Consider the following 67380-nt stretch of genomic DNA (forward strand, 5'->3'; position numbering starts at 1 on the left):
TCAGTACAGCACACGAGGGTGGAATCGCAAGTGAGAGAGGTCATGGAAGTGGGAGCGCGTGCGGTTTGACCTCTCGGAGTGAGGGCAAGGCGCTGACTGAGAGAGAGAGAGAGAGAGAGAGAGAGAGAGAGAGAGAGAGAGAGAGAGAGAGAGAGAGAGAGAAAGTCTTGGGAGTATATGTTACCAGGCTACCAGTGAAGGCGACATCTGTGCCAATCTCAGTGGACGGCTTACATTTGTGGGTGTTTGTTAAGGCAAAATCCATGCCAATCTCAGCGGACGGGCTACATTTGTGGGTGTTTGTTAAGGCAAAATCCATGCCAATCTCAGCGGACGGGCTACATTTGTGGGTGTTTGTTAAGGCAAAATCCGTGCCAATCTCAGTGGATGGGCTACATTTGTGGGTGTTTGTTAAGGCAAAATCCATGCCAATCTCAGTGGATGGGCTACATTTGTGGGTGTTTGTTAAGGCAAAATCCGTGCCAATCTCAGTGGATGGGCTACATTTGTGGGTGTTTGTTAAGGCAAAATCCGTGCCAATCTCAGCGGACGGGCTACATTTGTGGGTGTTTGTTAAGGCAAAATCCATGCCAATCTCAGCGGATGAGTTACATTTGTGGGTGTTTGTTAAGTCTTGTGTTTCTGCAAGCACCACTGCCACTTCAGTTATAAAAAAATCTGTAATCCTTCAACAGAACACATCACTGTTTGTAGGTTTGACCACTCATGAGAGCAAATGTAACTGAAAAAAAGTAGTGTGTCTCACCAATAGCATTTAACTGGTGTCTGAAAAATAACATTATTTAAGTGATCTTGAAATACATACCCATATAAGGGGCTGATTGCTGCCTCCATCCCAGAAACTTCACCCAGTTTTCCCATTTACAACTTTCCTAGCACCAGATTTGTCTTGCTGAAATAAAAGACTTCTGACTGACTTGTCATGAGTAATATAAAACACCTTAACCCCTTGACTGCAGATTTCCTACCAGAAGACATCACCAAGCTACAGGAATGGGACAAAAAGTGGCTGCTACAATTCAATATGAAGAAAATGTAAAGTCCTGCACCTTGGGAGGGGATATCCAGCACACCAATACCGCATGAGAAACACTCCACTATCCACCACAGAGGCAGAGAAAGACCTGGGAGTGTATGTTACCAGGCTACCAGTGAAGGGATATCCAGCACACCAATACCATGGGAAACACTCCACTATCCACCACAGAGGCAGAGAAAGACCTGGGAGTGTATGTTACCAGGCTACCAGTGAAGGGATATCCAGCACACCAATACCACATGGCAAACACTCCACTATCCACCACAGAGGCAGAGAAAGACCTGGGAGTGTATGTTACCAGGCTACCAGTGAAGGGATATCCAGCACACCAATACCACATGGCAAACACTCCACTATCCACCACAGAGGCAGAGAAAGACCTGGGAGTGTATGTTACCAGGCTACCAGTGAAGGGATATCCAGCACACCAATACCACATGGGAAACACTCCACTATCCACCACAGAGGCAGAGAAAGACCTGGGAGTGTATGTTACCAGGCTACCAGTGAAGGGATATCCAGCACACCAATACCACATGAGAAACACTCCACTATCCACCACAGAGGCAGAGAAAGACCTGGGAGTGTATGTTACCAGGCTACCAGTGAAGGGATATCCAGCACACCAATACCACATGGGAAACACTCCACTATCCACCACAGAGGCAGAGAAAGACCTGGGAGTGTATGTTACCAGGCTACCAGTGAAGGGATATCCAGCACACCAATACCACATGAGAAACACTCCACTATCCACCACAGAGGCAGAGAAAGACCTGGGACTATATGTTACCAGGCTACCAGTGAAGGCCAAATCCGTGACCATCACAGCGGACGGGTTAAGTTAAACTTGATAAACTGAGATTTGGAGACAGGACCCCATGTGTATCATGTATATCACAACTAAGTAAATACAACTAGGTATGTACACCATTTAAAACCACAGAGCAGAGAACACCTGAGCCCGGCGACATCATTCTTTTCTTTTGTGAGTGTTTCTCGCGGCAGAATGAGTGAGCATTCACACCTTTAACTTTATGGTAATCATTGATGAGTCACTGTTGAGGAAAAAGTTAATGGATAAGCATAAGCCAGTGGAGAGGGAGAGAGGGAAGTGGAGAGGGAGAGTGGTGAGGGAGAGAAAAGAAAATGGGGAGAGAGAGGGGGGGGAGAAAGAAGAAAGTGGGGAGGAGAGAGGAGATGGGGAAGGAGAGAAAGAAGTGGGGAGATAAAATGGAAAGTAGGGAGGGAGGGAGAGAAGTGGGGAGGGAGAGAGAGGGAACTGAGCAGGGAGAGAGGGAAGAGGGGAGGGAGAGAGAGGGAACTGGGCAGGGAGTGTGAGAGAGAGAGCTTGGGCAGTGGTAGTAGTAGTAGTAGTAGTAGTAGAAAGTAGTATCGAAGAATGGAGGTTGGGTAGGGAGTGTGGGGGCAGCAGGAGCAGGAAAGGGGATGACAGAGGAAGGGGTTGGGTTTTAAATAACAACTCTACAGCATGTCACAATCCACTGCCTCCAGAACAACAAGCCAAGCCACCAAAACTCTGTGCACTTCACCACTAAAGTTATGATTTCGTTGTGGTCTAGGAAGTCCTCAGAAGTTAGCATGCCTCTACTACACACACACACACACACATACACACAGCCTTAGTAATGGAACACGGGCGGCTTGTGCTGGACTGAACTCTAGTGGTGAAGTACAGAGGGTTGTATTGAAGGTAAGGCATCATGACATATTCTAAATCTTATTGTAGAGCGACATCACTCCAGCAATGTTATCACTTCCATCCCATAGCTTGTCCAAATCTACTTCCCTTCCTCTCCCTCTCTCTCAGCCATCCCATCTACTACTACTACTTTTTTTTACAATAAAGGAAACAGCTCAGGGGCAAAAGAAAGAAAACAATAATGAAAAAAAAGCCTACCAATCACTGCTCCTATAAAAAAGTTGAGGAGTGGCCAAAAGAAATCAATTTACTATTACTACTACTACTACTACTACTACTACTACTACTACTACTACTACTACTTCCACTACACAGCACTCACCCGTCCAGTCTTAAGGTGAGCTGCTTGGCCAGGAAGGGAGAGTGTGGCCATGGCCACCCTCGCTGTGCTGGCCTCTGCCCTGCCTGACGATGGCCTGCCCTGTATGCCAGGGCCATGGCCATCCTTGCGCCTCAGCCCCACACACCCTGAGGAGAGGAGGGCAGTGTGTGAGGGGGAGTTGCTCACTACGAGACTGCTGGGGAGTGGACCGGGCCTGACTGTTGGCTGTGTGAAGGGTACAGGCAGGAGGAGAGGGAGGGAGGGAGGGAGAGAGAGAAGTAAGGAGAGAGGGAGGGAAAAGATGGGAGGGAGAGAAGGAAGTAAGGAGAGAGAGAGAAAAATAGAAGGGAAAGAAAGTGGGGAAGAGAGAGAGAGAGAGAGAGAGAGAGAGAGAGAGAGAGAGAGAGAGAGAGAGAGAGAGAGAGTTGACAACGTAATTTTTTTGTTTGTTTTTACAATAAAGGAAGGAGATCAAGGGCAACAAAAAGAAAGTGTATAAAAAGCCCACTAATCGCTGTTCCTACAAAAGAGAGAAGTACAGACTAAAGTCCAAGCAAATTGTGGAGTCCATTTGGGCGCAGGCTCCCGCGGGTCCTTTCCTCCCTCTGCTCTGCCACACAGTGCCAACACCTGTCTCTTCCTCTCACATGTAAGGCAAAGGTAACATAGGAGAGGAAAAAATAGGTGTTGGGACTGTGTGGCAGAGCGGAGGGGAGAAATGGACCCGCGGGAGCCTCCGCCCAAACGGACCCGACAATTTGGTTGGACTATAGGGATGTACCGACACCAAAATTTTGACCGATACTGATACCCCAATATTTGACCAATACCGATACCTGTGCACTGATTAAATTTTTATACAACAACTCCAGCCGCTAAAGGGCAACATCAAATGTTAAGAAAAAAAGACCCACTACTCGTTGCTCCACCACAGAAGGGAAGTGTTAACACACACCCCCATGAGTTTCAACAAGGGGCGAGAGAAAAGGCGCCTCATGAGGTCTACTTGACTCAACTAGGTTAGCTTTATTAATTGCCACACATTTAGGCAGAAGACTGTGAAGAGATCCCCAGACCCTGGCAGCGACCGTCTGAGGCAGCCAATTGAGGAAAGTGAGGCGAGTAGAGGGGCTCCGTCAATCCCGCGCCGAAGCTACTAAACCTGTATTGTACGCGTCCGCGGTGCCAAAGGCTACATTGTATACTAAGTATTGTACACAGTACCCTCTTGAGTTTCGCGCTTGCTTCATTCCGAAGGTATGGCGCTAAACTCGAGGATCGTGAAACTCGAGGTATTGAAATCCATGTAAGAGCGCTCATTGGTTCCGACCTGTGGAAACTAATGCCTTTTTTTTTTTTTTTTTTTTTTTTTTTTTACTCCCTTGTTATCACAATTTTTTCGACTTTACTCCCTTGTTATCTCAAAATACGTACCTTGGTAATAGGCAGAAAATTGGAAGTGAGAACAGGTTGTTTTAAGCCGCAGTTGAAGGCGGCTGTCTCACAATTGGCTGGCAGTTCTGAATACACGCTTGTGATCCACGTGGTGTCGTCTGCTAAAGTAAGGGCGGTCGCTCGCGGTCACCCGTGGGGCAGATGGACAAACCTAGATTTTTCTGGTAGTTTTCTGTTATGAAATAATCTGGTAACTCTTTATGTTAAAAATCATTAAATCACACATATCATGACTGACTTTTCAATGCCTATTGAATGTAAACTGCTGCCGCTGCCGCAAAATAGCTCGCAGAGGTTCAACTTGTTTACTGCTTCCATATTTCCCTCACCGCTCACAAAGGTCACAAGCAGACAGACTAGAACAAAACCAGGCAAATTAATACTTTTAATGCTGTGTATTCCCACATGTGTGGTGGACACAGAATGACTAATTTCATTGGGGAGATATTTCTCGCAACACCGGCCAGTGTAGTGGACCTTCTTCTTCTTTTGACTTGTAATGCTTTGTATCGCTTCCTAGGTCCTCCTTCTCCACACTTTTATACTTCACAACATGCACTTGGGGCCGCTTTCACAGTCATTTTGTTTGCTTTGGTCGTTACCAATGGCGGCGATCGCCGCTATAGTATTTCCGCGTGAAACTGGTCAATGGGTAGTGGTGGCTGCGGGGTTAGCCCAGCACCGCACTAACCAAACACTTTCAGCATCTCTCGCCTTGTGTGCAGCCCACCACCCCGTCGGCCAGTTTCACGTGAAATACTAAGCGACGTCACAACATTACCAGATTGTCGTACTCAGCCGATTATATTTCCCGACATCTTACCTTTTGCTACTTTTCACTATTACTTTTCACTGTCGCTGCCATGCATTACAGGTCAAAAGAAGAAGAAGAAGAAGAGGAAACAACACCGGGAGATCTACAATTTTCACTGACTAGAGAAAAAGTTTTCTGGACTGTGGTTCCCCAGCACGGGGTGTTCTCTCATCTTGTTAATCAAGTAGTAGGCAAAGCAGCTCTGCCAGTCCAATTTACGAGCCTCTTGGTGGGCCATCTTCCACTGCTCCTCAGCCACTGCCGTCGTCTGTTTGTTTACATGCAGCCGTGAGGTACCCACGTACCCACGCTCGTACTCACAACCGTTTTCCATTCATAAGGACAACCAACAACTCGCTCCCGGTTGGGCATACAGGCAACCGCGGTTGCCCATAGCCCCAATGGTTGGACACCGCCTTTTAAGGCAGCACGCATGACGCCGACGGTAGGTAGATGTGACCCGTACATTTCAGAGCAACGCGAAACTCGTGGCGGTAATGCGCGAATCTCGTGATGGTAAGAATTTAGGACTAAGCGCTAAACTAGAGGATCGCGAAACTCGGATAGCGCGAAACTCGAGAGGGTACTGTACCTGTATTCAAAGTAATATGAATCATATCGTTTAGTGATGAAAATTAAATCGCGGAAAATTCCAAACTGTGTAGTATCATGATCCTAGATAATTACATTTTTCTAATATTTTTTCAGTAATTTAGAAAATCCAATTTCTATTGAACAAAATTATATTTGCAATGAGTGACATGCGACGTACAAAACTACTTCAGGTATCGGTATCAGCAGAAAATCAGCCGATACCAATACTCATATAATGTGCCGATACCAATACTCATAAAATGTGCCGATACCACCGATACCAATACATCGGCACATCAATAGTAAAAAGTGTCCAAAGGAGAGGTCAGAGTGCTTAAGAATACTGCTTGCTTACCTGCCTTGCCCTGCGCCCCGGCAAGGGTTGTGCGCATCTTCTCCAGCAGCATGAAGGTCTGCCTCTGGTCGCCTTGGCTGGGGCTTCTCATCAGATGCCTCCGCTCTGCAGATTTCATTCTTGGCGGCTCCCTGCGCGACCGTCCTCCACAGGGTGGGGTCACACGCCCCCCTGAACCGTGACGCCTCCTCATCTGAGCTGCTGGAGCCAGACGTGGTCCTCGGCAACACAGCTTCTTAGTCTACTTGAGGGCTCTATCACTGTGAGCGGCCTGGCAGGTGCTCACGCTCCCCTACACTGCACACCTGGGGACAAGCATTGCACTGAATGACACACCCAGAGTAATACCCCATCCCTCTCTCCTTGGCCCCACCGTGATACCTTACTAGATTTACATACTTGGCTTCTCTTATTTCAACGACACATCAGAGCTTGACACTTTTTGCTCCGACAAAGCGTACTCTTCAACTTCTTTTCCTACTATTGTCCATGGAAATTGTTGAACGGGAGTAAAGTGGAGGAATGCTCCTGTTATGTGGCGTTAGGTCTGATTATTATTATTATTGTTATTATTATTATTATTATTATTATTATTATTATTATTATTATTATTATTATTATTATCATCATTATTATCATCATTATTACTGAGATTCATGAAAGGGCTCCGATTACCTAGCCTAATCAAAACAAACACCAACCTAATATAACCTAACTTGACTCAACCTAACTAAAGCATATCTAACATAACTATAACCTAATATAACCTAGCCCCCCAAGCTGCCATGTGCTAGGCCGCACTCTTATACTTTATACTGTTTTACGTCAATATTTTGCAGTTTCTTTAGTTTTCTGTAAGGTATTAACCCTTTCACGCACCAAAAATTTAATAAGTTTCTCTTTCCACTGCGACATCCGTCTGGGGCTCCCCAGGGGGCTTTGCGGAATGGCCTGACTGTGCGGCGAAAAAAAAATTCATGTTATCAATTTCAGCCACGGGTATTCTTTTTTCCTGGCATTATTATACATCGTTCATTTTGGAAGAGATTATTCTGCCTTATGAAGGAAAAAATATCAAGAAATGCAAATAAATAGCAAAGTTTACCAACTTGGAAAAAAAAAATTGATTAAAGAAAAATAATAAATGCTTACATTCATCACCTCGTAGCTCAAAACTTCCGGAGGCAACTTTTTATGATTTATGTGCCAATAAAAGAGGATTTTTATGAGGATTCCAATGCTATTATTGGAATTTTCATACGACCAGTAATTCTTGAGAAAATGGAGGAAAACTTTATTTTTCTATCTCTTCTGTTCTCTCCAGTAGAAGAAACAGCTCAAGGGCAGCAAACACAACACAACGGGCAGGTCAAGGCGATCAAAATAGAAGTCAATTTTGTCTGGAATAGTTTTGATAATAAAAACAGACATAACTATTAGCGCACCGCACTTATTTGCTGTCTGGAACAGCTTCGCCAGACACAATAATAATCATAATAAATAACACTAAGTCTCTCCCTGACACTCTGCTGGAGTTTTTTTTCACTTTTTCCACCATCACCATCATAATCATCATCATGCTCTGTACAAGTGTGTCTCAAGTTCTCTTTACTTGATAGTTTCTTAGCCAGATTTTCTACTAGTAAGAGTTACTTGTCCCTAGGAAAATAAAAAATATCGCATCACGGCACGACCACTTTACATCGGAAGTAAGAATAAATTTCACCAAACTGTAATCCACGCTTACCAGGCTCCAGAGACAATTTAAAGGGGCAACAGTCCGCGCTCACAGGCTGCCTGCTGAGAGGCAACTCAGCCACGGGCAATTATCACATCAAATCCAACGGCACAAGAGAGTTGACCATTAGTTTATTTTATAGGCCTAGCTTGGATCTTTGATTCAAAAAATTTTGACGCAATTTTGAACGATACTTTACTTTTGGCGATTTTTTAAAAAGTTTTTTGACGCGTTTCGAGTCAAAAGCTCAGATGTAGACGATTCCATTTTGACGGGAATGGCATCATGGTGCGTGAAAGGATTAATTACTGCACTGCACTAGAGTAATATAATACCGTACAACACATAATATAATGTAAGAATTAGCCTCATGCGAGATGGCTGCCCTTATTTCCATACCAGCCTCCATCCCACATGAGGTTAACTCTGACATTATGTGTTGTATCATTACTCTCAATGCAGTGCAGTAACTACTAACTAATGACTTTTGGAAAATTGAATACCAAAATAATGATGTATAAAGTTAATGACCGCAGCCTAGCTCATCGTATTTTGGCAGCGGAAGGTCAGGTTAGATTATATTAGATTCTGATTTATCAAATTTGTTAAGTTCAATTGTTTACAATAAATATGTGATACACCATTGCTGACCATGGCAGAAGAGGAAGCGACGGTCATCATCATATTTTACGAGAGGGCTGCCTTTAGTGCCATATTAGCAGAAAAATTACACTAACACTAAGGAGCAGCAATAAAGGAAATATTGGCTGTTGTTGAAAAAGGGTCAGCCACCTCTTGCTGTGTTAAAATACATTATGGATGCTTTTTTTGTCCCTGAATGCAATGCAGTAAAGAATGACTTTCAGTTATTAGAAGAAATTTTGATATAACAATGCAAAACACGAAAACACGGGGGGTTAGGTAGGTTGTTAAATTAGATTAGTTTAACACGTTTAGTGCAGCGCGGCTGACTACCCTTCACCCTTCACATATTCCAGAGTATAAAACATGGATAGACGGATGTTCTACGGCCACTCAGCGTCATCTGCAGAGAATGTCAATGACCCCGATGATGATGCAAGTTTGGATGATTCATCTGATTCAACCTCCAGGACAGAAATGATATCAGTAATGAAGGCAGCAAGGTGGCTTCAAAGATAGCATAAAAGGTGTCCACTTTCTGTCAGGTGTGTGAGGGAAACCCATACATGTGTGTCTCATGTTTTGCCACCAAGCATGCTTGAAATGGAACTGGCATTGTATAGCTTATAAATTATTTACCCCAAACACACAACACATACCCTGCGAAACAACCTGTACTGCTGGCCGGGCTTTATATAACCAGCCACCTAAAACATTAAAGAAACAACTCCCTAGTAGAACACACGCCCCACCTTGACTCTCACCACACACCTGTACACCCAACACCTGCCCCAACACTCACACAGCCCCCAACACCTGCCCCAACACTCACACAGCCCCCAACACCTGCCCCAACACTCACACAGCCCCCAACACCTGCCCCAACACTCACACAGCCCCCAACACCTGCCCCAACACTCACACAGCCCCCAACACCTGCCCCAACACTCACTCTGCCCCCAACACCTGCCCCAGCACTCACACAGCCCCCAACACCTGCCCCAACACTCACACAGCCCCCAACACCTGCCCCAACACTCACACAGCCCCCAACACCTGCCCCAACACTCACACAGCCCCCAACACCTGCCCCAACACTCACACAGCCCCCAACACCTGCCCCAACACTCTCACAGCCCCCAACACCTGCCCCAACACTCACACAGCCCCCAACACCTGCCCCAACACTCACACAGCCCCCAACACCTGCCCCAACACTCACACAGCCCCCAACACTTGCCCGGATAATATTCAGGAGGTATGGGCTCTCTCTACCGCCGTTAATACTCACGTTTTCTGCATTATTTCTGTATCAGTATATAGTGTAGACCCTGTTCACTTCCGGAAACCATAAAAAATAAAAAAAATAAATACATAAAAAAAAAATTATTCCTGGACCCCGAGAGACATACACCCTCCCTTTATCACATACCGCGCATGACTGATTGTCGCATAAGTGCACGGGGCTAGGGCTAGGAAGCTAGGTTAGGATAGGTTAGGTTAGGTTAGGATAGGTTAGGTTAGGTTAGGTTAGGTTAGGATAGGTTAGGTTAGGTTAGGTTAGGTTAGGTTAGGTTAGGATAGGTTAGGTTAGGATAGGTTAGGTTAGGTTAGGTTAGGTTAGGATAGGTTAGGTTAGGATAGGTTAGGTTAGGTTAGGTTAGGATAGGTTAGGTTAGAATAGGTTAGGTTAGGTTAGGTTAGGATAGGTTAGGTTAGGTTAGGCACAAACTATTTTTTTCTGGGTAATTTGTGGTGTTTTTTTCATGTGGAGATGGGTTTTTTTCCGGAAATATTAGGATTGTGACTTGATCAAGAAAATTGAAATAGCCCCTTTCCTAATAGTTTCCGGAAAGAAAGACTATCTCCACTTGAAAAAGCACCACATTTTACCTAGAAAAAAATAGTTTGTGCCTGGAAATTCGAGAGCCCACATCTCCTGAATTATTACCACTTGCCCCAACACTCACACAGCCCCCAACACCTGCCCCAACACTCACACAGCCCCCAACACCTGCCCCAACACTCACACAGCCCCCAACACCTGCCCCAACACTCACACAGCCCCCAACACCTGCCCCAACACTCACACAGCCCCCAACACCGGCCCCAACCCTCCCCCAGCCCCCAACACCTGCCCCAACACTCACACAACCCCCAACACCACCCCCAACACTCACAGCCCCCAACACCTGCCCCAACATTCACACAGCCCCCAACACCTGCCCCAACACTCACAGCCCCCAACACCTGCCCCAACACTCACACAGCCCCCAACACCTGCCCCAACACTCACACAGCCCCCAACACCTGCCCCAACACTCACACAGCCCCCAACACCTGCCCCAACACTCACACAGCCCCCAACACCTGCCCCAACACTCACACAGCCCCCAACACCTGCCCCCACACTCACTGCCCCCAACACCTGCCCAACCACTCACACAGCCCCCAACACCTGCCCCAACACTCACACAGCCCCCAACACCTGCCCCAACACTCACACAGCCCCCAACACCTGCCCCAACACTCACACAGCCCCCAACACCTGCCCCAACACTCACACAGCCCCCAACACCTGCCCCAACACCTGCCCCAACACTCACACAGCCCCTAACACCTGCCCCAACACCTGCCCCAACACTCACACAGCCCCCAACACCTGCCCCAACACTCACACAGCCCCCAACACCTGCCCCAACACTCACACAGCCCCCAACACCTGCCCCAACACTCACACAGCCCCCAACACCTGCCCCAACACTCACACAGCCCCCAACACCTGCCCCAACACTCACACTGCCCCCAACACCTGCCCCAACACTCACACAGCCCCCAACACCTGCCCCAACACACACACAGACCCCAACACCTGCCCCAACACTCTCTCATCCCCTAACACCTGCCCCAACACCTGCCCCAACACTCACACAGCCCCCAACACCTGCCCCAACACTCACACAGCCCCCAACACCTGCCCCAACACTCACACAGCCCCCAACACCTGCCCCAACACCTGCCCCAACACTCACACAGCCCCCAACACCTGCCCCAACACTCACACAGCCCCCAACACCTGCCCCAACACCTGCCCCAACACTCACACAGCCCCCAACACCTGCCCCAACACTCACACAGCCCCCAACACCTGCCACAGTGCCTATGACTCACCTGTCACCAGTAATAATAGGAGGATGCGACACACCGCCCCGGCGGCCGAGAGGTAAACAAACACCTTTTTCCCTCCTCAACACCTTTAGCGGCTTACTTAAGGGCTGCCATTGTCTGTGAAGTCTCGTACGCAGCTGCTGAAGGCTGGAGCACTGTAGCAATACTCGGATATAGCGTAAAATACCTGCAATGATGAGGCTGCTGGGTTCAAGGTAGTAGTAGTAGTAGTAGTCGGTCGGGAGTTTTGCCTTGGTAACGGCACTCCCTGATGGGTCTGCTGTCTGGGTCTATTGTTTTCCTTTTTCTTTCATTCTTTTTTCTCTTATTGTCCAAAACTTGTGTACTGTTGTTTTCGTTTGTTCGGTGTTCATTTTCAAATAAAAATTTTCCAATGGTGTCGTCCTCGTAAGGCTGTTGCAGCCTCGCGCACTACATTCAAAAATAGAAAAACATTACTTGTGATGTCAGTGGACTGTGCTAAAGCATAGGATTCAGTAAAAAGGGACAGCTTGATCAGCATATTAATGGACTACAAAATGCATCCCAACCTAATAGATGTAGTGACTGGAATATATACAGACGATACCACAGATATAGCAATAGGAGGAGATAAAGAAATCGAAATGATAGTGACCAGCGGCATCAGACAGGGCTGTACAGCTTCCACTACCTTATTTAAATTATTGACATACGCAACAATAGACACACTGGAAAAAGAAGGAGGCTACCAAGACGAAAACTTTAAGTTAAGTGCTGTACTATGCAGACGATGGACTATTAATGGCAAGAACAGGTGAAGAAATGAGTAAAATGATAGATGTACTGGCTAACCTAAGCAATTACACAGGCCTCAGAATAAATAGAGATAAGAGTAGTATTATAATATTTAATAAAAAAGAGCAGTCTGAACAGATACGAGGCATCAAAGTTAGTAAAGACATTAAATATTTAGGAGTAACAGTGAATAATAAGAAAAATTGCTTCAAAATTCAAAAAGAGCATTCTATACAAAAAGCTAAGAAACTTGCCAATCTAACATATCCAGTCATTGCACAGAGCTGTCACAAAATTCTTATCGGGAAAACTTACTGGAAGAGTATTGTCTTACCAACAATTTTATATGCATCTAGTACTTTAGCCTATACCAAAGATGAAATTCAAAAGTTACAGAGGATTGAAAATTCCGTGTATAGGGCAATCCTGGGAGCACCAAGCTATGCTCAAGTTCCAGCCTTGAGAGGAGAGATTGGCTCAAGTGCCATGGAGACTAGAAGAAGGCAAAACCAGCTCAATTATTTGAAATATATAGAAGAAAATGAAAGAAGTGAACTGATGAGGAGGATCATAGAGGAAAAGGCAACAACAAGGAATAATTATTGGTTTAAGTCAACTAAGCAATTTATGAAAGACATTAATTTAAATTACTCTGACCTAAGAGCAATTAAGAAAGAAAAATTAAAGAATAAGATTATAGACTGGGATAGTAAGAGATGGCAGCAGGAAGTAACAGGAAAATCAAGTTTATCAATATATAAAAATTGGAAGACAGAAATGTCTGAAGAGAAAATATACGACAATAGACCATCGTCACAAATATTATTTAAAGCAAGAACAAATAATCTAAGACTAAATGATGGAAATAGACACACTAACGGAGATACTAAATGCATCTTTTGTGACTGGAATATAGAGGATTTAATGCATTTTCTGTTGTGGTGCCCAGGATATGCTGAAATAAGAAAGACCATACATAGAGAATGAAGAAAATATCATAGGACAATTACTCTTCAACGAGCTAAAGATACAAGAATCCAAGGAAACAGTGTATGAGATGTGGAAGGAAAGAGAAAGCCAACGAAAGAACATAATGGAAGCAGCAGCATAAGAAGACTTGGAACAGCATCAGGGAGGTGCCGACACAAAGGTCAAGCTTCCCGACTTACACCTGACCTGACCTGACTCCGATAACAAGCTAAATTTATCATTATCGTTAAAATCCTTCATTACCGACGTTATTTTGCATTAGTTAATTATGGGTCAAAAACATGATGTTCTGAGTACGGTAATTAGTGAAAATAGTGTTGCTCCCATAACAAGCTTAATTTATAGTTAGCGTTAAAATCTCACCAAAATCGTTAATTATTGATCTTCTTTGCATTAGTTAGGGGTAAAAATAAACGGGAAAATACGATGTTATAAGTACGACAACTGATGCAAAATCTGTTATGCCCACCCCCAGAGCAAGCTTAATTTATAGTCATAATTAGAATCGTTCATTGCTGATGGTTATTGGCATTAGTCAGCGGCCAAAAATACGATGGTCTGATCAGTACGATAATCTGCCAAGACCAGGACCAGTATCAGCTGAGCCTTGCTTGCCTGAAAACGATCTTTGGCGCTGCCATTACGTCTAGCGCCTGGCAGGTCTCATAATACGTCTTCCTTGTCCATGGCCGAGGGTGATACTTGGCGGTGAGGCCAGAGGTCAACATTTCAACAAGAGTCACCCAGGGTGTGGGTGACCAGGGGAGAGCAGATTTAGAGGACCCAGATATTATTTTTCTAACTGAGACCAAGTGCAACAAGGAGATTCTGGATTCTACTTTGTTCAACACGGACCTGTATTCAGTTATAAGGAAGGACAGGGTCGACCAGAGGGCCCCAGGAGGAGGAGTAGTTATACTAGTCAAGAAGTACCTGCACATAGATGTAAGTTCAGTGACCCATCTTGTTGATCACGGCGCTCAAGAGACTGTTTGGTGTGAGGTAAAGAGCAGAGGGGGCAAAAACCTAATCTTAGGAGCAATATACAGACCCCCTTCATCAACTAGTGCAAACAATGACCTGATCTGTGATATATTAAGATTAAGCGAAACGCATTCTAGTACTGGCCAAGTGTTAATTTGTGGAGACTTCAATTTTGGTAATATCAACTGGGAGGAGAACAGAGTCATGGAGGGATCTCAGGGTGTTACGCAGGCAGAAAACTTCCTGGAAACAATCAACAACAACTTTTGGACACAAAATGTGGAAGAGTGGACACACCTCAGAGACACGGATCACCCATCCAGACTGGATCTGGTTTTCACAAAATCGGCTGATGAAGTTAACGATTTCAAATACCTCCCACCATTGGGGCTAAGCAGGCATGCTGTCTTGTGCTTCTCCTTCACAGTGAACTCAAACTTAAGGATGCAAGAGGATTGTTCTTGGAAACTTAACTATTACAAGGCCGATAAAGAAAAAATGCGGTGCCTATTTCAGGAAATCAACTGGGACGTACACTTAGAGACAGGCCCACTGGTCAACAGTGGAGGTTTTAAAGATCAATACGACAGGATTGTGAAAATATGCGTCCCTACCCAGAAGAAGAAACACCTAGACACAAGACCAAAATGGATGACTGCTTCATTGCAGAGATTAATAAGAACGAAACAAGATAAATGGAATGCATACAGAGCCAATAAAAACATCAGGAACCGTTATCAATACAATCAAGCAAGGAATGCTGTAACAGTGGCAACACGAAGGGCAAAGTACGACTACGAGAGGAAGGTGGCAACTGATGCAACCAGTAACACTAAGCATTTTTGGGCCTATGCGCTCACAAACCACAACAAAGGACCGCATAATGAAACTGAAAGACATAAACGGAGAGGTCATAGATGACGACAGGGGAATGGCAGTGGAAATGAACAAAGCCTTCAACACTGTGTTTGTACGGGAGGACACGAGCCTTGACATTCCAACTCCAGGACAAGTGTTCCAAGGTGTTCAGCTTCACACTTTCACCATGACAAAGAGGGAGGTCCAGAAAAGGCTTGCAGAGCTAGACGAGAGCAAAGCGCCGGGTCCTGATGGGATATCTGCTTTTGTGCTGAGACTGTGCGCCGACATACTTTGTGTTCCCTTGTTGAAGATATTCACTTCATCTCTCAGGACTGGCGAAGTTCCACTGGACTGGAGGAGGGCCACCATCTCACCCATCCATAAGAAGGGCACAAAAACAGACCCACTGAACTACCGCCCAATCTCTTTGACTAGCATTGTGTCCAAAATTATGGAGAAGATCTTAAGGGAAAGAATTGTTCAACATCTCACAGACAATGCCCTGATAACCAATGCACAACATGGATTCAGAAAATACAGGAGCTGCCTAACTAACTTGTTGTGCTTCTTAGATGACCTGGTCAATGCAGTGGATGGTGGGCACGGTGAGGACGTGAACTATTTAGACTGTGAAAGCCTTTGACAGGGTCCCCCACGAAAGGCTGATGGCAAAACTATCATGCTCGGGAATAGCTGGAGACGTCCTGCGCTGGATCAGGGGCTTCCTCACAAACAGGACTCACCAGGTCCGCATCAGACAGGAGAGCTCTGGGAGTTTGCCTGTGTTAAGTGGAGTGCCACAGGGGTCTGTGCTCGGACCGGTCCTTTTCCTGGTCTACATTAACGACATTGTCTTCAGCATCGAGTCAACAGTGAGCCTGTTTGCCGACGACGCCAAAGTTTACAGAGTGATGAAGGACAGAGACGATGCAGAAGCCCTTCAGCGTGACATGAAACGTTTGGAGGAGTGGAGTGCAAAGTGGTTACTCACCTTCAACACAGGCAAGTGCAAGACCATGCACATAGGGAACAGTGTACACCGAGCAGAATACCAGCTGAATGGCGTCAAGTTGGAGGAGTCGGACCGGGAAAAGGACCTTGGCATTATAGTGGCCAATAACCTCAAATCATCCAGTCACGTGGCAATGGTGGCTAAAGCGAACAGCAGACTGGGCATCATCAAACGCAACTTCAGTGTGCTGGATAAGACCATCTTGCTGCCGCTATATCTCTCTCTAGTCCGGCCCATCTTGGACTACGGGGCCCAAGCGTGGTCCCCATACCTGGCAAAGGACATCCAGGCCTTGGAGAGGGTGCAGAGAAGGGCAACAAAGCTAGTACCAGGCATTGCCCAGCTGCCATACGATGAGCGCTGTAAGCACCTTGGCCTCCAGACGCTACAAGAGAGAAGGGTGAGGGGTGACATGATCCAGACATACAAGCTCCTGCATGGCTACGAGGACGTCCCCCTCACCAGATTCTTTCAACGCAACACTCACCGACTGCGGGGCCACTCCTACAAGCTGAGTAAACCAGACCATTGGCGAACCACCATGAAGGGAAACTGGTTTGCCATTAGAGTTATAGACCCGTGGAATAAGCTCTCAGATAATGTGGTATCTGCCCCTTCAATAGCCAGTTTCAAATCGCGGTATGACAGGCACTTGGATCAGGGGCATGAGGCTAACAGGTCTTAGAGGTGGGGAACACCAAAAGAAGTCACTTCTTATTCCCCCACTATCCTTTCATAGGTAAGCATTCATAGGTAAGCACCTGACCACCCTCCCCTTGCCACAGGAACCCAAGGAGTGAGTGTCAGAAAGGTCATGTTGGGGGGAGGTCATGTCGGGTGTGGTTGTGTTGGGTGGTCATGTCGGGTGAGGCCATGCTGGGAGAGAGTCATGTTGGTGTGGGTCATGTTGGGGGATGTCATTTTGGGTGAGGTCATGCTGGGAGAGGATCATGTTGGTGTGGGTCATGTTGGGGGATGTCATTTTGGGTGAGGCCATGCTGGGAGAGGGTCATGTTGGTGTGGGTCATGTTGGGGGATGTCATTTTGGCTGAGGTCATGCTGGGAGAGGGTCATGTTGGTGTGGGTCATGTTGGGGGATGTCATTTTGGGTGAGGCCATGCTGGGAGAGGGTCATGTTGGTGTGGGTCATGTTGGGGGATGTCATTTTGGGTGAGGTCATGCTGGGAGAGGGTCATGTTGGTGTGGGTCATGTTGGGGGATGTCATTTTGGGTGAGGCCATGCTGGGAGAGGGTCATGTTGGTGTGGGTCATGTTGGGGGATGTTTGGGTGAGGTCATGCTGGGAGAGGGTCATGTTGGGTGGTCATGTTGGGGGATGTCATTTTGGGTGAGGCCATGCTGGGAGAGAGTCATGTTGGTGTGGGTCATGTTGGGGGATGTTTGGGTGAGGTCATGCTGGGAGAGGGTCATGTTGGGTGGTCATGTTGGGGGGATGTCATTTTGGGTGAAGTCATGCTGGGAGAGGGTCATGTTGGGTGGTCATGTTGGGAGATGTCATTTTGGGTGAGGCCATGCTGGGAGAGGGTCATGTTGGGTGCCATTAACTAGTTTGGGGCTAATGTTAATGCCCTTATAATGTCCAGTAGGGATGTACAACACTTTGAATTGTGTCCAGTAGCCCTTATAATATCCAGTAGGGATGTACAACACTTTGAATTGTGTCCAGTAGCCCTTATAATGTCCAGTAGGGATGTACAACACTTTGAATTGTGTCCAGTAGCCCTTATAATGTCCAGTAGGGATGTACAACACTTTGAATTGTGTCCAGTAGCCCTTATAATGTCCAGTAGGGATGTACGACACTGTCGCGCTGAGGTGCGGCAGATTTTTTTTTTTTTTTTGGCATTGAATTGCATAAAATTCTGTATGAAGTTATTGAACGTAAGTACATAAACAGAAAACGTTATGTTAGTGAAAAGACAAGTGCATTAGCGTACCTGTTATACCTGACACACATCTGTCATCTTTGGTCAGGCAGTGCAGTGTTGCACAAAGCTTTCTCTGCAAGATGCTTAGCTAAGAAATGTTGAAGCATTGCACTGTTTATATATATGTGTTCAATATTATATACAATTATATATATGTGTTCTCAATGGTGATTAAATTAGATTGCAGGAAAAGGGTTAATGTGAATCCCACTAATGCATCCCATGTCGCAAACAATATTAACAAAAATCATTTTACATGTTGTTTTATACAGAATTAAAGTAATTTTACTAACAAATAGTAATAAAGAATACAAATAATATGGTATAATAATATAAATATAATTAATATGAATAATGTAGTATAATCTATAAATAATATAGTTGTGAAAACACAAAGATTGCACACTAGAGCATTAACAAACATCAGCGGACAGCAGCGCGCGGGTGCTGCCGCTGCGAGTATATAACGTGGACTGAAGGCGCTGGAAAACCAAGGCAATTTTTGTGAATATTTGTGCTCGTAAACCAGAACACTTTTAAACTAAGGCACTTGTAAACCACCGAGGTATTACTGTATTCCTATCTTCCTCTCTTAATTGATCTTTCCTTCTTTCTCCTAATAACTATCCTATCTTCCTTCCTTCCTTCTTGCCTTCCTATATCTTTCCATCTTTCTTTCTATTCATATCTTCATTTAGTTCTTCTAGAGTTGAGAATTTCAAGTGGATGGCTTTGTGAATGGGAAGGACAAGTGATTGATTAGTAGTCTTCAGTCACAAGATTCTTTTTCCAGCAATTAAAGTAGATCAAGAGAACCCAAACCCGCTAAGCTATGCTCCAGCAAAAAGAGTCAAGAACAAAACAGTATTGGTGAGAGAGATTTCCTTGGCCTGACTGACTATTACCTTCTCTTCTTGCTTCTCTCCCCCTCTCCATTCCTTTCCCTTCCTGCTCCTTTGCCCCAATACTAGTCAGTAGGAAAAATACACACTCTTTACTCCCGGAAATTCCCCAACTGACACCACCAGTCTTGCTTATTGTTATCATGTATTGTATTGTTGGAAATGTCTAAAACACTTTCTCATACTACACTTTCTTTTCTTTATTTTTTATTTACCCTTATACCTCTTATTTATCCTCTTTTGAGCTCTCCCTTTCATTTCCTTCAGGCGTTGAGGGGGGAGGAAGGATGTGTGTTATTGGAGAGGTTTCTTAGGACTACCTGACCTTTCTTAGTCTCCTCATTCATGTGTACTGTTTTGTGGCATGCCCCGGGCAGCAGTCCTCAGACTCCTCACCCACGCTCCTCACCCACAGGTGTGGCTTGATCCTGCCCAGCAAGAACAAGAACAAGGCTGGGGGAGAGCTAGGCACGCTGAAACTCAACCCTCTGCTGGACTCAGATGACGAGTTGGACCAGGATGAAGAGTCCCCTCTTAACTGGGTGGAGGCATCCCTCAAGGTGTGTAGACCCATGCTGGAGGCTTTCCTAGTGTTGAGTGTGCCCCAAAAGATGCAAAACTGTATAGATCTGGCCATCATGTGTTTGAAGATACCCTAAACTTAACCTAACAAAACCTCGAACAGTCACTATAGGTCTTGACTCAGAAAATTCATATATGCTTCCTTACTAATGACACTTTCTATACAACACAGTGAGGTCATTCTTTGTTGCTTTATACCTTAAGTTGCTAGCTGTCGTGTGTTTGAAGATACCCTAAACTTAACCTAACAAAACCCCAAACAGTCACTACAGGTCTTGACTCAGAAAATTCCTATATGCTTCCTTGCTAATGAGACTTTCTATACAACTAAGTGAGGTCATTCTTTGATGATTTATACTGTAAAGTGCTGGCTATCATGTGTTTGAAGATACCCTAAACTTAGCCTAACATAACCTCAAACAGTCACTTCAGGTCTTGACTCAGAAAATTCCTATATGCTTCCTTACTAATGACACTGTCTATACAACAGAGTAACTTTGTTGCTTTATACCTTAAGTTGCTAGCTATCATGTGTTTGAAGATACCCTAAACTTAACCTAACAAAACCTCAAACAGTCACTATAGGTCTTGACTCAGAAAATTCATATCTGTTTCCTTAGTAATGAGACTTTCTATACAACTAAGTGAGGTCATTCTTTGTTGATTTATACTGTAAAGTGCTGGCTATCATGTGTTTGAAGATACCCTAAACTTAACCTAACATAACCTATCAAAACCCCAAACAGTTACTATAGGTCTTGACTCAGAAAATTCATATCTGTTTCCTTAGTAATGAGACTTTCTATACAACTAAGTGAGGTCATTCTTTGTTGATTTATACTGTAAAGTGCTGGCTATCATGTGTTTGAAGATACCCTAAACTTAACCTAACATAACCTATCAAAACCTCAAACAGTCACTACAGGTCTTGTCTCAGAAAATTCCTATATGCTTCCTTACTAATTAGACTTTCTATACAACAAAGTGAGGTCATTCTTTGTTAAGTTGCTGGCTGTCATGTGTTTGAAGATACCCTAAATTTAACCTAACAAAACCTCAAACAGTTACTATAGGTCTTGACTCAGAAAATTCATATATGCATCCTTACTAATGACACTTTCTATACAACACAGTGAGGTCATTCTTTGTTGCTTTATACCTTAAGTTGCTGGCTGTCATGTGTTTGAAGATACCCTAAACTTAACCTAACAAAACCTCAAACAGTTACTACAGGTCTTGACTCAGAAAATTCCTATATGCTTCCTTGCTAATGAGACTTTCTATACAACAAAGTGAGGTCATTCTTTGTTGATTTATACTGTAAAGTGCTGGCTGTCATGTGTTTGAAGATACCCTAAACTAAACCTAACATAACCTCAAACAGTCACTACAGGTCTTGACTCAGAAAATTCCTCTATGCTTCCTTCTTTTATCTAGTACCATGAAGTCTCTCTCCCCTTGGCTTCCCTTTTGATCCTTGTCCCCCAAAACATACTCAACTGAACAAATCCTTTATACAACTTTCTTTAATACCACAGGAGACTAAAATCATTAATACCAGTCATATTTGGGTGTAGAAAATTCTTTTTGTTGAATAAGAAAAAATATACAAAGAATATATTTGGCATATGCATAGAAACTTGAGCCTTGTGATGTTATGTGAGTATTTGGGTGTATCAGAACACCTCGCCATCCGATACTGACCTCCCACACACAACCCCTTGTCTTATTATTATTATTATTGTTTTTCATCCTTCTTTCCTCTCTCTTCCCTCCTTATCCTTCCTCTCTTTCTTACTACTTCTTCATTTTGTCTTCCTTCAGTAATTATCTTCCTTCTGTATTCTGCTGTTTTTCTTCTTTATCTTTCTTTCCTTCCTCTCCCTTTCCTTTCTCTTCATTCCCTTTCGGACTCATTCCCAAGTGTCTCCATCCCTTTCCCTTCCCTCCATTCCTGTTCTAACTCCTTCCCAAGTGTCTCCATCCCTTCCCTTTCTGAGTCCTTCACAATTCTCTCATATTCAAGTACAACTTAAACTCTTTCATGAGGGGAGCATCAAAACAACTATCTATCCAGTACCTGGCACAGGAGATATCTTGATCTATCCAATGCCTGGCACAGGAGATACCTTGATTTTTCCTATACTGACCTCTCTTCTGGCCTCTCATATTCCATTACAATTTTAACTCCTTCACGAGGGGAGTATCATAACACCTCGCCACCCAATACTGACCTCTCTTCTGGCCTCACATTTCTATTTATTTCTTTATAGGAGTTATGTAAATGAGGCTCTTCTGTAAACTAAACTGATCCCTGCCTTCCTTACCTTCAGCCAGGAACTCAGGTCAGCAGAGTCTACAGAAGCGGCTGCTGCGTGAAGCTCTGGAGGAGGACGCGTCAGTGTTCCAGCGTGACGAGGCGTACGACAGCATGCAGGCCGCCAAGACGGGCTGCCGGGAGGCTAAGGACCCAGCCGCCAAGAAGGTGAGGAGCTAGTGTTGTTGTTTGCATGCGTAGAGGAGTTTAGGTTCGCCATGTTATACCTCCATATTGTAACTCATTTCCGAGTGCCTTCATCCCTTCCTTTTCCTTTCATTCCCTTTCAGAATCCTTCCTCTCCCTTCCCTCCATTCCCTTTCAAACTCCTTCCCAAGTGTCTCCATTCCTTTCCTTATCCTTCCATTCCCTTTCAAACTCTTTCTCATCCCTTTCCTCCCTTTCAATCTCCTTCTCAATTGTCTCCATCCCTTCCCCTTCTTTCCATTCCCTTTCAAACTCATTCCCAAGTGTCTCCATCCCTTCCCTTTCCTTCCATTCCCTTTCAAATTCCTTTCCTATTCTCTTCATCCAGTTCCTGCCCTTTCTGTCCTTCCTAATGAGGAGATTATATTGTGAGGAGATGTGTCGTAGGATTGTACAGGATAGTGATTATTTGTTTGCTATGTTAAGCAGGGATGGAAAGCACTGTGTGTGGCATGATTTGGTGTTTCCGTGAATTGCAGTAGATTATACCGTAGGATGTGTTATTAGGATTTGTGAGGAGAGCACATAATTTATTTATATCAATGACTTAGATATTTATATCAATGACTTAGACACAGGAATTAGTAGTGATGTTAGTAAATTTGCAGATGATACCAAGATCGGTAGAGTAATTGAGTCGGATCAGGACGCTAGTATTCTCCGAGGTGAACTCAACAGATTATATGACTGGGCGGATAAATGGCAGATGGAGTTCAATGTAGGGAAGTGCAGTATTCTGAGTGTAGGTAGGAACAACCCCTCACATAACTATTGCTTAAATGACACTCTCATAAGTAGGTCTGGGTGCGAGAGGGATTTAGGGGTCTTAGTGAGCTCTGATCTCCGTCCAAGGGCACAATTCATTCAAGCTAGAAATCGAGCTAATAGGGTACTGGGATTTATTTCAAGGAGCGTAAGCAACAGAAGCCCCGAAGTCTTCCTCAAACTATATTTAGCATTAGTTAGACCTCATCTTGACTATGCGGTTCAGTTCTGGTCACCTTACTATAGAATGGATATCAAAATGTTAGAATCTGTGCAGAGGAGGATGACTAAGATGATTCAGGGGTTGAGAAACTTGCCATACGAGGAAAGACTCAAACAGTTAAACTTGCATTCTCTAGAAAGGCGAAGGGTGCATGGAGACATGATCGAGGTTTATAAATGGATGAAGGGCTTTAATAAGGGAGACATTCATAAGGTTTTGTTGGTAAGAGAACCGGGTAGGACACGAAGTAACGGGTTTAAACTGGATAAATTCAGATTCAACAGGGACATAGGCAAAAATTGGTTTACTAACAGGGTGGTGGATGAGTGGAATAGGCTTAGCAGTCATGTGGTGAGTGCCAATACAATTGTCACATTCAAAAATAGACTAGATAAATTCATGGACAGCGATATTAGGTGGGGTTAGATACACGGGAGCTTAGGGTCAAAGGAGCTGCCTCGTACAGGCCTACCGGCCTCTTGCAGACTCCTGCGTTCTTATGTTCTTATGTTGTGATGTAAGCAGAGAGATAAAAACTACTGCTTGTGGAATGACGAGTGTTGTTATTATTGGCAACAAGTGAGCACATGTTATAGTATTATGTTTAAGACATGTTGTTTGTCATATGTTGTATCCATTGTTGAATATGCCAGAGTGTTATGATCGTCTGACCATAGATTATTGCATAAGGCAATTATTTTCATTTAATCTTAAATAAATGTATATTTTCTTTTTCCCTTGTCTATCCCCTATCCTATATATCTATCCTTCTCTCTCTCTCTCTCTCTCTCTCTCTCTCTCTCTCTCTCATCCTTTTTCCTTCTTTTTTCCTCCATATTTTCCTTCTCTATTCCTCTCTATTCCTTCTTCTGATTTCCTCTTTTCCTTGATCTTCCTTCCCTAGTCCCTCTGTTTCTTAATGGTCCCTCCAAGCGAGAAAAGTGAGAAAAAATCAGCCCTCACACAAACTATTTCATAATATATATCAAAGCATTTGTGATCAGTTTATGTATCATCTATTTTGGGTAGCGTGGCGGCTCACATCACTGAGGATCCGAACTGTCGCTTACTAGGCTTTCATAGGAGTTGTGGGGGTCATTTCCAGGGGTAGTTTTGTGAGCCTTGTGGTAATTTGACCCTTCCTCTGTACCGTGAACCTAAGAAACTAATTTTTAACAAGGCTTTCGTAGGAGTTGTGGGGGGCATTTCCAGGGGTAGTTTTGTGAGCCTGGTGGTAATTTGACCCTTCTTCTGTGCCATGAACCTAAGAAACTAATTTTTAACAAGGCTTTCGTAGGGGTTGTGGCATTTCCAGGGGTAGTTTTGTGAGCCTGGTGGTAATTTGACCCTCCCTTCTTCTGTGCCATGAACCTAAGAAACTAATTTTTAACAAGGCTTTCGTAGGAGTTGTGGGGGGCATTTCCAGGGGTAGTTTTGTGAGCCTGGTGGTAATTTGACCCTCCCTTCTTCTGTGCCATGAACCTAAGAAACTAATTTTTAACAAGGCTTTCGTAGGAGTTGTGGGGGGCATTTCCAGGGGTAGTTTTGTGAGCCTGGTGGTAATTTGACCCTTCCTCTGTACCATGAACCTAAGAAACTAATTTTTAACAAGGCTTTCGTAGGAGTTGTGGGGGTCATTTCGAGGGGTAGTTTTGTGAACCTGGTGGTAATTTGACCCTTCTTCTGTGCCATGAACCTAAGAAACTAATTTTTAACAAGGCTTTCGTAGGGGTTGTGGGGGGCATTTCCAGGGGTAGTTTTGTGAGCGTTGTGGTAATTTGACCCTCCCTTCTTCTGTGCCATGAACCTAAGAAACTAATTTTTAACAAGGCTTTTGTAGGGGATGTGGCATTTCCAGGGGTAGTTTTGTGAGCCTGGTGGTAATTTGACCCTTCTTCTGTGCCATGAACCTAAGAAACTAATTTTTAACAAGGCTTTCGTAGGGGTTGTGGGGGGCATTTCCAGGGGTAGTTTTGTGAGCCTGGTGGTAATTTGACCCTACCTTCTTCTGTGCCATGAACCTAAGAAACTAATTTTTAACAAGGCTTTCGTAGGAGTTGTGGGGGGCATTTCCAGGGGTAGTTTTGTGAGCCTGGCGGTAATTTGACCCTTCTTCTGTGCCATGAACCTAAGAAACTAATTTTTAACAAGGCTTTCGTAGGGGTTGTGGGGGGCATTTCCAGGGGTAGTTTTGTGAGCCTGGTGGTAATTTGACCCTTCTTCTGAGCCTTGAATATAAGAAACTAATTTTTAACAAGGCTTTCGTAGGGGTTGTGGGCACTTCCAGGGGTAGTTTTGTGAGCCTGGTGGTAATTTGACCCTTCTTCTGTGCCATGAACCTCAGAAACACATATTTGACAAGGCTTTCATAGGAGTTGTTGGCATTTCCAGGGGTAGTTTTGTGAGCGTTGTGATAATTTGACCCTTCTTCTGCGCCGTGAACTTCAGAAACACAAATTTGACAAGGCTTTCATAGGAGTTGTGGGCATTTCCAGGGGTAGATTTGTGAGCCTGGTGTCACATACTCGCTTCTCTGTTCAATCTCTTCCTTTATTCTCTTATCCTTTGAGTTCTCTGCACTTCCTATCATCAATTTTCCCTTTCCCACATCCATTCCTTCCTTACCTTCTTCTGTGCCCAATTCACTCCATTGTTTTCAGTTTCAGAGCCAAAAAGCTTGAGTCATTTCCTTTCTGGAGCGCTCAGCCTGCCATGCCTTGCCACAGCCTGTCCACCAAGAAGCTAAGTAATGCCTCTCACTGGTCCTCGGCATTTGTTTTCGGTCTGAAGGAGGGAAGAGTTTGATCCCAGAAGACGAAATTGGCCTCTCTTTGACCACTCCCTCCGTTTGCTTTTCCAGGGACAGTGATTTGCGTGATTTTGTGTGTTTTTTCTTTGCTTAATGTCACTTCTTCATAACCAGTAACTTATTCTTTTTGTTTTATGTCATAAGTTCACAACCAGTAACTTTTTTGTTTGTTTTATGTCATATAAGTTCACAACCAGTAACTTTTTTTTTTTGTTTTACATCATAAGTTCACAACCAGTAACTTCTTTTTTTTGTTTTACGTCATAAGTTCACGACCAGTAACTTCTTTTTTTTTTGTTTTACGTCATAAGTTCACGACCAGTAACTTCTTTTTTTTGTTTTACGTCATAAGTTCACAACCAGTAACTTCTTTTTTTTGTTTTACGTCATAAGTTCACAACCAGTAACTTCTTTTTTTTGTTTTACGTCATAAGTTCACAACCAGTAACTTCTTTTTCTTTCATAACATCCTTACTTCACGACCAGTAACTTCTTCTTTTTGTTTTACGTCATAAGTTCACAACCAGTAACTTCTTTTTCTTGCATAACATCCTTACTTCACGACCAGTAACTTCTTCTTTTTGTTTTACGTCATAAGTTCACAACCAGTAACTTCTTTTTCTTGCATAACATCCTTACTTCACGACCAGTAACTTCTTCTTTTTGTTTTACGTCATAAGTTCACAACCAGTAACTTCTTTTTGTGATTCAGTACTACCGCACTAAGTAGTGCGCTTGCCCATCTCTGACTATAGTATGGATGTCCCTTTGGTTCTGGGTGTAAGAGGTGGGAAGGAAACTCAGGCTGAGGCAGAAATTCTATATTCTTTTATGTTTTGACAGAGTGTGATCTTCAGAGAGAATACAAGAGGCACAGAGCAGCAACACACACACACACGCACGGATTGCCTTGTGTTGAGACGTCTGGAAGGGCAGCGTGTTGGCCGGCTCCTTGTGTCTTCCCAGCCATGGAGTGCACAGACATGAATAAGGTTGTATACTTAAACATTTCAGCGCTCAACACACACACACACACACACACACACACACTCTCTCTCTCTCTCTCTCTCTCTCTCTCTCTCTCTCTCTCTCTCTCTCTCTCTCTCTCTCTCTCTCTCTCTCTCTCTCTCTCTATTCAGGAGCAGTAAGTAGCAGGCTTTTTTTTTCATTATTGTTTTCTTTTTTTTACGCCCTTGAACCGTCTCCTCTGCTGTAAAAAAAAAAAAAAAAAGTAGGTACACATATTTGACAAGGCTTTCGTAGGAGTTGTGGGTATTTCCAGCGGTAGTAGTTTCCACGAGGCCTCGGTTCCCCTGGAGAAGCAGTGAGCAAGACTAGTTGGGAAAGTTTGGTTTAGTCGGCGCAACATCTGTGGTCATATGCCGGAGAGAGACAGAAGGGGAAGGAATTATAGGAGAAGGGAACAGTTGGAAAGTTTGGTTTAGTCGGCGCAACATCTGTGGTCATATGCCGGAGAGAGACAGAAGGGGAAGGAATTATAGAAGAAGGGAACAGTTGGAAAGTTTGGTTTAGTCGGCGCAACATCTGTGGTCATATGCCGGAGAGAGACAGTCGGGGAAGGAATTATAGGAGAAGGGAACAGTTGGAAAGTTTGGTTTAGTCGGCGCAACATCTGTGGTCATATGCCGGAGAGAGACAGAAGGGGAAGGAATTATAGGAGAAGGGAACAGTTGGAAAGTTTGGTTTAGTCGGCACAACATCTGTGGTCATATGCCGGAGAGAGACAGAAGGGGAAGGAATTATAGGGGAAGGGAACAGTTGGAAAGTTTGGTTTAGTCGGCACAACATCTGTGGTCATATGCCGGAGAGAGACAGAAGGGGAAGGAATTATAGGAGAAGGGAACAGACCCCAGGAGATGGGACACAACCCCCGATTAATACCTGGTACACTGCTGGGTGGACAGGGGCATAGCTGGGCATGATAACAGAAAACCTTATTCCCGATAACTGATAACTGATAATGGAAAACCGTATCGGTGATAACCGATATTCGTTAACTGGAGACACAAATATAGGCGATAACCGATACCCGATATAAATCCACAATTCCGATACTAGCTAGCGATAAGTCCAATAGGCGAAAACGATACTATATTGATATTTCAAACAAAAAACAGAGATGAATTCAAATTTTCATGATCTGTATTTTAGAAAACTTACAAAACCTGAAAACCACACGTTGACACGTACATATGGACGGTAATACTAGAAACGCCTGAACCGTGTTGTGTTATTTGACGTCCCACCTTCAATGCTTTTGTTTACAAACACTGGTCTCTCGTGAACTGAGCATGCTCAGACCAGCAAGCGTAGACCTGATCAGTCTCACAAAGCTTTTTAACTGTAATTAAGAGTTGCTGGAAGCCTGAATCAGACATCCAGTACCACCATCCTCGCTGTTTCTAGAACGACACTCTGTACGAGTTGTATTTATATGTACAGAGTGTTGTTCTAGAAAAGGCGAGGATGGTGGTACTGTATGTCTGATTCAGCCTTCCAGCAACTCTTAATGTGTTAAAAAGCTTTGTGAAACTGTACAGGGCTACGCTTACTGGTCTGAACAGTTCACGAGAGACCAGTGTTTGTAAACAAAAGCGCCACGATGGGACACCAAATAACACAACACCGGGTGCCTTCAATACCATGGCATGCTCACAAACGAATATGGAATATCAAATTTGAGGCAGTGAATAATCATTTTTTGGGCAAAGTTAAATGATTTTTCTCTTTGATATATGATTTTTGAGTCTAACATAAAAAATAACCAAGTGTTTTAATGTTGATGATCTAAGTATGAAATCTCTTCACCGAAGATATTTTATACCCCAAAGTTTTTTCATACAACACCGGGCGCCCGGGACACGCATGTGCAGTAGGGAAGAGACAACGTTTTTTTTTCTGAGAGGCGGAAAAAGTATTGATTATCACTAGTTTGGTTACAAAAGTAACGAAGATACCGATATATATTTAAATAAGTAGCAGATGGCCGATAACCTGGTTTTGGTATCAGTGATAAAGTATTGCGATAACTCCCAGCTATGGACAGGGGCGTAGGGTATCGGAAAAGCCGCCCAAATTTTTCCACTCCGCCTGGGAATCGAACCTGGGCTCCCTTGGTTGTGAGCCGAGTGTGCTAACCACTGCACCACGAAGCCCCCCTAGACTAGTTGGGAATAATCTCACTTTCTTTCACCCATGATTCCTTCCTCCTCCTTCACACAACTTGTCCTAAATGTCCTTACAATGGTTACTGAATCGGCATGTTATTTATTTTCTTACAGTAGAGCAAGTAACTCAAAGGAAAGCAAGGCTGCAGAAACAACACTCAGCTTCAAGGATATGATGGCTTGCTTTGAGTTACTTGAGTTACTTTTTATTTCCTACAAAATAGATAGATAACATGCCGATTCACTAACTATTGTAAGGACACTGACAGGGTGGATTGCTTTAAACCAGTTTTTATTTTTTAAATAAACCCAATGTTTTTTTGTTTTTTCTCAGTATCGGTCATTATATTTTAAACTTTGAATGTGGTTCATGGAATGTCAGGTATTCAGGGTAATATATCATTATTTTAGTGTTATATGATATTTATTTTATAAGACTTCAAACATTGTAATATTCAACATAGGATTTTATTAACATTTTAGGCTTTTAGCAAAGGGATGACTTGTTGTAAATTAGTTTCCATTCAGAAAATGTACGATATATATATATATATATATATATATATATATATATATATATATATATATATATATATATATATATATATATATATATATATATATATATATATATATATATCGTACAATGCTATATTGGTTGTTTTGAAGGGGCGCCTCCCCCCTGGAACAGCTGTTCGTCCGTATTTTTATTGGCACAACACTTCAGACATGGTAATTAGTGCGCGGGGCCATCAGTCTGCTGTTATTATCGTTATTATATTGAATGGGCCTACTATAATCGCCTTCAATGCTACATTGCTTGTTTTGAAGGGCCGCCTGTTATCCCTTGAAAACTGGCTGTATTATTATTGTCATTGATTGTTAGAGTGCCGCCATTCAATTACATTACGAATATTTTTTTAATCATGAAACTAGCTAGATTATCTCAATCATATATATATGGTACGTGTCTTTGATACAACGCATGACGTCATGGACAGCCAATCAGGTGAAGGGGGGGCGGAGCTTACCAGAATTGGGGAGGGGCTTTTCGGTGTAAATAATTATTATTGGCCAAGTAATTTGGACAGAGTATAGCAGTAAATTTAAAAGCTACTGCTAGAAGGAAAACAGCTTCTAGCTGCACCTCAAAAAGTGCTGCTAGGAGTCTTTATTAATACCGCCCCAGGGGTCATAACACATCATGTTAGGTAAGGGTTGTATCTGGGAGTGTCGTGTGTGTGTGTGTGTGTGTGTGGTGAGTGAGCACACAGTGACTCACACACAGCCTTCAGGGGAGGATGCAGGATCTCCCTTCCATCACACTCTGCCTGTTCTCTCCTCAACATTCCCAAACAAGGTCTCCTCACGAAGCAAGGGTACTAACAATCTCAGGAAATTATTACAGAACTTTTATTTTCACTTACAGAGCCAGATGTCTCTTTATGTACCTGAAAAGTGATGAATTACTTGTATATATATAGTCATGGTAGTAGAAGAAGCTGTTGTAGCGGTAGTAGTAGTAGTAGTAGTAGTAGTAGTAGTAGTAGTAGTAGTAGTAGTAGCAGCCGCAGCAGAAATGACAGTAATAATAATAGTAGTGGTAGAGTGAAACCATTTTAGTAAGTCCATTGTGGGGTAGGCTTCTGCAGGTCCTTTCCTCCCCTGCCACACAGTCCTGTCATGTGTTGTCTACAGGAAGTGTTGGGACTGAGTGGCAGAGCAGAGGGCAGGAAAGCACTTGCAGGAGTAATGCCTCAAAGGACTCACTAAAATGGTTTCACTCTAGTAATAACCCAAGTTGATGTTTTGCATGGATGTGGGTTGCCTTTACTTAGTGCTCTGGAAGCTGACTGCTCTCTCTCTCTCCTCACCACAGCTCACAGGCCCCACAGGATGTCCTCCACAGTATTTTTACAAACCCCACAGATACATGCCCCCCAGACACATATGTAAGACCCCTTCCCCCTTACTCTCTCCCTCTCTGAAGCGACACCACCCTTGGCATAAACTCCCTGTTAGTAGAGTGTGTGTGTGAGAGAGAGAGATCAGGAGAACAATAAAATGTATCAAGAAATAAATAAATGAAGTAAAAAAATAGCTGTGTGTAAGTCTTCCCCCTGAGAGAGAGATGAAATGAAACAAAATGAATAAATCTAAGTTCCATCGACATCAAAATCATTGAGGAGGAGGAGGAGGAGGAAGAGAATGGGATAAGGGAAGGAAACTTGAGAGATGGGAAACATGGAAAAGAAGGAGGAGGAGAAATGGAGATGTAAAATATAAGAGGAAGGAAGGAAGGCAGACCAGGAAATGCAGAGAAGTAAGACGCAGGAGAATGACGGGAGAATATTTGGCAGGGCAAACAGGGAAATTGTAACAGCAGGAGGAAAAACAAAATGAACAGTAAGGAAAGGAAAGAGAGGCTAATAGGAGGAGAACCAGAAGGAAATGGGAAATGAACAGTGAGAACAAAAAGTGTCTGTGGCTACAATGAAGAGAAATATAAAGTCCTGCATACCTTGGGAGGGGATTCTTGAGGTCTGTGAGGGCAAAGAGTCGTCTGTTTCCATCTGTGGCACTGGTCTTGGAGGAACCTGACTTGCCACGCTCCTTGTAGCGGATCTTGCAGCTGGTGATGATCCCATTCTGGTGCTCGGCCAGCGGAGGCTCCCAGCAGATGATGAGGCTCTGAAGGGAAAGGCCGTGTGAGGAAAAAAAATATATGAGAAATTATGAAAATACAATCTAAAAAGTTTGAACATTGTGTGAGGCCGTGAGTGCTTCAACTTAACCCCTTGACTGTGGATTTCCTGCCAGAAGACCTCACCAAGCTACAGGAATGGAACAAAAACTGGCTGCTACAATTCAGTGGAGAAAAATGTAAAGTCCCGCACCTTGGGAGAGGATATCCAGCACACCAATACCACATGGGAAACACTCCACTATTTACCACAGAGCCAGAGAAAGACATGGGAGTATATGTTTTCAGGGTACCTGTGAAGGCCAAATCTGTGCCAATCGCAGGGGACGGGTCAAATATAATGAATGTGCAAGGGTTAAAAATACTGAAACAATGAATGTGCAACTTGTAGAGATGATGTGAAGGAAATGAACAAAGCAGAAAGCTATTTAAAAATGAGTTTTAAAATACATCTTTGCCTTGGAAGCCTTCCACAACTCACCCTTGAGCTGGCAGCCTCAACGCTCACATTCTGAGGCTCCTTTGAGGGCACGTCTGAGAAGGTTCTGGCAGTGACCTCCGGGATGGCGTCTCCCCCGCCATTACTGTTGACGGCGGTGAGCCACACGCTGTGCTCTGTGAACTGGTCCAGGCCTTGGAGGTCATGTGACGTACCAGTGACCTCTACCTCGTGTTCTTCTGCTGCCCCAACCTGAGGAGAAAATTACAAGGGAGACAATGGTTAAGATACACACTGGCATTTTTTTTTTTTTTTTTTGTCTTGGCCTATTGCGCTGGTAGGCTTCTTCCCGGTGGATCCTGATGGTCGGTCCAAGGCTTCTTCCCGGTGGGTCCTGATGGTCGGCCCAGCCTGTTCTGGCGCAGGCGAGTGTTTGTAGTGGCGCCATATTGCATTGGCTCATGCTGCCCTCCCGGAGCTCATCTTTAATGCTTGAATCTAGAGTCCGGGTTGATAGGTGATCTTCTGGACAGCATGTGGGTAGTTTTAAGCCACTCGGCGGCGGCTGAAAAATCCCAGCTTGGTGGCACCGGCCGGGGATTGAACTCGAGTCCTCTTGAACGCGGGGCCGTCTTGTTATCGGTTCAGCCACCGCCTACCCAAACTACAAACACATGGCTATGGTCACCCTGTACTCCAAGGAAGGTCACTAATGACACACAAGGATATGGGGAGACTTTTGTTAGGCAAAAGGGACTCCACATTTGGCGCACAGTTCTATAAGGCTGTCCACACCTGCGTATAGAGCATGGCGTATCCAGTGATGGGCGTTTTGACCACTCCGGGCGGTGACCAAGTGACCTCCAGACTGGTGGGTGAGGTGGGGACAACTTTCAGACTCTGGGGCGGAGGGCAGGTCCAGGTCCGGCTTGGTGAACACCCGCACCTCGTGTGTGGAGGCGCCCACCAGGCCGCCGGAGGTGTGGGCCGCCACCCGCACCATGTAGTTACTCCCGGGACTTAGGTCGCTGATCTGGGTCTTGTATTCATTCAGTCCCTCGCTGGAGGAGCTGCACTCGCGTTCTGGACGCGTTCTCTGCAGTGAAGGGAGGAAAGTGATGTGTGAATTACTTACTTTTGATGAAATGTTGTATATGTACTCACTAGAATGTTATTATTTCTTCATAATCACTGGAATGGAAGTTGGATAACTCTGTATTTGCTAACTACATCTTAACAGTAGTAGTATTGTGTTGAGTTTTTCATGCAATAAATATTCCCAGGTTGTGTCCTTTGGTTCTGACCTGAGTGATCCTTCCTGCTTGTAGACGACTGAGTATCCCACAGTGTGGTCGGTGTTGAGCTCCGGCTCATGCCAGGCCAGCGTGATGAACCTGTTGCTGGTGGAGGTGGCCTGCAGCAGCCGAGGGGGCCTGGGGGTGCCCGCCGCCAGGGTCTTGCTCCTCTGAGGGGTGAGAGCCTTCTTCAGAAATGCCTTAGAGTACTAAATAGATGAATAAAAGGTAAATATTTTAAGAAAAGAATACAAGAAATGTATAAGAAAGATCATATGAATTAAATTTTATAATTGATTAAGCTTTGGTAAGTACTGATGTAGCTTTATGGACTCAAAACAGATGATGCATCTATCTTGCTGCTTCACAGTTATAAGTAAACCTCATTTGGGTGAGAGCTATGAACAGTAATTAGTTTTATGGAAAGTAACTAACAAAAAGATTACTAGACTTGGGTCACCGGGCAATATAAGTGACCTCTTACCTGAGACGCCAACACCCTGCTGCTGAGGCAAAGACTGAACCAACAACTGACACTGAAGAATTCTAATGTTACTTTTTCCTGAACAAGGGAATGAAGCGTGACTCTCTGGACATCCTCAATGTGTGAAAAGATGGTGAGTGACGGAGTGCTACAACCCTTTCATGGAGAGCATTCAAAGCTCAAAATACACAAAGGAAGTTTAGACAAAAACTCTACAAACGCAATTATTACCAAAAATACAAGTTGAGTGTTAGCAATATTTCTGCCACTGTTTGTTTCAGTTGTCCACACACTTGAGCTGTCACAGTAACAAAGACACTGGAGGAAATATGAAGACTGATCTCCAGTTCCATTTTTGAAAACCTATTTTTACCTAAGCAGCTTCAATATCAAAGAGTTTCCCTCTCAGAAGTAATTCTTGTGTACAGCATAAAGACTAGTAGACACAGTGACTGTCAAGGCCACACCAACAGAAGGCAAATGATGCAAACAAGTTGTGTCAACAATGAGCAGACATTCTAAGTATTGAAAAACAAGGAGTAGTAGTAGAAATACAATAATAGTACCAACCCTCACATCTGAAACGTGGGCCTGGAATGAAAGTCTAGAGTGCAGGCAGTGGAAATGAGTTATCTGAGGAGTGCTTGTGGTGTGAGTAGAATGGATGGAATGAGTAATGAAAGTGTGTTTTGGAATGTGTCACAGGGGTGAAGGGAAGAAGTGTGGAGTGGTGGAAGAAGTGAAGCGACAGACCTTAAAGTGGTTTGGCCACATGGAGTGAATGGAGGAGAGTAAGGGTGCGTTCCCACCAAACCATTCAATTCAATTCCATTCCATTCAATTCATTGTCATTCATGAGTGGCTATGATGGATCACGTTAATTCCTATGTAAGCGTTCCCACCGGGTCATTCAATTCAATTCCATTCCATTCAATTCCTGGCCATTCTCATTCAATGATGCATCTGGTTCCATTTTTCTCTCTTGAATGACAATCATTCGACTATAATATATAATAATTTTGCAAGTAGCGCCATGTATATTGTCTAATATTTATATTTTTCTGCTAATTTTCATAACTTAATATGCATATGAAACAACATCACCATACGCTAGTCAGAGGACATCACCAGTATGTCATGAAACGTCATTACTCCATGACCTTGATACACCAGCATTTGATTAAGCAACAGCGTCAGCATGTAATCATAAAACGCTGTATTTAGACACTAGTAAGGTGTTGTTGAAGCATTAACTTGCTTTTAATTGTTAATTGAAAGTCAGTAATTTTCATTTCATTATTTTTATTTTTCATTATGTAGCTAATGAATGGTGTAATATTTCCCTTAATAGGTTTTTAGTTCAATATTACTTATGTACTTATTTATTTTGAATATTAACACCATATATAAATATTGGAACAATATACATTTCAAATCAAGTTTAGCTCATTTGCAATTTAAATAAACGCTCAACAAATTATTGAAAAGTTTTATAAGTTATTGCCTTACCTTAGATAAATGGCCAGTCTTTCTTCTGCTTCAATAGCACGACGGTAATTAGTATTTTGCTTCTGAATGGAGAGCCTCAGTAACTCAACCAACTGCTTAAATTTCTCCTTGTCAATCCTGAAGAAATCATGAAATTTATCTGGATTATTGAGCAAATCTGGGAACAAATGTGCAAATGTCCCAAATTGTGCTCTCCTGCTATTAATGGGATGCATCCACATATTCCTTTGTTTCCTACGCCTTCTACGCCGCTGCAACAACAACAATGTTATTCTTGCTAGGTCACTGACGTCCATCTCGCACGAAGGCTTATTGCATACTAGATGACCTGAATGAAAAGTAAGCTGATGGCGTTGGTTGGAACGGTGTTCATTCAAAAAGAATTGAATGACGTGAATTGAATGGAATGGAATTGAATTGAATGGTTTGGGAGGGAATGCTAGAGGGCGACCTCCAGTGAAATGGAGGCATAGGGTGCAAGAGTGCGTTAGGGAGAGGGGGGAAAGATCTTTGAGCAGGCAAGGAGGGAGTGTCTGGATAGAAAAAGTTGGAAGCTCTTCTGTCGTGGCCATCCCCTGGTGGGAGCTCCTAGGAGCAGGCGTCCATGAAATGGTGATGAATGAGTAGTAGTAGTAGTGGTGTGCCTGAGCTGTCCCACTTAAGGCGGTGTCACACTAGCACTTTTTCCGTCGATTAATGCGATTTCCGTCGATTTTTCATCGTTCCGCATGAACTTATCGCATGAATTTGTCAGACGATCAGGATCGTTTCCGCCTGCAAATTTCCGCCTTTGTTTACATTTCCAAGACCAAGACCGAGACTTTCCGCGTGGCTTCAACCTGTCTCAAACGCTCTCCTGCAGTGACAGCCTTCCTCATCCTGGTGTCACTTCTGGCAATAAGAGGTGTCACTAACTCCAGAAGTCTGTGGTACTGGCTCTTGTCCAACCTGATCCAATTCTTCAGAGTCTCATGATCCTCTAAACTCAGCTCTTTTAACAGCCTTTGGTACACACTTTCTCTTTCCCGACGAGCCAACCATGAGCGCATCCATGCACGCTTTTTGGCTTGTTTAGCTCGTCTAAATCTCACAATACACAGTATTAGGTTCAGAGCAGCGTATCTTTGCCGCAGCGTGGACTCCATGTTTGTTTACATTCCTTGGTCTGTGCCGACGGAAAGTTTCAGACGAAACACAGTTTGTGTGTGACAGGCCGCAGCCAAGATAGCGACGATTTTCAGAAAAACGACGGAAAAAGTTGACGGAAAAAGTGCTAGTGTGACACCGCCTTTACTCTGGTGACAGTGTCTGTGACCTGCCTTGTGCGTGGGTGGGGGCATGCTGCTCCTTCCTGGAGGTGAGCCCAGACAACGTATCATCAAAATACCACAACAAAATAGTCATTCTCGGGTAAATCACATTTTAGTGAGTCAGTAACACTCAGCACCGGCTTTGATATTTCCAAACTTCAGGACAATCAAATATGAACACATTACTGGAGACGTGTGCTTTGCCCACAGTGTAATCTATGCATTTTATTCAGTCTTCAAGGAATAATAAACACAACAAAGGGCTATGCTTACAGCCATGCAAAGAAAATCACATGCATCAACATCAATAACTTGGGTAATGTACACTTTTTAAAACTGCAGCGTTTGTACCAGCGGCTGCAGCTGCCCGCCAGAAACATTGGAATACATTCAGTAACCTTGTAAATGTTTGCGTCTGGGCTTATTAGCAACCTGGAATTATCTGGACTAGTCACTGCCTGTGTCCAATGCAGACAACACTACATCAGTACTCATGAATGCAAACAAAGGGCTACAGTGTGAACAGTGTCTGCCCCGCACGGCACCGCCACTTACTTGACTCAAGGACACAGCTGGGCGTCCCCGGCGAGCTGTGCGCCACACACTGGTACATCCTGGAGTCCTGGCGCACCAGGCCATGGATCTGCAGGTTGTTGCCGCTCACACTCTACAGGGAGGCTTGGCATTACACACACCTAACACAACACAGCTGTGCATTGTGTAGCTATTGACAGCCTTATATTTATCTCCCCTTATATAGAGCCTTATATCCCTTATGTATCTATTTAGAACCTTAGATCCCTTTTCCTTTACTTATCTTTTTAGAACCTTCTATATGGAACCTTATGGATCCAATGTATTATATACCTTATGCATCCATTTAGAGCAGTGGTTCTTAACCTTTTTACTACCCCGCCCCCTCCAGGAAGTGGTCCTTCCCTCCACGCCCCCTTGCATCTAGCAGTAAAATTTCCTCCCAGATGTTAAAGAAAATGGCAGGCCTTAAGTAGCCTTTAGGCAACTAAAGTAATGGCGATATGTCTGCATTTGTTCATAAACTTCTCAATATTAGCCCACGCTCTTGTTAAGAGAATAACAAATATAATGAGAGAAATTCCTAGTTTTCCCCTAGGCCTCGTGTCCCCCTCCTAGAGGGGTGCACCCCCCAGGTTAAGAACCTTACATTCCTTTCCCCTTATGTATGTATGTATGTATGTATGTATGTAAGTATGTATGTATGTATCCATCAATCTATCTATCTTATGAATCTACATATCTCTGTCCTTTTTAACCTGTAAGTGATAAATGTCCACACCATCACAAAAGTCCGTCTCCACCAGCAGCTCGCCGTTCTTGAGCCAGTGGAGCGAGGGCTCTGGCTGGCCGTACACGCTGCACTCCAGCTCCACGTTCTCCTTCTCATAGGCGAGAGCGTTGGCCGGTTGCCTCAGAAACCTCGGAGCAACTGTCACACAATTTTCAAGCTTTAGCAACTGAGAGAAACATGATGACTGAAGAACACTAAGATTTTTACTATGCCAAACTTTATACTCAAACCACAAAAATATTCCTAGTCTTTGTTCCTCCATTTTCACCGCCCTAGTAACTGAGAGGAACTTAATGATAACTGACAAACACTTGAGATTTTTCACTATGGCAAAATTTATCCACACAAATCACACACAAAAAATATGCACAGTCTTTGTTATATCACTGAAAACACTTTAGTACCGAGACAAACATCTAACCTAACCTAACTTAACGATAACTGACAAATGCTAACCTTTCACAATGCCAAACTTTACATACTCAAACCACAAGGATATGAATAGTCTTTCTTATACCATTTTCAATACTAGTAATGGAGACAAACATATGATAATTCACAAACACTAAGATTTTTACCATGCCAAACTTTATACACACACAGCACAAGAGTTAACCAGCATCTTCATTCTTTCATCCCTTTCACTGGTAAACTCTGGAACAGCCATCATGTGTCTGTATTTCCTCCTGCCTATGACCTCTACACCTGATATTGACCTCTCATGTTTTTCTTTATAGGAGCAGTGCTTTATTGTTTTCGTTGTTTTGCCTTTGAACTCTTTCATTACTGTAAAAAAATATATATGTCATAGTTTTGTCTCACCTTGGACCTGTATGTGGGCCACGGTGTCGAGCGAATCCTCCCTGTTCTCCGCCCGGCACCTGTACGTCCCCTCGTCCTCCTCCTGCAGGCCATGGATGTGCAGGCTGCTGGTGGTGGTGCCGCAGAACAGTGTGTCCAGGTCCCTGTTCTCCGCCCGGCACCTGTACGTCCCTCGTCCTCCTCCTGCAGGCCATGGATGCAGGCTGCTGGTGGTGGTGCTGCAGAACAGTGTGTCCAGGTCCCTGTTCTCCGCCCGGCACCTGTACGTCCCTCGTACTCCTCCTGCAGGCCATGGATGTGCAGGCTGCTGGTGGTGGTGCCGCAGAACAGTGTGTCCAGGTCCCTGTTCTCCGCCCGGCACCTGTACGTCCCCTCGTCCTCCTCCTGCAGGCCATGGATGTGCAGGCTGCTGGTGGTGGTGCCGCAGAACAGTGTGTCCAGGTCCCTGTTCTCCGCCCGGCACCTGTACGTCCCCTCGTCCTCCTCCTGCAGGCCATGGATGTGCAGGCTGCTGGTGGTGGTGCCGCAGAACAGTGTGTCCAGGTCCCTGTTCTCCGCCCGGCACCTGTACGTCCCTTCGTCCTCCTCCTGCAGGCCATGGATGTGCAGGCTGCTGGTGGTGGTGCCGCAGAACAGTGTGTCCAGGTCCCTGATCTACGACCGGCACCTGTACGTCCCTCGTCCTCCTCCTGCAGGCCATGGATGTGCAGGCTGCTGGTGGTGGTGCCGCAGAACAGTGTGTCCAGGTCCCTGTTCTCCGCCCGGCACCTGTACGTCCCCTCGTCCTCCTCCTGCAGGCCATGGATGTGCAGGCTGCTGGTGGTGGTGCCGCAGAACAGTGTGTCCAGGTCCCTGAGGAAAGACAGAAAGGTACGGTAAGCAAGTGAGTTTTGTATCTAATTGCTGTTTGTCACTTTTTTTTACAGTAGAGGAAGCAGCTCGAGGGAAAAACAATACCAACAAAAGCAGTCCATTACAATAACCCTGCTGCAACACTTACCTTATATACAGCAATAGCTGCAACACACACACACAAACTAAAAATAAAAGGAATGGGTATATATTTATTTGATTCTGAAACCTCTCCCTCAGTCACTGTTATCCAAGCTCTCAAGACACATCAAAATGGCCCTCTCAGTCATCTCCCAAATTCCCTTTCATCATCAACAGAACGCTTTGCAGGTCCTTACGCCATGTGGATGGTGGCACCGTCCTTGAGCCACACCATGGCTGGCTCCTGGTAGCCGTTGGCCGCACAGTCCAGGGTGATCTTGTCCCCCACCTTGCCTATCGTGGACTTTGGCTGAACAGTGAGCACGGGCCGCTGGGGGTCCCGCAGAGCGTAGGCTTCCTTGACTGTGAGTGTGGCTTGCTGGGACACCTTGCTCTTGTTGGCTTGGCAGCAGTACTCCCCGGCATGGCTACATTCTCTATTTCTAAGGCACCTGGAGAGGCAAGCAATTTCAATGCTGGAGCTACAAGTATCTTAAGTATGTGATTTAAGCTCAGGTCACACAGCATGACTCATACTATGATGAACACTAATGAATGATTGAAAATGCCCTAAGTTAATCGTCAATTTCTTCCTTAAAGCTATTTTCCATGGGTCAGGGCAGAACAGTCTGCCTGAACCTTTCCTCTCAGCCCTTCCCTCTCCCTGAAGACACCCACCAGATGGAAGGCGTGTCATTCGTGAGTCTGGCTCCAGCGGGTGACTGTTCCTGAACCCCTTGATGGAGGGCGCCGGCATGGTGTCCAGGGCACACGGGAACCCAGTGCGCTCCCCCTCCATGACCGTCACGTCCTGAGGCTGCTCATCAAACTCTGGCAGTGGTGGGGGAGAGAGCGAAGCTGTGTGTGTGGGGATGCACACAGAGAGCACTGCCCAACACTGACACCAAACTGACCAAACTGACACTCACACTCATAAAGAAATATGAAAACTACGTAATATTTTTTAATACTGTCTGTTGCCACTTTTAATGTCCAAGACGAAACAGAGAAACTTCATATGAAGAAAAAAGAATAAATATGTATATGCTATTTCATAAAAGATGCATTTAATCATGCTTCATATGATCTTCGTATATATATATATATATATATATATATATATATATATATATATATATATATATATATATATATATATATATATATATATATATATATATATATATATATATATATATATATATATATATATATATATATATATATATATATATATATATATATATATATTTGAAACATTTATTAATAGCCTATTAGGTGCAGCTACATATGTTGATGTATGTATTGTTAGAGGCCAGCCTTTATATAAGCATAAGCTTTTCAGGCACTATATATCTATATATATATATATATATATATATATATATATATATATATATATATATATATATATATATATATATATATATATATATACACACAAGAACATTACTGCTGAGGTGTGGACTGAACAAAACCTGTCTGCCCCAGCCCACTGTGCTGTAGGTGGCCCGGCACAAGTGATGAAGACAAATGAAACTCCTGCAGGACAGGAGGCAGGCTGGGGCAGTCCAATGGTTCTGCCCAAACCTTCATTAGTGTTTGTATGGCCTTTGGTGACTGCCTCAGAAGGGAAACGGATAACTCACAATGATGAAATGCAATGCAAAAAGTATACATTTGTAGTCTATCTAGGCATTTACATAATGAAGAGCAGCAACAGTTTTATGTTCCAGGTGACCACAACAATTTACATGACATAAATAACAGGAAGATCAGTCATCATCATCATCATCATCATCATCATCATTTCATGGACGCCTGCTCCTAGGAGCTCCCACCAGGGGATGGCCACGGCAGAAGAGCTTCCAGCTTTCTCTATCCAGACACTCCCTCCTTGCCTGCTCAAAGTTTCTCAAAGATTTTTCCCCCCTCTCCCTAATGTACTCTTGCACCCTATCCCTCCATTTCACTGGAGGTCGTCCTCTAGCATTCCCTCCCTCTATCTCACTCACATACACCCTTCTGGTCATCTTACTCTCCTCCATTCGCTCCATGTGGCCAAACCACTTTAAGGTCTGTCGCTTCACTTCTTCCACCACTCCACACTTCTTCCCTTCACCCCTGGGACACATTCCAAAACACACTTTCATTACTCATTCCATCCATTCTACTCACACCACAAGCACTCCTCAAATAACTCATTTCCACTGCCTGCACTCTAGACTTTCATTCCAGACCCACGTTTCATATGTGAGGGTTGGTACTATTATTGCATTTCTCAAATCCCTCTTTACCTCCATGCTCACACTTCTGCCATTCATGATTCGTCCCAAAGACCCTACCACCCTTCTTGCTTACAATGCTCTTTCTCTTATCTCTCCCTCCATGCTTACACACAACTGATCCAAGGTACTTAAACTCATTGACTTCCTCCATTTCTTCACCATTCAAAATTATTTTGCATTTTTTTTCTTCACATCTTTGCTCAAACTTTCTGTAAGAACTCCACCCTGGATGATTCTGGGCATGTTCCTCCTACTCATCCCCCCTTTGACTCCTTTATGCCTGTTATTAAGATTCTTCCAAGTGATGTTTTCTATGCCCTCTCTGGCTTCAACTCTCATAAGGCTTATGGACCTGATGGAGTGACTCCTATTGTCCTCAAAAACTGTGCTTCCATGCTGACACCCTGCCTGGTCAAACTCTTTCTTCTCTGCCTCTCAACATCTACCTTCCTGCTGGAAGTATGCCTTTGTACAGCCTGTGCCTAAGAAGGGTGACCGCTCCAATCCCTCAAACTACCACCCTATAGCTTTACTTTCATGTATATCTAAAGCTTTTGAATTAATCCTTAACCGGAAGATTCAAAAGCACCTTTCCACTTCTAACCTTCTATCTGATCGCCAGTATGGGTTCTGCAAAGGGCGTTCTACTGGCGATCTTCTTGCTCTCTTAACTGACTCTTGGTGATCCTCTCTTAGCCGTTTCGGTGAAACTTTCTTTGTTGCGCTTGACATATCGAAAGCCTTCGATAGAGTCTGGCACCAGTATTTGCTTTCTAAACTGCCCTCTTTCGGATTCTATCCCTCTCTCTGTTCCTTTATCTCCAGTTTCCTCTCCGGCCGTTCTATCTCTGCAGTGGTAGATGGTCACTGTTCTTCCCCTAAACCTATCAACAGTGGCGTTCCACAGGGCTCTGTCCTATCACCCACTCTCTTCCTGTTGTTCATCAATGATCTTCTTTCCATAACAAACTGTCCTGTCCACTCATACGCTGACGACTCCACTCTGCATTATTCACCTTCTTTCAATAGAAGACCATCACAACAGGAAGTACACGACTCCAGACTGGAGGCTGCAGAATAATTAACCTCAGACCTTGCTATCATTTCCGATTGAGGCAGAAGGAACCTTGTGTCCGTCAATGCCTCAAAAACTCAATTTCTCCACCTATCAACTCGACACAATCTTCCAAACACCTATCCCCTATCCTTCGACAACACTCAGCTGTCACCGTCTTCAACACCAAACGTCCTCGGTCTATCCTTAACTCAAAATCTCAACTTGAAACTTCACATCTCCTCTCTCGCTAAATCGGCTTCCTCGAGGTTGGGCGTTCTGTATCGTCTCTGCCAGTTCTTCTCCCCCGCGCAGTTGCTATCCATATACAGGGGCCTTGTCCGCCCTCGTATGGAGTATGCATCTCACGTGTGGGGGGGCTCCACTCACACAGCTCTTCTGGACAGAGTGGAATCTAAGGCTCTTCGTCTCATCAGCTATTCTCCTCCTACTGATAGTCTTCTACCTCTTAACCCAGCAGCGTCGGTGGACCCATTTTTGGGCTCTTGCGAGTTGGTCCGCTGAAATGGTGGACCCCGTATGGGGCTCGGCTCAAAACACCTAATTCGAGCTAATTGTAGGCGGTGGCGGCATAGAGCAACCCACCATGCATGCCTTGGGTCATTGTGGTGGGTGAGTGATCTTGAGGTGGGCTTATTTGTCATAGGTGGTGCTGTAATGTCATGGCAGACTGAATTAGCTATCCACACAGTAATCACTCGTCAAATTATCTAAAGTAGACAACAAGCGACTCTCGGCTAGATGCCACGTGTCACGAGACTGTTTATTTTGTAACAAACACCACCCAACAAGAATGGAGTTTGAGTATAAATAAATATTTTTAACGGCTTCATGGTTATGAGAGGAGTACTCTGATGTATGTTCCATGCTCTTTTCTCAGCCACTTCCCGGCTTTCCCATAGCCCAAGCCCACGGGTTAAATTCCGTCGCGATGTTGCCTCTCTTTCTATCTTCTATCGATATTTTCACGCTGACTGCTCTTCTGAACTTGCTAACTGCATGCCTCCCCCCCTCCCACGGCCCCGCTGCACACGACTTTCTACTCATGCTCATCCCTATACTGTCCAAACCCCTTATGCAAGAGTTAACCAGCATCTTCACTCTTTCATCCCTCACGCTGGTAAACTCTGGAACAATCTTCCTTCATCTGTATTTCCTCCTGCGTACGAGTTGAATTCTTTCAAGAGAAGGGTATCAGGACACCTCTCCCGAAATTGACCTCTCTTTCGGCCACCTCTTTTGATTCTTTTTTTAGGAGCAGCGAGGAGCGGGCTTTTTTTTATTATTGTTTCCTTTTTTTGTGCACTTGAGCTGTTTCCTTTGTTGTAAAAAATAAATAAATAAATAAATAAAACATTCAACTCCCACTCTATATGGACATAAAAAATCTACAGCCTCACTTCTCACAAACCATCACTTTACTTTTGTTGACATTTACTTTCAGCTTTCTCCTGTTACAGACATTATCAAAAACACTGACCAAATTTTGTAGGTCACTTTCATTTTCTGCAATAAGCACTGTGTCATCAGCAAACAGTATTGAATTCAGTACCCACTTCCTTCCCTCAATCAGTCAGCCTGTGAAATAATGAAGGCTGAGCACCAGGCAGGGAAGAGAACATTCCAGCAAACTATAATGTAAAAAATGTAAAGCCAATAAAATATTCCTGTGGAATGATGAACATCTCATGATTGTATAGAGCCTGTGGCAGCCAGTAACATAACAAACACTTTCTTGTCATGAAAATGAGCATAAATACTCACTTTAAGGCAGTTCACACAGCTACAAAGAACAAAATACAAAATGAACAACATACATCACAAGACAAAGCCCCTGCTGAGAGTGTTGGCCACACAGTGTTAGGCCTTGGCACAAGTATGAGAGAGTATTAACATGCACAAGGTGTCTTTACCATCCTCTTCCTGTGAGGAGAGAAACCAAGCATGAGTCTTGGCAGGGAATTATTCAATGCTATTTGTCATGCCATACATTCCTCATGGGAACATTTACAAGTTCATCACATGCAGCAAAACCATTCTTCCTTGCAAGGCAAACAACTGAGGTTTTGCTTTATTGTAATGCCTTGAAAACTAAGGACACCTTCCCTGTACAAGATACTACAGAGATACTTAGAAGCATAACCACTTTTTAATGTATATGAAACTAGTCCAGAATTCTCCATTTCCTGCCTCTTGAGCCACGAGGCTGGGGGAGTGAGGCTCAGTACTCCCCACAGACTGGCTGACCAGCTCCAGGGCTCTCTCCAGGGCCAAGTCCTGGCCAGAGTGGGGACCGTGGGCAGCCTCCTCTAACCTGAGTCACCTCTACACCCACCACTGAATGGGTATCAGGTAACAGGGGCTGTGCCCTTCCTCCCCAGGGGGGGGGGGTCTAAACTGTATGCGGAGATCCGTCACTCATGAGCTTCATGCCCTCTCGGGGAAGGTAGTGACGGACAATTTTGAGTCAATTGTGTGATGAGACCATGGTGAATTACACACACACACACACACGGCCCAGTAGCTCAGTGGATAGAGCGTCTGGCTCACAACCAGAAGGACCGGGGCTTGATTCCCTGGCCGGGTGAAGATAAGTTGGGTTTATCTTCTTTCACGTGTAGCCCCTGTTCACCTAGCAGTGAGTAGGTACGCGATATCAGGCAAGGAGTTGTGACCTCGCTGTGGTGGTGTGTTGTGTGTGAGTTGTCTCAGTCCTGCCCAAAGATCAGTACTACGAGCTCTGTGCTCTTCCGCAGGGGAACGGCTGGCTGTCTCGAGAGAAACGCGCAGCAGACCAAGAGGTGAATTACACACACACACACACACACACACATCAAATCACCCCAGTAGGTAGGTAATATTTTGTTAGTGTGTTCATGTCACAGCTGCAGATCTTCCCAGGAATCAGGACAAGGTGGAAGGAGGTGGTTTTCTCTCCTTGCTCTACAGAGTATGAACCAACATGTGCATCCTCAGAAACAGTCACTGAGCCAAAGACAGTCTTACCAAATCCTACACAAGACTGCCTGACTACTGCCCGTCAAGAGGCACTGCGAGGGATGACAGCCGTGGCACTCACCAACAATGCTGAGCCTGGCGCGGGTGGAGATGAAGGTGCCCACACCCAGGGAGGCACTGGTGGATGCCCTCGTCAGTCTGCTCCGGGCGTTGACCCAGGTGAGGTGCATGCCCATGCACCTGCAGGGAGGGACGAGGTGCAGGCCAAGGTGTGCTGTAAGTGCAGGGAGAGGTGAGCTGTGGAGGTTCTGTGGTAATAATAAAAGGAACAGAGGAAGGATGCAAAAATAAATAGGCAAGAAAGAAACCAAAGAGAGAATGACAAGACAGAATAATAATAAAACACAAGGCAAGAGAGTGAGGGAGGCAGGAGAGGAGGAGGCTCTGGGTTCATTCTTTGATATTCTTGGCCAACACACTAAGACAAGGTGGCTGAGCTGCATGAAGGTGGACAAGATGGGTGACCACACATCCTCTGTGTGTACTTGAGGCCACTTCCAACACAATAACATTGAATTTAATTCAATTGAAATACTTATTGTTGATTAAAAGATAATGCAGTAAAATTCTAAGGACATATAAACATGTTTCATTTTGCTTGAGGATCAAAATAGGTTTAGAAAATATTATAGGAAAATGTCTTCAGTACATTATACTGACATTGGTACCCATAGAAATGAAGGCTGTGCAACCTTATACAATAGGATACTAAATAAAGATAGATTTATAGCCCAGCCTAGAGGAGTTTCTCGCTGAAGACTATCACATGACCAAATAGTAACCTATCACCGCTGAAATAGTAATATTTCCCAGCATTTTAAAATTTCAGAAATGAGTAATAATAATGAAGAGTTATCAGAGTGATGCTTAGCAAATACAATTAAAAAAAATAGTGTTAGTCATTAGAGTGGGTTGGGTGTGATTCTAGAGTTTTACCAATGCCGGTAAGGCACACCCAAAAGCTACCTTCTGTTCATCTAAAATTTTGTAACACGTCCAGCCAATGAGACTGAAGTATCCATTGTGAGTCTGTTATAACAGCTAGAGCCTTGAGGGGGAGATCAAATCCAATAATTTTGGTCATAAGGGCGACGTACAGCTCCCCTCATCAGCTTGGATGTCTGGGCCTGAGGCGAAGGGTTGCTCCAGTCCTTGTAGCTGTGTCTCTCTCACAATGGTTTCCATATCAGGACAACAGGAGGGCAGTTATGACAGCAAGACACACACACTGCATGTCTGGCACAAACCTGACCAGCGAGAGGGTTTCCTCCCAAGACGAAAAAAAAAAGTCAGCACAACTCTATCTTCTCAGTGGGCTTGCAGGAAATTCATAAATTTTGTATCCCCTCTGTGGCCTGTTGCTACAGCCAAAGGCAAGGCTGCAAGGAGTTGCCACATTAAAAAGCAGCCAAATCCGCTTCCAAAATAGGTAAAATTATGATTTTAATACCTCGCAGTGTTCGATGGGCCACTAAAAGCGCCCAGCAGCTTTATACACAGGGCCGCCAATGTTGGTTCTCTCTCTATCAAGGGACTCTACCCTGGCCTGGCACTCCTCCAGGGCTTTACGGTCATCACAGGTGCCAGCTGGTTCATGCCACGCCGCCATCACCTCACCGCTGCCAGCCTTATCCCCACAGGCCATTACTCCTTCCTCCACCCTGACGGCCAGGCACACACCCACCCACCCCAGGCCATTACTCCTTCCTTCACCGTAACAGGCCTCTATGTACCGTTGGCTGCTATGTACCATTCCTGGCTGCTATGTACCATCCATGGCTGCTATGTACCATCCATGGCTGCTATGTACCATGATTATAGCTATGTAACATTATTATTAATATAATTAATAATAATGTTTATTTGTTTGCCACATAAATAGAGAATAGAGCAAATAGAGCTCTGCTCATTATTTGCTTCGAAAAGGGCAACTTAGGAACTCCAGTGGATCTGCTCACTATTTGCTTCGAAACTCCAGTGAACTTGCTCGGTATTTACTTCCTAACTCCAGTTATCCTTTTTATACTACCATGGCATCAGCACTTTTCCTTTGCTCAGGATGTGGATTGTGTGTTCGCCCTAGACAGGAAGCCCCTATCTGTGACGGATGCAACAAGTGGCGCCACTGCTTATGTGGTACAGCAACATCACAATCTGAGTACCGGAATATAGACAGACGATTGAAAGCTGGTCAAGTTTTCATGTGGTGTTGCCCAGACTGTCCTGACTGGATGGAAGTTTCAGGTACAATTATCTTTCTGTTTGTTAGGGGCCTTAGCTTTCTATTGCATGAGCATTTAGATAAGGATGGGTGGGAGAGGAGGGGTACTAATTTATGCCCATAGACTCTCTCTCTCTCTCTTCTACACAAACAGCCGTAGTGAGGACTCATAGGTCTGTTGTTGTTTGCCTTCCTTTGTAACTCTCTCTCTCTTTCTCTCTCTCTCTCTCTCCTCTGTATTCCTTTATGTATTTTGAAGTCATTTGTAGTCATTTAGGTTTAGTTGTACCCCTTTGCATTACTATGTATGTACCTTGTTACTTACTCACTTTCCTGTCTCACTCATGTTTTCCCTTATCCCTCTTATTTTCATTTTCCCCACTCACTTTCCATGTACATTTGCTCATATTTTTTACCCTGGTTTCAGGTGATGCCGATGATCCTTTTAATGCCTTCCCAGTCGAAGAGCAGCCTGCAATAATCAGCAACACACCCAATGGCTTCAACATCACACTTCCTATTGATGACATCACGCCAGCTGCAGAAACATCATTAGATGATGAAGCGTTACCAACAACGATCCTTGCAGACACTCCTGTGACCTACAAAATTGTTTCCGGTGGAACAAGAAAAGGCAGCTCTCTCCTTGCTGATTCTTTGGGTTTTACGAACACCAGGAAGCGAGTCATCTGTCTCAGTCAAATGGATATGCAGCTACCGTGGTAAAAAGTGCTATGCAACAATTTCACAGCAAATAGGAACAATGAACTTCAAAAGTGGACACCACCAACACACACATCCTGAGGATCCTGGTGCTGAACTCAAAGCATCGGCACGAGCTTTCGTTAAAAAGTCTGCTTTGGAATTTCCATTTGCATCATCTGGGGAAATAGTAAAGAAAGCACTCTCAAGCTGGGAAAATTCAGATGTTCCCTTACCAAATATAAACACTCTAGTCAGATGCACCAATCGCGCCAGGGAAGGACAACGTCCAAAACACCCTGAAGATAATAGTTTTGAATTAAACACAGATCATGTTCCACAGGACTTTCTTCAAGCTGATCTATTTGAAAATGGACAACAGCATCTCATATTTGCAAAACCAATTCAGTTGCAACACCTGTCCAAATCTAAAGTTTGGTACATGGACGGAACTTTTAAAATTGTTTGTACCCCTTTTGTTCAGCTTTTTAGTGTGCACAGTTTTATAAAGAAGGATGGAATTATGAAACAGGTTCCATTGTGCTTTGTCCTAATGTCAAGAAGAAAGAAAAAGGACTATGTAGCTGTCATAAGAAAAATTACTGATTTAACGTCAACATCTGTTTGTGAAGTTGTTTTGGATTTTGAAAGAGCACTATGGTCAGCAGTGCGAGTGTGCATTCCCGAGGCTTCCCTTCATGGCTGCTGGTTTCACTGGGCCCAAGCAGTGTACCCCAGAGTGAAGAGACTAGCTCTACAAAATGCCTATATTAATCAACTCGCTGTAAGACAATTCATTCGGCAGATAATGGCGCTGCCAAACTTACCTCCATCTCATATAGAGCCAGCTTACTACTTGGTGTCTGGTACATAGCAGCCTTGTTTGGTACATATAAGCCAAAGCAGTGGTACATAGGAGCCGGTACATAACAGCCCAACAATGGTACATATAAGCCAAAGCAGTGGTACATAGGAGTCGGTACATAGCAGCCCAACAATGGTACATATAAGCCAAAGCAGTGGTACATAGGAGCCGGTACATAGCAGCTAGCATTCTCCTTCACCCTGACGGCCAGACACACACACCCACCTCAGGCCATTACTCCTTCCTTCACCCTGACGGCCAGACACACACACTCACCCCAGGCCATTACTCCTTCCTTCACCCTGACGGCCAGACACACACACTCACCCCAGGCCATTACTCCTTCCTTCACCCTGACGGCCAGACACACACACACACCCCAGGCCATTACTCCTTCCTTCACCCTGACGGCCAGACACACACACACACCCCAGGCCATTACTCCTTCCTTCACCCTGACGGCCAGACACACACACCCACCCCAGGCCATTACTCCTTCCTTCACCCTGACGGCCAGACACACACACACCCCAGGCCATTACTCCTTCCTTCACCCTGACGGCCAGACACACACACTCACCCCAGGCCATTACTCCTTCCTTCACCCTGACGGCCAGACACACACACTCACCCCAGGCCATTACTCCTTCCTTCACCCTGACGGCCAGACACACACACTCACCCCAGGCCATTACTCCTTCCTTCACCCTGACGGCCAGACACACACACTCACCCCAGGCCATTACTCCTTCCTTCACCCTGACGGCCAGACACACACACACACCCCAGGCCTTTACTCCTTCCTTCACCCTGACGGCCAGACACACACACACACCCCAGGCCATTACTCCTTCCTTCACCCTGACGGCCAGACACACACACACCCCAGGCCATTACTCCTTCCTTCACCCTGACGGCCAGACACACACACTCACCCCAGGCCATTACTCCTTCCTTCACCCTGACGGCCAGACACACTCACCCACCCCAGGCCATTACTCCTTCCTTCCTGCACAGCCCCGTGTTGGCAGGTCATCATCGGCACTGAGGAGGATGTGAGGGTCAGGAGGGCAGGAGAAGGTCGAGGGAAGAGGCTTTACAGGGGCGGGGAGACACACACACACACACACACACATGTTCTGTTGTTGTGTTGATGTTCTTGGGGTCAGCCTTTGCAACGGCCCGCCCTGATTTTCTTTATTTCGTGCAGGGCTGGATGAGATCCCGTATGAATTGTATAAGAATGGAGGTGAGGTGGTGATGGACAGGATGACTGAGCTATTCAACTGTGTATGGGAGAATGAGAGTGCCTCGGGAATGGAACGAATGCAGAGTGACTGATACACAAGGGAGGACATAAGAGTAAGAAAGAGCTGAAGAATTATAGGCCGATAGCCCTGGCGAATACGGTGGGAAAGATTTTCTGTGCTGTGTTGAATGAAAGGCTGTGTAAGTGGATTGAAAGAGAGAGAGTGCTGGGTGAGGAGCAGAATGGTTTTCGCACAGACAGGAGGGCAGAGGACAATATGTATGTGGTAAATGAGATGATAGAAAGGAAAAGGAAGAATGGAAGTCCGTTGCATCTTGGGTTTCTGGATATTGAGAAAGCGTATGATAGAGTGAACAGGGAGGTGATGTGCAAGGTACTGGAGAAAGTAGGTTTGAGTGATAAGATAGTGCGAATCATTAGGAGCATGTATGTGGATACAAGAGCCAGGTATAGGTTAGGAACATTAGAGACAGAGTGGGTGAGGAGTGAAAGAGGTGTTAGGCAGGGCTGCATCCTGTCTCCAACTCTCTTCAGTCTGTACACTGAGGAGTTGGCAGCCAGGATGAGGAGAAAGAATGCAGGAGTAAAAGTGGGAGAAGACAGGGTATGTGTGCTTCTGTATGCAGATGACGTGGTAGTCATGAGTGAGTCAGCGGAGGAACTGCAGGAACTATTAGATGTGGTGAATGAGTATGGGAGAGATTTTGGAGTGAAATATAGTAGTGAGAAAAGTCAGATAATGGTTGTGAATGGGGCAGAAGATGAGAGAAATAGGACCTGGAGGCTAGGAGACACAGAGCTAGGGCAAACAGATGCATACAAGTACCTGGGTGTATGGATGAGTCCGAGAGGATGTGAAAGGACAAAGAATGAGAAGATTAGCCTAGTTAATCAATGGGTGGGCCGTCTGGGAAGTGCGGCAAGAATGAGAGCATGTATGATGTGCTGAGAGAGGTGTGGAAGAGTGTAGCAGTGCCGAGTGTGATGTATGGGATGGAGGTGATTACATGGAGTGAGTTGGAAATGGATAAATTGGAAGTAGGGCAAAATAGGATCGGTAGGTTAGCTTTGAATGCACCAAGGTATGCAGCGGTGGAAGCATTGAGGGGTGATATGGGGTGGAGTACCTTTAGGGAAAGATTTAGGAAGGCTACCCTTAGATACAAAGTCAGACTGGAACGAATGGATGACGCGAGATTGGCACGGAAGGTCTACTTGTGGAGTGTGCATGAGAGCAAATGGATTAAAAACTGCATGAGAATGGTTGGTGACAGTGGTATGCGAGTCAGGTGGGTGAGCAGAGAGGAAGGGAGGCGTTTCTTTGAATGGAAGGTGACTGACAGAAATAGTGGGGGTCTAGAATGGAATGTGAGAAAGTGGAAGAAAGAGATAGACAGTGCAGTGAAAGGTGACGGTCTGAGGAGGTGGAAGCATGCGATGGAGCGAAAGACTACTTTGGAGTGGTACAGGGAAAAGGAAGCCCCGCAGTGTGTCAGCTGGTATGATGGAAGCCTGGGTGGTGGTGATCTTCTCTTCCAAGCTCGCGCGCAGTGTATGAATGTGAATGCAAGAAACTACAGGTGGTCTGAGTCCCGCAGCAAAGTGTGTCAGATATGTGACAGGGGTGTGGATGAAACTGTCGTGCATGTGATACAGGTGTGTGGGAGGTACCGGAGAGAAAGGACGGAGATGATGAGGGTGGCACTGAGTGAGATGGGCTGCAGGGATGTGAATGGGAGGATTGCAAGGACAGAGAGGGAATGGATGCTGCTGCTGCCGGGACTGAGTGATGAAGCAAATGATAGAATTATAGAAGCCATGAAGAGTTTTCTGGAAAAGATGTGGTGTGCAAGAAATAGGGAATTGGAAGATTTGTAATGGATACTGTTGTTTTATTTTTACAGGGTGTGCCGATGCGAAGGCCTGGGGCGGTATACACAAAAGTTCTTAGCATCGCTAAGTGCACTTAACGGCAAAGAATCGTTAAGTTTTCTACTTAAAATGGCGCTGGGCCGCTTAGCGCTGAAGCTGGAGCACTTAGCGGGCGGAAAATTTAAGGCGGGGAAGGGGCTCCCTTAGCACCGTTAAAAATGCATAAGTATTGCAACATGGTGGATTACAGCGGGATGAAAGGCATCACCTCCTAATATATCTCCCTCGTCTAGACGAATTGGAGGCGTGTAATGATTTGAAACTCATCCTGAAATATCTGTGGACTGTGCTGACCGTGCTGAGATGAGTGGTTCGGCGAGGCGGACCTTGGAAACACCTACATGGCCATCACGACTGAAGTGGTGTTCGCTGACAGGTAAAATGCAGGTGCAACCTTCACAGACTGACAGAGATTGAGTGATAACAGACACTGGAGACCCTCCAAGCGATGGCTGGTGACCGCCTGCCACCATCCACAGGCTGTTACACAAAGAGCCCTGGGAGTAACCTTGCTGGAAGCCCCGCGGGCCGCAGTGTGTGGCTGGCGTTATACAGCCCCCAGCCATCGCCTGGAGGGCATCCAGTGTCTGTTATCACTCACCTTAGGTAGTCTGTGAAGGTCCAGTCATCACTGGTGCACGTGTATCTTACCTGTGATCAACACCGGCAGCCACAGACTCCTGCCCAAGGAACGAACACAGGTGAGCCAATATTTTACCTCGCCAGACTTATCCTTTACAATATTCAACTCTTTAAACCTAACACACCTGTTAATCTTGTGACTGACTTCAACAAACGTTTCCCACCAATCTTACCAAACCCTAAACAATACCTATTTGGGTCACTAGTGTCTGTTATTTAATTTTTACTTGACTAACCTCCCAGCAACGATAAACCAAACCTAACCTGGGTAAATTTATCATTGACATATAGTTATTTCAACTTAATCTGTTATTTAAGATAGGCAGTTTTAACCAAATCAGCAATTATTTAGAAAAGTTGATATTTTTAACCTAACTTAAATGTCAGAAGTGTCCTAACAAAATTACCTTCCTCTGCTTATTTTTAGTAACCAAACCAAATCAATTTGACGTACCGGTAGCTCTTAAACCGAACTTGCTCTAGTACTCAAGCTTGCATCACTTATGACTTTTTTCCTTTAATCCTAAATCAACTTGTTTAGAAACCTTGCTCTGACATACCTAACTTAATATAAGTTCACCTCTCCTAGCTCAGATAAATTTCCGATTTGTGTTACTGACTATTTTTTAAACAAACATTTTGATTTTGGACGTAAATTTTTTACCAAACTAACTATCATTCAGAATGTTGCCTTATTTTAACTTAACAAAAAATTATAAACGTCACCTAACCTCATTGATCCTCCTTAACGAACGGTAGCTATCCTTCCTGTAAAATACCTCCCAGGAATCCCTGGGTGTTGCAAAATGGTACTAATACCCATGCTAGCTAGCATTGTAGTATTGTTTAATTTGTTTTGGTCATGTCTTTTTTTTCACATTTAAAATTAATTAGTTCACAGTATATTATGGCTTTTGTTATTTGCAGCTTCCTTTCTTATGAAGATCTAAAAGTGAATTTTATGATTATTCTTAGTCTTACTCCCAAATAGCTATTAAAGTCAATCAACAATGCTAAAATCTTTTTGAACAAAAAAAATTGCAAATTGGTCCATGAGTCAAGAGTTTTGACTTCTGGACAAGTATAGATATAGATATAGGGCAGGTACCAAAGCATTTCTAATTGTAATGTATCTATTTGCAGTGATTGTGATGACATTGACAACAACGAGCAAGTCCTCCTAGACCTAGAGTGACCTCAAGCTGGTATTCGCCACATAACATTATTGTTTAATCATTTAGTTTTTATCATCCAGCATCAAGCAGTCATTCCCATGCAAGAATATAATGCACAATATAAGCAACTTCAATTGCTAGAAAATAAGACAATGTTGCCAGCCCATATAGTGTGCACTGTGCAGTAAATAACTCATGTAGATAATGCCTGTTGTTCTATCATATACTTATGTCGATGCAATGTCTTTTAGTTCTTGCTTCGGGTATATTAATTACTAATCCATTCTTATTTCTCCGACGGCCATTTCCTGTGTCGATACGTCAATCAGTTCAGTACTTTTATTTTCTTAGCTTGTGTTTTGCAATTCTTTGCCAATTAAATCACTGGACACATCTTAATAAATATCACAGATTTAATTATCATATATCAGTCCCATAAGTTTATTTCAGATGCTCTTAAAACAACATCTGTCCATTCATAGTCCAACTTAACCTGGTAGCAGCAACGGGCCATATTCGTGGCTTTACCGTGTACCAGCGATAGGCCACATTTTTGCCAAGATATAAACCCCAAAAATAGATGATGCATAAACTGATCACAAATGTGTTGATATATATTATGAAATGGTTTGCGTGAGTGATGATTTTTTCTCATTTTTCTCGCTCGGAGGGGCCTTTAAGAAACATGATCCCTGCAGCTACCAGGTTAACCTCTTTTAGTATAGTACACTAATCAAGAAAAACATCCCAATTAATATATATATATATATATATATATATATATATATATATATATATATATATATATATATATATATATATATATATATATATATATATATATATATATTATGTTGTTTATTTGAACTTGTACTCATATTTCAAGGCCAAACATGATGTGGAAGAAGAAATCAGTTGTCTCCATCAGTCGGGTTTGTGCCATGGCAGCTTTCTCCAGCTGTCCGGCAGAGGTCCAGTCCATGCCATGGAGAAATTCAGCCCCCAACAATGAGATGGCATGCCAGAGATGGATCCGCAGCTTCTCCTCCAATCAATCAATCCTTGCAATGCCCTTTCTCTTTTCTCTTCTTCTGTACCACCATGCTTACACATAACTGATCCAAGGTACTTAAACTCGTTAACCTCCTCCATTTCTTCACCATTCAAAATTATTTGGCATTCTTTTTCACATTCAATGCCCACTCTATATGGGCATACAAACTCTACAACCTCCCTTCTACTCCGCTCACAAACCATCACTTTACTTTTGTTGACATTTACTTTCAACTTTCTCCTTTTACATACACTATCAAAAACACTGACCAAATTTTGTAAGTCACTTTCATTTTCTGCATTGAGCACCGTGTCATCAGCAAATAAGATTGAATTCATCACCCACTTCCCTCCCTCCCTCAGCATACATTTTTACTTCAATTTCCCCAACTTTGCCCTTCATTTCTCATAACACCATCCATATAAATATTTAACAACATTGATGAATTATATATCTTTAAGACGTCCCACAATGCCAGCCAATCGACTCTGTCATAAACTTTCTTTAGAATAACTAGATCCATGAAGGCAGCATAGTATTTTTTCCTTTTGCTAATATTTTTTCTAATAAAACACCATCCTGAAGGAAAATATCTGATCCACACATCCTCTTCCCTTCCTGAAGTCTCCTTGTTCTTCACTGATTTTCTCTTCTGTAAGTCTTTGCGCAGTCTCAATTAGGACTTTTCCATATACCTTTCCAGGTAGCCTACACTCAGCAGACTTATACCCCTACAACTCCCACTTCCCCTCTCCTGCCCTTCCCCTTGTAAACTGGGACCATGATGGCTTTTGTCAAGTCTGCTGGGACCTCCCCCCCCCCTTCCCAGGCCACTTCACATATCTTGACCATTCATATAGTAACTTCATCTCCACACTTCAACATTTCTGCTGTGATTCCTCTCAATTCATTCATCATCATCATCCCATCAATGCCTGCTCTTAGGAGCTCCCACCAGGGGATGGCCACGGCAGGAGTTTCCATCTTTCTCTATCCGGACATTCCCTCCTTGCCTGCTCAAAGTTTCTCAAGGATCTCTCATCCTTCTCCCTAACGTACTCCTGCACCCTATCTCTCCATTTCACTGGAGGTCGTCCTCTAACATTCCCTCCCTCAATCTCACATACACCCTTCTGGTCATCTTACTCTCCTCCATTCGCTCCATGTGGCCAAACCACTTTAAAATCACTCATTCCCTTCACCCCCGTGACACATTCCAAAATGCTCATACACACTTTCATTACTTATTCCATCCATTCTACTCACACCACAAGCACTCCTCAAATAACTCATTTCCACTGCCTGCACTCTAGACCTCTGACTTTCATTCAAGGCCCATGTTTCACTTGCATATGTGAGGGTTGGTACTATTATTGTATTTTCAACTGATAACTGATCCAGGGTACTTAAACTCATTGACCTCCTCCATTTCTTCACCATTCAGAATTATTTTGCATTCTTTTTCACATTCAGTTCCCACTCTATATGGGCATACAAAATCTACAACTTCACTTCTACTCCCCTCACAAACCATCACTTTACTTTTGTTGACATTTACTTTCAGCTTTCTCCTTTTACAGACGCTATGAAAATCACTGACCAAGTTTTGTAAGTCACTTTCATTTTCTGCAATGAGCACTGTGTCATCAGTAAACAGGATTGAATTCAGCACCCACTGCCTTCCCTCAGCGTACATTTTTACTCCAACTTTGCCCTTTATTTCTCTCATGACACCATCCATATAAATATTGAACAACCATGGTGACATGACACGCCCCTGCCTTAATCCCACCTTTATCTCAAAATGTTCACTTGTTTCTCCACCAATTTTGACACATGCAGATGCATCCTCATAGAAAGACTTTATTGCACTAAGCAGTTTTCCTCCCACACCATAAATCTTTAAAACATCCCACAATGCAATCCAATCGAATCTGTCATAAGCTTTTTCAAAGTCCATGAAGGCAGCGTATAGTTTCTTTCCTTTTGCTATTATTTTTTCTCCTACCATCCTGAAGGAAAATATTTGATTGATTCCATCAGTTCCTGCTGCTTTTCCATTTTTTAATCTTTTTAATGCCTGATTTACTTCTTCATATGTTATACTTCTTTCTTTATATACTCCTCTACCTCCGCTCAAAACTGTTGCTGTAACAGCTGCTGGACGTCCATCATCAAAATTCATTAAGTTTTTGAAATATTCTCTCCATGTCTCTTTCACAGCTTCCCCGTCTTTGAACATCTTTCCATTCTCACCCATAACTTCATTAATTTTCCTTGGGGAGATATTATTGGGGTGATGCTTTTCTTTCGTTTTTTACTTCTTTCCAATATGATTTCCTGTTCCCTTTATATTTTTCACTTAGTCTTTTCCAAAGTCTTCACCAACTCTCTTCTTACTTTCTTTTATTGCTTGTTTTAATTTCATTTTGCATTCTCTATATTTCTTTTTCCTTTCCCTTTTTACTTGCTCAACCACATTTCTTTCTTAAGTTTTCTTAAAAAAGTTCCCTTTTCTCTTTTACTATCCTCCTTATCTCTTCTGTCCACCATGAATTTCCTTTTCTTTTTCCATCTCTCACCACTTTCATCCCTACAACTTTTTTGTTGTAGTTAACACTACTTCTTTAAATGTTCCAAAAACTTTTTCAGTATCTGTACTATCTTTCACACTTTCCCATTTTTCACTTAAGGCCTCTGCCATTTCACGTTATACTCATCTTTTATTTCTTTTTTCCTGTAACTTTCTATCTTCAGTATTTCCTTTTTACTTCACCTTTCTTTTCAAACACCCACTTTTGCAAGATGGTCAGAGCCATCGAACATCCCGCTTACTACCTTCGCGTCACAGATATCCTTTCTCAGTCTTCCCTCTACTGCCACATAATCAATCAATCCTTTCTGCTCATAATAATTCCCCCTCCTCCAAGTGTATATGTGGATATAGGCAAAAGTAATAAAGCCCCACACATCAGAAGTTGTATTGCTTTGCCTGGGTTATGCAGATGATGTAGTATTAGTGGAAGGATTTTGCCTGATCCTAAATGACTTTGGTATGGAATGGAAACTTATCTTTAAACATAATAATGGAAATTCACACCAGCAGTAGGACAGCGGGTGCTGGGAAACAATATCTTAGAGGTAATAGAAACACAAGGTTATTTAGCATTTGAGATAAGCAAGGAGGCCATAGGAGAAAGCACAAAGAAAACTGAATGAAGCCAAGGTAAGGAAAATGACGGGTGTTAACATCAGTGGTAGAGAAGGGAAATTAGCCAGTATGAATATGGAAGTTGCTTTTGGATGGGGAAAGTAGTAACCCCACAGCTATCTTGTATGGGTCAGCAAAACTAACACTTAAGATGTCGGGAGATTAGAAGTCATTCAAGACCAGTTGGCATGATAGTGTTCACATGCTCTCAGGGGAAATGGGGTGAAGCTTCTGAGAAAGGTTAACAAAGGGGAAGCTGAGTTTCAAAGAGAGGAAATGAGTGAACACCGGTGGGCCAAATTAATATAACACTGGAAATTCAAGACAATCCCCTTTGGAAAAAGGAAATATACAGAGAGGGAAAGCATATGATGACACTGGAGCAGAGTGAAACAATGTGAATGGGAGACCTGTCAAAGATAGTTGAGAAAAGTTGCTTCTGTGAATGGAGAAGTACCTATACCTATCTATAGTACAGCAGATAGGTGTAGAAGCTCGGGAAACATTAGAACATTTTATAATAGTACTAATGATTGTGTGACTTGACCCACTGAGGCAAAGATATACCAGAGTAACCTGACTGAAAGTTGATATATATAAAAATAAATAAACAAGAAAGTCACTGAACACACGAGTCTGAAATTATGGTAACCATCTCACGTGAGGCTAATGCATTATGTGCTGTATGTTGGTCTCTGAATACAGTACAGTGACAAACAGCTTGAATATTGAAGAAACTTCAAACTATTGAGGAGTGTGAATTAACGCATCTTAGCACATTGCATTTTGGGGGTAGAGGGGTCAGGTTAGGTTGGTCATAGGCTAGGCATAGTTAGGTTTGGTCAGGTCTGGTTAGATTTAGTTTGTTTTGACTTGTCTACTTTTATTATTTGGTAGTTCCGTGTGATACGCTTCGCGCTACGCCTTTGTTGTCACCGGCGGCTGAGGAGACGACATCAGGGCAGTAATATACATATTTTACCAAAACACATAAAAGAATAGTGGAGGTACACCGGAAACATGAAAAGATGCACCTTTATAACGATCATAGGCAATAAAGACCACAAGAGGAAGAAGAAGAAGGCTCGTTTATGTCGATCATTTACTCCATTGATGTGTCTATTGTTTCCAAACAAGCTTTTGTGTACAGATAGATAACATGTTGAATGCATTATAGCTATTTCATCTTTGCATAATATGTCCTGTGGTAGCTATATACAATGCTTTTGCAAGTGGTCGTTTTGCTAGGCGATGCACTTCATACCGGTATTTTGCTCAAAAAATACTTAGCTTAGAGTCCGCTAAGGGGAATTCTGAGTAATACTTAAGGGCCTATGCTTAGCTAAAAGTTGTTAAGTGCAAGGCTTAGTATTATTCTTAGAATATTTGTGTATACGGCCCCTGACTCTCCAGCGGGTCACCTGTACAGCAAGAGCAAGAGCAAGCGCCTTTCTTTTCTTGTCTTCTATACTTGTTCTTTTTTTCCAGAGTTCACTCGGAGCTTTTTTCAATAAATTTTTCCCAATGGTGTCACTGAAGAGGGGTTCTCCCAGCCAATTTTCTTTCTAAGGCTGATCAAATATCTTATATATCTGTGTTATTTCTTTTAGGTTTTCACAATACAATAAAAAGTGATCAAGATTTTCCTTCTCAGCACCACAGCCATCACACCTTACTGTTTCTCCTATAAATCTTCTTCTATCATTTAACTTTATAGTGTTTGTTCTGCATTTAAAAAAGTATTATGGAGGCAAATGTGTTATCATAGAAATCTTCTTGCTCTATGTCTGTTTTGAACTCTTTGCATAGACTCAGGCTGCTCTTTTGCTTAATTTCCTCTTTCCATTTAGTGGCGTCAGTTTCTCTTAATGTATTTTTTATGAGGTCCTTCTTAACAGTTCTTAGGTTGACCTGACCTAGGCCCGTCTCTTGTGTGATGTTGTGTATGTTCTTCAGCCAGTACTCCTTCTTGTGCTCCTCTCTTAGTCTGCTAAATATCTCTCCCACAAGTGTGTCGTCTTTGTGTAATAAACATTTAATATAACTGAGCTTATTTGTGTTCAGCCTGGTGGTCTCCATGCTAGATGCTCCTATTTCACCTCTTAAAGTACTTGAAGGGGTGCCGGCCTTTTGTCCCCCCCAGAATAGTTCGCCAGACTTTATTTTCAATGGTTTGGAGTTTTTGAATCTCATTTTTTGAAAAAGTTACTAAGTCGGTACCATACGGGACAGCTGGGATTGCCACATTTTTCCAAAAGGTTTTCCCAATGATCAATTTGTTGCTGCTTCTTGCAATTTAAGTGTTCTTTTCATTGTTGTATCTGAGGTTACTTTTATTTTCTTATCAAAGTCTGTTATGTCGTCCATGTTTAGGGAGCCGCTGTTTTTCAACTCTTGTATAAAGTTTCTTGTAGTTTCCTCATTAATTTTCAAATAAGTTGTTATATCCCAAAACCCTTTATTATGGTTTATGTTGGTATTTCTTTTAAAGTTAAAAAAGGTTTTTAGTAGGTTGTGATCAGAAAGATCGAATTCTTCTCTGTTTTCATCAATTTCCAAGCCTACATAATGCTGTATCATTGTTTGCTTTACCATTGCAAAATCTATCACACTTCTTTGGTTTCTACTCTGCCATGTGTACAGTCCTTTACACTCTGGTGTGTCATTTAATAGTGTTCCATTCAGTAAGTCAAGAGTTTGTAATATCTTTTCTCCATTCCAGTCAATCTTCTGTTCCCCCAGAAAACCAACGTGTCCATTCCAGTCCCCTAAAATTATTATGCCCTCTTCCCTGTGTTTGTTTACTAAATTTTCCACTTCAGTTAGGATGTCAATATTTCTTGGTTTGTCATTTACTGATAAATACAATAATATTATATAAAAATGTGTACTATATTTCTTGAGATTGATGCAGAGTAAATCTGTGTGTTTAGTGGCTATGACCTCAATATGTTGTTTATTTTCCTCCCTGCTTAGTATCATTAATCCTCCCCCCTTTCTGTCCTCCAAGTTTCTAAAATTTTCAACTTTAAAAAGTCCCTTTGTAGTATCAAACCTATTGAATTTGCACTGTGTTTCGGTAATACATATAAAATCTTCTGCGCTATCCACAAAATTTTACTGTGATAAATGTGATAATTGGTTTCATCCTAGTCCACTGTGTATGGGGGTATCTGATCGTGTGATTGATGTCATTCGTGAGGCAGGAGGTGCTGGGGTTGAATATGTTTGTACTCAGTGTAGGGCTCGTCCTATGGTTGCTGGAGCTGGTAAGGATTCCTCAGGTGACCCAGCTTTAGCTCAACTCTTTGTAATGGTGAGATCCTTGTGCTCAGCAATTGCTAAACTAACAGAAAGGGTGGACTCTCTTGCCTCGCATTCATCTTCTGCCCCTCCGACTCAGGTTACCTCTGGGGATGATTTGAGAATGTCTATTCGGGAGGAAATAGTAGAGATGGACGAGAGAAGAAAAAGGAAAGAATCAGTCATATTCAGGGGTGTAAAGGTCGAGTCTAATGAAGATGCAAGGACTAGCATTGCAAACATCACTCGCTATCTTCTGAATACCACTCCATCTATGTCTGATTTATTTTGTATTGATAGAAACAAGGGTCTTTACAGAGTTAAAATTGCCGATGATGACTCGCGTAGGAAGCTAGTGATGGAAGCAAAAATTTTTAGAAACAACCACGAGTTCAATGGCATTTATGTTAATAGGGATTTAACATTCAAACAAAGAAAAGAACTGTATGAGAGGCGACAAAGGAACAGGCTAGCTGGTGCCTCAGCTCAGCCTGTAGCCCAGCCTGCCAGTTCTGATTCTCTTGGCTCAACTGCCCCTTTACTACCCAACTAAATGTTAGTTTGTGTAATGTAAATAGTCTTATCAATAAGGTTGCATTTGTTAAGCACTTCTTATTTTCAAATAATGCACATGTATTAGGGGTTACTGAGACTTGGTTAATTAGTACTATTCCAGATGCTGCAGTTTCAATTACTAATTATAACGTATTCAGAAATGACGTTTCTGGTTCAGTTCATAAACATGGAGTTGGCATTTATGTACATAATTCTTACAGATGTCTCAACATGAACATCAAAATACCTAACGTCTGCTCAGTCTTTCTTCCAGATTACAAAATATTTATTGTAGTTGTTTATAGACCTCCCTCTTACTCTCTTCAAGACAATAATAAACTCATAGATTTTCTAACAGATTTTTGTACTAACAGGGAAGTAATAGTGATTGGTGATTTTAACCTTCCTTCTATCTCTTGGTTACTAGGCGGTGTAAATAATGTAACTGCTAATACTGATAAACTTTTTCTAGACTGTTTCACCTCATTAGGCCTCACTCAGTGGATTGATGAGCCAACAAACATCAGGGCAGGCAATACTTTAGATCTATTTCTCACTACTGAAACTGATCGAGTAGTCTCCTCTAATGTATTTCCCCCATTTCCCAACTGTGATCACTGTGTTATACTTTGTGGCTATATTTTCCAGTACAAACTTGTGAAGTCAAATGTCAGCGCTGCATCCCCTCTCTGGCCTAAAGCCAATTTTAAGCAAATTAATCAATTCTTGTCCACTGTAGACTGGGACTTTGAATTCCAGAATATAAACTCTAATGATTCATACAATAAATTTTTGTCCTATATAAACTATCTTGGAAGAACATATGCTCCACAAAAAACTCTTCGCTCCTCATCAAGTGCCCCTTACAAACCATGGGAATACAAACCTCCTAGAGCTCTTATAAACATCCGAAAGAATAGTTGGAACCATTACAAACAGATGAGAGCAGTACATGCTAGAAACTCTGTACTTGCTTTAGAAGCTTTGCAAACATTTCTGGATGTAAATTACCAGTACAGGAACTATTCCACTCAGAAACAGATTTCTTATGAGGAGGACATCCTTAATAATTACTCAGTTAAGCCCAAATTATTTCACTCGTACATACGCGGGAAAAAGTAGGCTGTCCTTCCGTTGGTCTTCTCGGTGATGCAGAAAACTTAGTATCCGACCCTAAAGAGATGGCTCAGCTCTTAGGTGGTGCTTTTCCTCAGTGTTTACCATACCCTCTGGTCTTCCACAGTCACCACACCAAGTACATGATGGCTCCTTTCACCAGATACACTTCACAGTTCATGATGTTGCTAGGGAACTCGGTGCTATTAACCCTTCCACTGCAATGGGACCTGACTCTGTTCATCCAGTATTACTAAAACATTGCTCCACTAATTTAGCATATCCTCTGTTTAAAATATTCGTTTCATCTATAAATTCGGGGGAGATTCCTGAAATTTGGAAAAAATCTTCAGTAGTACCTATTTTCAAGAAAGGTAAACGAAGTGATCCTCTTAACTATCCTTGATAAGCCTCACTTCTGTTAGCTGTAAAATTTTAGAGAATAATTGTTGCTGCACTGCATAATTATTTGGAAGCCAATTCAATACTGAATGTCAACCAGTTTGGTTTTCGCTCTGGCAAGTCTGTGGAGGATCAGCTCTTACTTACGTATGATGCAGTCTCTGAGTGGATGGACACGGGCAATATGGTTGATCTTATTCTCTTTGATTTTTCAAAAGCCTTCGACACTGTTAATCACCAGATTCTATTTACTAAACTTAATTCAGTGGGCATTAATGGTGTTATTCTATCTTGGATCAAGACATTTCTATCCCATAGGACTATGGAAGTTGTAGTGGGCGGACAGATCAGTTCTTCATTTCCAGTAATTAGCGGTGTGCCACAGGGTTCTGTGTTAGGTCCTACTCTTTTCCTTATTTACATAAATCACATCTCCACTACTTTAGTATCAAACATAAAATTATTTGCTGATGATCTAAAACGTTATCTTCTGATAAAGCCTCAGAGCCTTAATACAGTGTTGGAGGGCATTAGTATTGTCCAAAGAGATATTGATTCTTTAATTAAAGTTGCAGAATCTTGGGACTTAAAGATTAATGCTGACAAAACTAAACTCATGAGCTTTGGCACCGACCTCCGTCAGTCTTATGATTTGGGCCCGTACTCATTTTATACTGTTAAAGGCAATCCCCTAAGTTTCAGTTTTGCTGCAGTAGATCTTGGCATAACCACTGATCCATCATTAAGATTCCATCACCATATCCAATCTGTAGTGTCAAAGGCTGCTGGTTTGTCATATTCCTTTCTTAAGTCAACCTTGTGTCGCTCACCTTCCTTTATGGTTAAACTATTCATTACACATGTACGTCCACTTCTTGAATTTGCATCCCCAGTATGGAACACAGGTTATGTTACTGACTTATCTCTTCTAGAATCAGTTCAGCGTCGATGGACTAAGCTTATCACAGGTTGTGAGACTATGTCTTATGATCAGCGACTTAAAACTTTAGATCTTTACTCTGTGAAAGGAAGACTATTGCGGGCAGATATTATTAAATGTTGGAAGATCTTCAATGGTATGTCAGCTATATCACCTACAGATCTATTCACCATGGCACCAACAAGGGATATCTAGAGGGCACAAGTTCAAAATTTTTGTTCCTCACATCACTTCCGAAACCAGACATAGATTTTTCTCAGTTCGTGTGGTGAGGCTGTGGAACTCACTCCCCCCAGAGGTAGCAGAGTCAACCAACCTAAACTCTTTCAAGAAGGGACTTGCTGTTCCTGGGAGACACTTTATTTCATTACTGAGCTCAATCTACTTATTAACATTCTAAACAGGCTTTTAGCACACTTTCCAGTCTTATCTTTCTTTGTCTTGGATTTCTGTTGTTCTCTAATGCACAAGACTGGCGTGCTAGCCACTGTGGGGTTCCCTCCAAGGGAGCCCAACCAGGTAAGAACCAGGTAAGAAACAGCATAACTAACCCCTCGCTGAAGACTGTGGCCTGAAGACTTCTTACCAGGTCACACCCCAGGCTACTTAAACACTCTGCTGCACTGCTATCAAGCCTTTACCAGCATAACTAACCCCTCGCTGAAGACACTGACCTGAAGACTTCTTACCAGGTCACACCCCAGGCTACTTAAACACTGCTGCACTGCTATCAAGCCTTTACCAGCATAACTAACCCCTCGCTGAAGACACTGACCTGAAGACTTCTTACCAGGTCACACCCCAGGCTACTTAAACACTCTGCTGCACTGCTATCAAGCCCTTACCAGCATAACTAACCCCTCTTCCTTCTTCATTCGTCGCTCCAAACACTCAACCACTAAATCTTGCTTCCATTCGCTTTCTTTTTTTTTTCATTCATCCTTATAAATCCCTCAACTTCGGTCTGGGGCCAACTACTAGTACTAGGCCCAACCAAGAAAGCCTACGCGCGCCATAAGGGAAACAAGAAAAAGAAATAATAAAAAATCCGTGCTTCCTCTTTCCGTGCGTGGTAAAATAAGAAGCTTTCGGTGAAGGTCGCTATAGCAGCTTTTAAAGACGCTCTTGGGACATTGCCTGAGCACGTCTGCCACGAACTAAACCCATTCAGCGAGTGGCCGATTGTGAAGGCAGAGGAGCGATTGATAGAGGCCTGAGGTGTTTTTTTCTCCTTTTTTAGATTTCCAGTCCGAGAGATCTTAAGTGAATAGGATGTTGGTAAAAGGGGTGAA

At 43.5% G+C, this 67380-nt stretch overlaps 1 protein-coding gene and 3 long non-coding RNA genes across 4 annotated transcripts; 2 read left to right on the plus strand and 2 right to left on the minus strand.

Annotated features, from left to right (window-relative positions):
• Window positions 1–1460: 1460 nt before the first annotated feature.
• On the minus strand, window positions 1461–2161 carry LOC127008108 (uncharacterized). Its single transcript, XR_007760809.1, has 2 exons — window positions 1738–2161; window positions 1461–1638 (listed from the first exon to the last, which is right to left on the minus strand). It is a non-coding gene; the product is annotated as an uncharacterized LOC127008108 (long non-coding RNA).
• A 29599-nt stretch (window positions 2162–31760) lies between these two features.
• Window positions 31761–47140, minus strand: LOC127008112 (neogenin-like). Its single transcript, XM_050879722.1, has 8 exons — window positions 46762–47140; window positions 40998–41150; window positions 40517–40771; window positions 39327–39469; window positions 38470–38642; window positions 33884–34044; window positions 32622–33675; window positions 31761–32127 (listed from the first exon to the last, which is right to left on the minus strand). Exons 3-7 carry the CDS (start codon window positions 40552–40554, stop codon window positions 33630–33632), a joined length of 561 nt encoding a protein of 186 aa, XP_050735679.1. The 5' UTR covers window positions 40555–40771; window positions 40998–41150; window positions 46762–47140; the 3' UTR covers window positions 31761–32127; window positions 32622–33629.
• Window positions 39324–40181, plus strand: LOC127008121 (uncharacterized). The gene is made up of 3 exons (XR_007760814.1): window positions 39324–39465; window positions 39666–39869; window positions 40073–40181. It is a non-coding gene; the product is annotated as an uncharacterized LOC127008121 (long non-coding RNA).
• Window positions 47141–53680: 6540 nt separating the features above from the next.
• Window positions 53681–60190, plus strand: LOC127008122 (uncharacterized). The gene is made up of 3 exons (XR_007760818.1): window positions 53681–54391; window positions 55476–55537; window positions 56394–60190. It is a non-coding gene; the product is annotated as an uncharacterized LOC127008122 (long non-coding RNA).
• The last annotated feature ends 7190 nt before the right edge of the window (window positions 60191–67380 follow it).

Source organism: Eriocheir sinensis, chromosome 4, assembly GCF_024679095.1.
Source record: "Eriocheir sinensis breed Jianghai 21 chromosome 4, ASM2467909v1, whole genome shotgun sequence".
NCBI lineage: Eukaryota > Metazoa > Arthropoda > Malacostraca > Decapoda > Varunidae > Eriocheir > Eriocheir sinensis.

What these genes read in the sequence shown, in the direction of transcription:
- LOC127008112 (XM_050879722.1), bottom strand. Translation starts at nt 40,554, where the DNA reads ATGGTGTGGCTCAAGGACGGTGCCACCATCCACATGGC. An exon ending in GGCCCACATACAGGTCCAAG is followed by an intron (nt 38,643 to 39,326) that starts GTGAGACAAAAC and finishes ATTGTGTGACAG; the next exon opens with TTGCTCCGAGGTTTCTGAGG. An exon ending in AAGCAGGAAGGATCACTCAG is followed by an intron (nt 33,676 to 33,883) that starts GTCAGAACCAAA and finishes CCTTCACTGCAG; the next exon opens with AGAACGCGTCCAGAACGCGA.